Source organism: Python bivittatus, unplaced genomic scaffold (genome assembly GCF_059951505.1).
Source record: "Python bivittatus isolate LINGU-HERP-01145 unplaced genomic scaffold, Pbiv_v1 ctg000310_np1212, whole genome shotgun sequence".
NCBI lineage: Eukaryota > Metazoa > Chordata > Lepidosauria > Squamata > Pythonidae > Python > Python bivittatus.
Genome location: NW_028277054.1, coordinates 9342399 through 9403346, shown reverse-complemented (window position 1 = coordinate 9403346; position 60948 = coordinate 9342399). Strand labels below are relative to the sequence as shown.

General features: G+C 41.5%; 2 protein-coding genes across 2 annotated transcripts; one reads left to right on the top strand and one right to left on the bottom strand.

Moving 5' to 3' along the window:
* Nucleotides 1–208: 208 nt before the first annotated feature.
* Nucleotides 209–6058, top strand: SLFNL1 (schlafen like 1). The gene is made up of 3 exons (XM_088140227.1): nucleotides 209–652; nucleotides 2835–3626; nucleotides 4515–6058. The coding sequence occupies exons 1-3, from the start codon at nucleotides 209–211 to the stop codon at nucleotides 4635–4637; spliced, it is 1359 nt and encodes a 452-aa protein (XP_087996353.1). The 3' UTR covers nucleotides 4638–6058.
* A 163-nt stretch (nucleotides 6059–6221) lies between these two features.
* CTPS1 (CTP synthase 1) lies at nucleotides 6222–26316 on the bottom strand. The gene is made up of 19 exons (XM_007430920.4): nucleotides 26143–26316; nucleotides 22279–22456; nucleotides 21513–21683; nucleotides 20648–20748; nucleotides 19000–19116; nucleotides 18683–18766; nucleotides 18345–18425; nucleotides 17710–17861; nucleotides 16746–16878; nucleotides 15577–15665; nucleotides 14048–14142; nucleotides 13188–13250; nucleotides 12614–12657; nucleotides 11408–11504; nucleotides 10710–10765; nucleotides 10526–10622; nucleotides 10044–10188; nucleotides 8291–8382; nucleotides 6222–7196 (listed from the first exon to the last, which is right to left on the bottom strand). The coding sequence occupies exons 2-18, from the start codon at nucleotides 22442–22444 to the stop codon at nucleotides 8298–8300; spliced, it is 1776 nt and encodes a 591-aa protein (XP_007430982.1). The 5' UTR covers nucleotides 22445–22456; nucleotides 26143–26316; the 3' UTR covers nucleotides 6222–7196; nucleotides 8291–8297.
* Nucleotides 26317–60948: the final 34632 nt, after the last annotated feature.

Here is a 60948-nt window from a genome sequence, read left to right as displayed (position 1 = left end):
CAAAGATGTTATGCACCTGAACATTGGTAGGAGCAAAATTCTGTTTCTACTTCACAGAAGCAAAGAAAGGAGAGTTCATTTTTGAATCATGTACTACTGATACCATCACACAAGACCAATGTAGAACAACATAACCTGCACTTCTGTTCTCCAGCTGTCAACCACTGAGAAATACAGCCAAATGCAAATCTTTCTTTAAGGTCTGAAAATGGAAACAGCTGAAACTCCAGAAATCATAGCAGAACATATACAACTAGCTGGCAATGTTGATCAGGTTCCAGAGGCAGCTTTGGAAGAAGCAAATGCTGGGGAACAGGAAGATCATTCTGGACAGACCCAAACCTACATCCTCTACATTGGAAACTTAAACCCCAAGTATTCCAGTGAAGTTCTCTGCAGCATGCTGAAGGACATCCTTGGTATGGCAAGTGTCACCCTCCAAAGATACAATATTGAAGTGATCAAGAAACGTAAACAGGCCTATGCTTTTGTTCAGGTGGCCACAGAAATCAGTCTGGAGCAGGTTCTAAAACAACTACTGCTCGCTTCTGAAGCAGAACAGAACCTGTCCAAGGAGCTTGTGCAGAAAGGGAAAAATCTCGTTGTGGGACAAGGCAAAAAGCCTGCATCTGCTACCAAAAATGGCAGAGAGGTAAGGTGGCAGAACAGTGGTTGCTCTTTTATACCAGGAATTCCAGACTATGGGGAAAAAAGCAGGAAATGTTGTATGCCAATCCTGAGAGTATATATAAGAGCTTCTCACCTGGGCAACACTGAGAAGAAGGAAATCAAGAATCACACGAGCTGCACAAGCTAGAGTATTCTCATACTTACAATACCTGTACAAACTTCCATCTACAATTAACAGTGAAAGACATTTAATATCAAGTTGCATGCCTGAAGCAGGCCAGAATGCTTCTCTACTGGAGAAGTCAACGTTCTGAGAATCCTCCCCTTATCCAAGGACGTGAGGAGAAAGATACACATACAGCAGAAAGCAATGTGCTGCTACCCAGAGGGGCTGCACATAGACACCTATACCCTGAAACCCTTTTATTTCTTGAGCTGAACCTGGGATTCTGCAAGAAGTGGTCCTAATAGCTCTATCACACATTTCCGCTAGCACTGAATACCAAAGTGAGGAAACGGGATGGCAAGAACTGTTAAGAATTTTCGATATTAGAAATTCTTAGGTTGGCTAGGGAGAAGGAAGAATGTCTTGATACAAGTATGAAATGTATGCTTTTTTTTCTTTTTTCTCCCTTGCAAGGAAACATTTTCCTTGCACCAGAATAGCAAGGAGTAACTTGGCTTTTGCAATAAGGAATTATTCCTTGCCACTTAAGCCCTAAATCTTTTCTCTCTCAGCAAGACGACAGATCCAATCTAATTCATAAAGACGTAACAGAGGCTACCTTCATGTATTACAGAATATTTCTCACACATCTGGACTCTTTTTCCACATTCCTCTAAAATAGTATTGAAGCAGAATAGTCTAAATGCGTACACACAACCCACGAAAATAAGTATGTCATGGTAAATCTAGGCCAGTGCTTCTCAACCTTAACAACTTTAAGATATGTGAACTTCAGTTCCCAGAATTCCCCAGTCAGCATGGCTGGCTGGGGAATTCTGGGAACCGAAGTCCACATATCTTAAAATTGCCAAGGTTGAGAAACACTGATCTAGGCATTGTTTTAGCATATTCTGTGAACTATCATCTTAAACTAGAATATCTGTTTGCACACAGCATATACAAGCCCAGCAGTTGTTTCTGTTAACCCAGATTTGGGATTTAGCATGTCTGAACCCAGTTACCTTCTCCCAATCTAACATCACAATTCTATGTTCCTTTAAGCAAGATGTAAGGTTCAGTAAGCTGGGTAAACCCAGCTTTTAAGTGTTACTTAAAATAGATGTTAGCCCATTTGGCTAAGTAACTCCCAAGTTATTGCAATAAATTTCAGAGCGCCTTGATGTCAACAGACAATAAGAAATTTAGACAAATGTGGTCATGATTATAACTCCAAACAGGCGTATTTTACACCAGCCCCATCCTCAGTGTGGTACTCTCTAAATGCATTGGATTGCCACACCCGCTAGCACTGAATACCAAAGTGAGGAAACGGGATGGCAAGAACTGTTAAGAATTTTCGATATTAGAAATTCTTAGATTGGCTAGGGAGAAGGAAGAATGTCTTGATACAAGTATGAAATGTATGCTTTTTTTTCTTTTTTCTCCCTTGCAAGGAAACATTTTCCTTGGACCAGAATAGCAAGGAATAACTTGGCTTTTGCAATAAGGAATTATTCCTTGCCACTTAAGCCCTAAATCTTTTCTCTCTCAGCAAGACGACAGATCCAATCTAATTCATAAAGACGTAACAGAGGCTACCTTCATGTATTACAGAATATTTCTCACACATCTGGCCTATATAGCTGTAGGGAACCTACAGTTTGGAAAAACTCTCTTAAAGCATCAGTCACAAAGTCTGCAAACTTAAGAAAGTTTGAAAAAAATGGTCCATGGCATACCAGGCTACAAGGTGAGTTTGGATTCCTCCACAGGGATCCAAAGTATGCTATGTGTTACACATATTACCAGTTGGCTGTTCTAAATCAATCATGGAGGCAAACTCAGTGTAAATCTGTCGTGAAACATAAACTCCTCCCTAGTTTCAGAATCAGGTTTTTCGGCAATGACAGCCATCCAGCTCTCAGAACTCAAAAACAATCAGGGCCAATGTTAAACTCTTATTTCCCCATTTTAACACCAATATTTGTATATTTAGTACAACAGGAAATACTGGATCTATATGGGCATGTAATTTTTATCACAATTACTCAACCAAAACAGGAACCTACATTCTTGCAAGGTGCAAGTCCTTTTACTGGTGACCAATCCTATGACGTTTGATTATGCGCTTGAATTTTGCTCATCATGCCTACAGAGCGATTCCATGGGAAGCAGATCAGATGTTCTTCTAGGAGGACCACCAGCACCTGAGAGAAGGAAGCAACTGCCAAATGACAGAATTAATCCCATCAGAAAAAGTGCTAATTACCCTTGGAGACTGGTAGATTGGCCAGTGACTTTTCTGAACAGCACTCGCTCGGACAGTGCCATTGTCCAGAAAGAGATTGTCGGTAGAGAGTGTCTATTCTATGGAGCTTTCATAGGTGGGGAGACCCGGAATGTGGAATTCAAACAAGGAAGCGGTGAATACCTGACAGTAACTCTAAAGCATCATTTGCGGAAGTATGTGTGCGCTTTCCTCAACAGTGAAGGGGGCAGTCTTTTTGTGGGGGTTGAGGACAACGGCTTGGTCCGTGGTGTCAGATGCAACCACAAAGAGGAAGACAGAATTCGCCTGCTCACAGACTCTCTTTTAAAAGGCTTCAAGCCACAAGTTTTCCCTACAGCCTACACCCTGAGCTTCATCCCAGTTATCAAAGCAGAAGACACGGGCATCTTTCTGAAAGTCATCCGGTTAAGCGTCCATCCCCCCAAACTGCACGCAGAACCTCTCCTTTATGAAACAGACCAAGGGGAAGTGTACCTGAGGCGAGATGGGAGCGTTCAGGGACCCCTCTCTGGAAGCGCTATCCAAGAGTGGTGCCGGCAGGTAATTTTCAGATTTTGCACATCCTTATGTGGATGTCCACTTGGGGCCATAGAAGCAAAATTCTAGTTGTCACGTGGGAATTAAGTTTGAAAGTGCAATAAAAGAGAGAAACCAGAGTAAAAACAAAAGAATCATGGTAGTTATATAAATGTATTAGAAGTACATATGGACTTGAATATTTGCATGAGATAAGTATATATAGAATTGTAATTGTTTACTGTGATAATGACATATTAACATGTTTTTTTCCTTCTATTTCTTTCACTTTTTTGTTAAAGCACTTTCTATGTGTATTTTTCTTCTCAATTATAAAAAATAAATTAAAAAAAAGTTTGAAAGTGCCATCCAACACAGATGGCTTCTAGCTCTCCAACATACAATCCTCCTTCTCCTCCTCCTCTCCAGTTTTGTATCAGATTTGATGCTTTCTCAGGAACAGATACTTTCTTCACTGAAAAGCAAGTTTAAAGCTCCCAAAGGCCATTTGGGAGAAAGCAGTTTTATCTTACTGCTAAATCCTTTCAAATTAGAATCATAGGTATAGGACAGTTTAGTCATAGATTGCTATTACAATGAGTCTTTTCTCTAGCAACCCAACAATGATCATTAAAACATCCAAGACCACTTTCCCCCCATTATTTCTGCTACTGGGCTTTTGAGTAAAAGGAAACCCTCTGAAGAATAGAGGCTAAGGTGTTCCACCATAACTAGGACTGTTCCTGGCTCAACTCTCACCAGAACAAAGGCAAGCCAGACCATCTCCTTACCTTTTAGAGAGCGCCCAACTTTCCATATGCCTCCACCAGAGTCCAGCTTACAAAACCAGGTGGTCATTTGACCACTGCTATTATGGGGAAGGGAATGACCATGACTTTGTCAATTTCCCAGAAATGGACAGAGGAAATCAAGAAGCTGGAAGTGAAAATAGAAGACTTGCTGAAGGAGAAAGAAAACCTGCAACAGGAGAAGCATACACAGAATAACAGCACGAGATGCTGCGTCATCTTCTGACATTCAGCCATGCCACCTATAACCATCTGGAAGACAGCTACGTACCTGGGCAAAGAAAACATAGCCCGGTTAAAAGGTAGTAGATGATCTACCTACTGTCATCTTGCCCCAGGAGTCTGGTGGCTATTATGAGACCCTGTTTAGTTCTTTCCAATAGAAGTAGTATATCCTACTGCAACCAACATTAGAGAAAGTGATTTTTTTCCCTCCACTATCGATCATCCATGTGTGTGTGTGTGTTCAAACTAGTCAGTTTGATGAAAGCAGTGTTGCCTGCCTTGATGGAAATCCCACCCCTTTTGTACATGCATTGCTGTACATCAATATATACCTTGTTAAGGGAACTTTAAAGGGGAAAAAAGCCATCATGGTCAACTAAAGTTATACTTTAACTGACATCTACCAGGAGTTATATTGGTGAATGTTTCAGATTACAAAATAACAGCGACCTCCTTTCCATTTGTTAATGACAGCAGCCAAGTTGATTCTTGCGTAAATATTAGGCAATGGGCCCTGGGAAGTTTTCAGCTGGCCCTTAGTTTGATTGGGGGAGCAGAGAAAATACAAGCAGTGTTCTCGGCCATGCTGCAATTCCAGGTTTGGTAGGAGTCAGCGGGGCTGTTTGACCTGACACCTCTGATATATTTATATACATATAAATAACACCACTGCTGTTCAGGGAGCATATAAAAACCATTACTGGATTCCAGGGACTAGGTAGGAACATCTAAAGCCTATCTGATGTTCATTCGTATATAATGTATACCATCCCTATCTATACCATACCAACAAGTACAGCATAGGCAACCAGAAACATAAGGAATCTAAACTGAAGGAACAAAATGGATGGATGCCAATCAATCTTCCATTTTTCCAAAACAGACCACCTTATTTTTTTAAAAAAAATGCAGGGATCTTTTAAGTAGCTTACCACTTAGGCTTCAAAATCTCTCCTCAGATCCTGTTACCTATTTGAACAGGCAGTACAATAAGCCACGAGCTCATGCAAAATTAGTATTCTTCTCAGAACCTGAAAAGTCCATTTTCCACAGACCTTTATGCTACATAAACTGTTCTTGAAGGATTAACAAAGATCTGTTGTTTCTAGCCTCAGGTTTGAAGCAGCAAGGGGACTAGAATCAGGCTGTTTCAAGTAATGTGAAAGAAAAGGATGGATCCTGTGCTAATAAACATATAGACAAAACAACTTTCCATTCCCTTCAGTGATATAGCTAATCCATAAAGGAAGGTCTGTCAGCAATAATCAAGGACAAGGGAGGGAGAGGAAGGCAGGCAGGCAGGCAGGCAGGCAGGCAGGCCGGCAAAAGTGATGTAATTTTGAAACAAATTCCACTCTTTTAAATAAAAGAAATGGAGAGGGCATGGGGAAAAAGATTTCAAGAGCAGACCAATTGTTTTCCCAAAGTTTTAATGAACTGAAAAGGATTTGTACATCTGATATGTTTGTAGCAACACATTGTTTCACCTAACTTGCTGGAAATACAGTTTATAACCTTCACTGGGAAAAGACTGTAAACAATGTTTTTGTGCAGCTCCATTTGCAGGTTTATCCCTTCTCTTTTCTGAGGCTGCATCAGTGTATTGCTGGACACATATATATCCCTTGTAAAAACAGGTGTGCAGGACAGCACATACGCCGACGTGACCTCTTCTTTCCGCATACAGTGGTCTCTCTTCGAAAAATAAGAACTTCAAGGCTTCTTTCTAGTCCAAGGCAAAGCTCTCAATGAGAGGTGCAAAAGGCAACTTCTGAAAAGTCACTTCCTCATACGTGGGCTCCCCTTGATGCAAGGAACTGTATCCGTTCAGGAAGCTGAACTAAAGAAAGCCGTGCCCCTCCGGTGAATGTGTAAAATGGTGGGGGGAGGGGGAGGGAAATGGCACACTCACATTTTCAAAACATCACTGAGTGTGACCAGACCTGCTCAGCATCAGAGGACACCGAATCTCATGAACAGGAAAATTATACTCTTGGGGAAAGGTTAAGCAATGTCAGTTGTAGCACCACTTTGGTTTAGAACAGTGTTGCCCAAACGTGGCCACTTTAAGATGAGTGGACTTCAACTCCCAGAATTCCCCAGCCAGCCATGCTGGCTGGGGAATTCTGGGAGTTGAAGTCCACTCATCTTAAAGTGGCCACGTTTGGACAACACTGGTTTAGAACACTTGTGAAGATTAGGCTAGCCTGCTTTGTACACCTTGCCGCTGAGATGCCAATGGCATCGTATCCGCCTCCGACAACGGAGGTGAACAGAAAGCCCGAACAGAGATTCTGCGTGGCATCTTCCACGAGCATTTAAAATGGTCAGTTAAACTTCCTTATGCATCTTTATGACTCTTCCCTCCCTCAGCTTCTGCACTTCAGGTTTGTAAGCTCACAGTTCAGCACGAGTAGGCATCGGTGACCATTTCTCGGAATAATTTTTTTTAAAAAAATTTAAAACAAAAGTAATGACATGATCTCTCAAAAAACAATTACAATAACATGATTTACAAAAGCCCCAAGACGTGCTGTGTCCAATGAAGAATTTCCAACACCTGGATGATGGGTGGGGTGGGGATGAAGAGAGAGAAGAAGATCAGAGAGCTTTAAATCAAATTTATTAGTATTTTAAAAATACATTTATATCTTCTCTTTCTTTCGTTCAAATAGCATACTCTTAGCACCCTGTTTTTTCCCCACTAACTAATTTTGTGGAACTGGTTAGGGCACTTCGTGGTGGTGTTTGAAGATTAACTTTATTATGGTTACAGACCATTGTAACAGACTAAAAACACATGAAATATATCATCATATGCTGTATATTGTGAAGCACAGGCACAAGTTAATTTCTCCGGCCCTGCTGTACTTAGAAATGGTAGAACAAACGGTGCCATATTTAGGGAGATAGATGGATTCCAGTCCGAGTGTGTTTTAAATTAAATAAGTTTGAATGTTATTTGTTAATAAAAGGGATATAAGGCAGAGATAACATATCCATATAAAGTTGACAGTAAAGAAAGATGTGTTGATTCGATGCTGCTGGTACCACATGGTCATAATCTGTCCACATATAGGTATTTTTTAAATTTCCTTTCTGTGACCAATGTGGGCTGCATTCATGCAACATGCCGAGATAAAAAGGAGTGGGTATTTTGCAATTCAGTTTGTTTTGGAACCCAGCCATTATCTGAGCACATTATATGAACACAGCAATTGTGTTTGTTAACTTTAGCAAGCTGTCTGAACCTAGCTGCTCTTTCTCAGTCTTGAAACATACAGAGAACTTCATGGTTCAGTGGAGATTTAAACCCCAGTTCTCCCTGTTCTAGACCTTCCATAAGTAGCCCTCTCGAGCTTTTCCTAAAAACATTCAAAGTAACAATACACCATTAATCAGATTCTTTTCAGATTTTCACCATTATCAGCTCAAGTTAACCTGCATTTTAGATTTGAAACATTTGCACCAATAGAAACTAATGCTAGATTCAAAGGAACTTTAAAAATTGAACTAATTTAAGTTCCTTTGAAAAAATTGAACTAATTGAATTGGTAATTTTTACCACCAACATACCCCCCAAGAAACGTGACGCAAGCAAACAGGGAAAGAGAGATCATTTAAAAACCCAGAAAAAGAAAAATAGGTTTTTACCAGCAATTTACTCATGATTCACTGCAGTAAATTTCAGTTCTGTGATCTCAGAATCAGGGGAGCTACTTCCACTTCTGTCACTATAGGTGTCCCTGTAAAATTCAGACTGTTAGAAAAATAACAAGATTTTTCTTACATACATAACAAACTCTGCCCCTGATCTATTGGTTCAGCCTGAATTCCTGGCCACTGAGGCAAGAGAAATCAAGAGAAAGAACATACTGTGATCTACAGCAAGCAATGGAGATCTTAACTTTCCTGAAGATATGGTTTCTTGGCTGCATTTATATAAAGACCTTCTGAAAGGGACCCATTCTTGTTTTGAGGCAGCCAATATTTATTTGTTAATTTACTGAAGTGATATGCTGCCAGATTCTTCAAAACATGAAAGGCTAGAAAACGCACACTAAAAATGTCCACAATACACCCCAAAACAAGCCACCCCAAACCCAAAACAACAATATAAATCAAATTAGGTAATAAATTGGAACTTTAATACAACGATGACGATCACTCTCAAAAGGTCTTTGGAAGAACTCACCTTCCACCACTTTTTCAGAAGGATGTGACCAAAAGAGTCGATCTCACTGTGTTGGTGCCATGATGGCAAGATTTTTAGCCTTCGACTCCCCTCATCTTAGAAAAATGGGGCACTAACAACAGTTTCTGCCAAGGTATTTCAGCTTTACCAGCAGTGGTGGTAAGAATACATATTGCAAGGCTCTTTGGCAGCAATCAGAGACTGAACTAGTGTCCCTAAATCAGTGTTTCTCAACCGTAGCAACTTGAAGATGTGTGGACTTCAACTCCCAGAATTCCCCAGCCAGCATGGGGGAGTTGAAGTCCACACATATTCAAGTTGTCAAGGTTGAGAAACACTGCCCTAAATGAAATGAAAAGAACAGCTCTCAGACGAGCTGCATGGAAACAGAGCAGTACTGGTGGGCCCCACTCAGCCCATGGCATTACAACTGCCCTAAAGAATCAATTACCGGCCCCCAAACTGCTTCTCCAGTTTTGATGTTTCTCACATCTTCATCCCACTTCTGGTTTACACATTTCGTAACATAATGACCTGTTACAGGAGGATTCAGCATCAGATAGGCTACAAAAGTCTTGAAAGTTTTTGCTGCCAGGCTAACTTCAAGCATAATGCAGAACCAATCATTTAAAAAATGAAGGGAAACATGTGAAAACAAAAATACTTATTTATCTTTGATCAGATGCAGAAGATCAAATGCTTGGAACTCACAAATCAAAAGAAAGGGGAGAAGAGTAAACTGCCATTCCAAGAGTGGTATTAGAGACACATTTTGGGACTTGAAGGGCCGATCTTACAAATTTGGACTGTACAAATTCTAATGGTGCAAAATTGGAGAAGGGGCCCAGCTGGGCACCATAAAGAAGCTGAGCTATTGGCTTGGCTTTGAATAATCTGAGTGCTGCAGGTATGTAATGGCCACCTCTTGTCTTAGAATTTAAGAATGGCAGATGAGCTCCTCTGTGCATTTTCAACAACGTAGTCCCCATAGGCTTTCCCACTGCTGGCAGAATGAAGGACTATCCCCAGTATTTGAAGCAGGAGACCTGCTCAATCTTGTGGCCACCCATGCTCCAGGAGTGGCTCTTGGGCCTTTTGGCAAATGCCATGATTTTAGTTGTCTGATAGAGTTCTCACTGGTCTTCCTTGCAGTACCGTGTTAGTGCTCTCAGTGCTCTTTTAAGGCCAAGATATACAGCAGGCTGACCTTACCTGGGGGAGAGTCTGCAACCTTTCTGGAGGTAATGTGTGAGTCTTCCTGCAGAAGCCAGGAGGAGGCCAAAGTAAGGGGGCGAGGGCTTTATAGGTCTGGATAGGAATTCTGGGTGATACTGAACTCCCACAAAGAAAGGATGGTCTAGGAGAGAAAGTAAGGCATGCTTTATTAGCTTAATCACCAGAACAATTTATTCATAAGGCTACACAAATATTCAGTATATCCTATAAAAAGCCAGGGGTGTGCAACCATCATTGAAATTCATTTTACAAAGAACAAAAAGGAAAGGACTCTTTCAAACTGAACCCTGATGACCTACTATCTCTATTCTGATGATTCCAGAATTTAGTTCATATCTATTGTAGCAATTCATACTTTTTTCTATCCAAGGAAGAACACTTCCATAAATCTCACAGAAACCCTTAAAACGTTTCCTCAATTAACAACATCAACCTTCTGGCTACAGATCAATGCTCACCTTCCAACTCAACCACTTCCATTCGTTCTCCTTCCACATCCTGGCCCACAAACTTCATACCTTTCTCTTCAAATGAGTTTTTCAGTTCTGGATTTACCTATGAACAGAAAATAATACCAGGTGATTTTTTCTTTAAATTGGACTTTGGAGAAAGTCCCCCTTCTCTACCTGCAAGTAGCCATACCTCAAATCTGTGTCTGTGCCTTTCTTCCAAATAGTCACCATCTCCATATAGTTTTCCTATTGATGGAGAAAATATATGGCCATTTGCTTATTAGAAACTAGCATACCTGTTAATACCATACCTTCCCCATCCCTTTTCTTGGGATAGTGTTGATTTGCTTTCCCTTATAGCAAACTTGATTAGAAAGCAGTTCCCGTGCTTACCAGCATGCCACCAAAGAATGTATGAGCCTATCATCTAGCCTAAAATGCTGTATCTCTAAGCATCTTATCTCAACCAAGGGCTTCAAGAAGCCCATCAATGGCTTGAAGGCGATGGTCTTCCCCACCTGCAGCTCCCCAACAGCTGTTATTCAGTGATGTCATATACCCTCTCTGGACCTGGAGATTCTTGTTACAATTAATACCTCCAAACTGACTTTTCCTCTGTGAATGTGTTCAATCACTAGGTGGCCATCACAACATCTTGCTGTTATGAATACCTACGTTTATTATACACAGTTTGAGGTATATATTTTTCTTCTGTACAAAGCTACTACCAATGTCATTAATTGCCCCAAAAGTCATAGGAAAATGGAACAGCCACTAGCTATAATTTCCCACACTTCCAGGCAGCCTGGGCATTTGTACAATCAAAATACAATCAGGAATCAAAAGAAAGGAAGGAGAAAGGAAAAAGCAGGGCTAAGCAAAGCATACTCATGACTGAGTTCTTGGTTTGAAAGATGGTTCTCCTCTTGCCCAGCCTCATGGTCCCACCCATTTGACCTGGATTGTGTTCTGGCATGTCAATAACCTGAGAAGTCAAAGAGCACGATGCGATGGAAAAGAAGTTAAGACAACACCTATATATATGCTCTAGAGAGATTGCTAAGCAAGCATGCAGAGAAAACAAAACGTATAAGCTGTTTCATTTACTACTGACCAGTAGGAGGCACTATATGACCAATTTCATCCTTGCATTGGGCCTCATCGGAGGTAGGTAGCCTTGAAAGCTGCCTATGCCTGACAAGGTCCAATATAAGAATGAACCTGATTATATAGAGCAGGGTTTCTCAACCTTAGCAACTTTAAGATGTATGGACTTCAACTCCCAGAATTCCCCAACCAGCTTGCTGGCTAGGGAATTCTGGGAGTTGAAGTCCACACATCTTACAAATATAAGCTATAAACCCTTCTTATAGGGCAGCTCTTGAAACCTCTAATAGTAGGCCCAGACAAAATTAACACCTATATATATGCTCCAGAGTGCAAAAAGAAATAGGAAGGCTTATTTTCATAGCATCTAAAAATATAATTGATGGTTTCTGGCATAAGCAATCCAGCAGAAGGCCTTAAACACCCATCCTAACTGCTAATAGTATTTTTCATGTCCAGCATGAGTTTTAGAGTGGACTCACAAGGGTTCATAATGTTTTTAACATACAGGTACATATATACAAACATGCAAAAGTTTACTTTTAAGGTATCTGAAGCACTCTTGAAAAGAAAGTCAAATAAATATAAAAATGCACATCCTGTTTGGTCAAATTGGAGAGACTCCCTGGCTCCAAATTAAATAAAATACAATATGGACTTTCATATCTACAAAAAAATGGCAGAACAAGCCACTGAGAAACACCTATCTTCAAATATCAGAGAACAGTTTAAAAGAGGTTCATTAATCATAACACTATGGGGAAATCTGATCATTCTCACTGTAATTCATTCTAATTAGACCATTATTAAATTTCCTTTCAAAATAATTGTTGTGAGCCACGGGAGGGAGGAAGGGAGGGGGGGAGGAAGGAAGGAAGGAAGGAAGGAAGGAAGGAAGGAAGGAAGGAAGGAAGATAGGAAGATTTTAATGTTCTTGGTATACATGAAAAGAAACCACAATGGATTAAAAAGTACCATCATACTTACCACTGGGTGTGTAGTTTTGGGGTCAAATTCTGTAGAATTGGCATCTGTGGATCACAGAATTTGATCATATAAAGTCCCAGGTCTTAAGAAAAACCTACATTTCCACAGTCCACAATAGGAAACAGCCTTTCCATTAATTAGCATTAATGACAAAGTACCCTAAGACTCAATGCAAATGCTTCACCATAACATGACCAATACATTCCTACCCAAATCATTAGCATACAACAGGTATATTTTAATAATCCATTAAATAAGTTTGAATGTTGTAAATACATGCATACTTTTTGAACAAGATTCGCACATTTAAGGCTAATAAATAAAGCAATAAAAGCATGGAGATTCATATTTTGTACTGTGAACAATTTAGATAATTAAAAGCTCATTCCTTTAGAAACTCTTACAGAAAATGAGTAAAGAGAAATGGATACAAGTATTTTAAGAGAATGTAAAGCTTTACTGACATTTAAATGTTTCTAGTATATTGCCACCCTACAGCAATTATATCACAAGTGATTTTAAGGATTAGCATCCTTAAATCCAGGCCCAAATGTTTATTTTCCCACATCTTTACCTTGCCAGCCAAGGACATTGCGAGCAAACTCCACAACTGCCAACTGCATTCCCAAACAGACTCCTACAGAAAACAGAGCAAGGAGATATAATGCACTGGCATCCTCAAATACCCAACAGAACTCCCATTATGACCCTTTATTAGAATCAGAGTCTACATAAGCAGCTGAAGATCAAGTACAGGAGGACCCTTGGGATAATTTATGACCCTACAACTCTGGCCTTTCACATATGATTTCAAAGAAATCAGATACAGGTTTCCTGGATAACACTGAACAATATTTCCTTAACCCATCATTTCAAACATGCTGGTGCAACAGAAAAGACTATTTCAATTCTGGCTTATGGTCAAAGCACTACCTTGTATTTTATTTATTTATTTATTTATTTATCTGATTGGTTGGATTAATTTTAGAGGCTGCCCAGCTCCAAATGACTCCAGGCAGCTTATGCTGTAAGTAGAGAACCATGAGAAAAAGAAAAAAATCATGTATGGCCAGAAGGAACAAACATCAACACACCAAAGAAAGTCCAACAACCACTCTATCCCCAGGCCTGGGAGCAAAGCCAGGTTTTTAAAGACTTTGGGGACATCACAAGGATGGGAGTCATATGGATCTCTGGAGAGATGCTGTTCCAGAGGGCAGGTACCACGGCAGAGAAGGCATGCTTCCTAGGTCCCACAAGATGACACTGCGTAATTGAAAGGACTTGGAGACCACCCATTCTACTGATCTTACTGGGCAGGCAGAAACTGTTGAGACAGGTGGTCCCTCAAAGAAAGGCCCAATGCCTTGTAGACAAAGTTCTGCTGCATCTTTCTCCATACAAAAAAACCAACATTCAAGCATATTTTCTCACCTAAGAAAGGTTTCTTCTGTTTTCTTGCCCAAGAAATGGCTTGAATTTTTCCTTCTGTGCCTCGAACACCAAAACCACCTGGAACCAAGACTCCACTAAACAAAAAGAAGGAAGTCTATTTGATAAACCTGAGCATTCACGTCACTTCTGCATTATATTTATCCTAGTCCTCTGAAAATAAATTGGATTCATACAGCAAAATACGCCACAATGCGCTTTGCCTAGTTTGGGCTAAGGATGCTGTGTGATCCCAGTTATTGTGTTTATAAACCACAGCCATGGTGCTTTATTTAACAACTTTAGTGGAAACAATCATGATTTAGCCCAATGTGTTAATCCAGTGAGAATTTCTCCATGTTAATGTTTATGCAGTCACTATGAAGTGAGACAATAAAATGCGGAAACACTGTTCAAAATAATGTGAGCTTTTTGCAACATCAGTCACTAGCAAGAATAAGAAGCCTCAGCCAAGCAGGGATTTGCAGCTGAAATTTGTGACAGACCTGCAAATCATAGTAACTCCCCAGCATGGAAGGTTGATTGTCCAGGGTTCAACCCCTGGCACCTCCAGGAAAGGCTGCGAAAGCTCCTGCTTGAGTGTTAGAGAGCCCCTGCCATCCATATCAATAACACTGGGCTGAAAAGAATCACATTTGTTCATTCTGTGGCAGAATCATATGATCATCACAAGAGGGTTGTGGTTTGTGAACAAGGAACTTCTACATGACAGTTACTTATTTATCATGTTATTTATAAACAGAGCAGTTAAAGGAACTTGCTATGTTTAGGCTAAAGAAGAGAAGCGAGGCATGATAGTAGTCCTCCAATACATGAAGGGATGTCACAAGGAAGAGGATGTGAATTTATTATCCAGAGTGTCAGAGGATAAGACAAGAACCAATGGGTGGAAGTTAACTGAGATCCAAATTTGAAATAAGGAGGAATTTCTTGACTGTAAGAGCTATGAAGCAGTGGGACAGCCTGCCTCCTGAAGCTGTGGGCGCTCCAACACTGGAGGTCTTCAAGAAAAAACTGGACAGCACTTTGTCCTGGATGAAATGAGGATTTCTGCCCTGGGCAAGGGGTTGGACTGGAAGACCTCCAAGGTCCCTTCCAACCCTAGGACTCTCTCATTCTATATGTCACCCTATTCCAGTGTTCTTCAACCTTGGACACTTGAAGATGTGTGGACTTCAACTCCCAGAATTCTGAGACTTGAAGTCCACACATCTTCAAGCAGCCAAGGCTGAGAAACACTGCTCTGTTCTATACAACTCCAGGAGATTCAAAACCACTTGGAATTAGTGCAGAGCCATCAACAGAACCTTGTTTCTGATGCACCTCGCCCCAACACTGAGAAACAGAAAATAAGGCCTGGTGCCTCCTCATAAAAGAAAGATACTTTGACACTCTTTCAACCAGTCTGGCCGAACAGAAATGAAGTTATCGCTGGAAGCGGTCCAAAAACCTGCAATAAAACCAGCAGGAGACATTTTCTCCTTATGGAAAGCAAGGTGATGAATGCCTACTCAGCGCTGCAGAGCTTTTGCCAGGCTTCGTGGTATCGAACGGGTTCTTCTTGTAGAGTAACCGGTTCCAAATTAGCAGAATCAATATACTGGGAAGAAAGAGCAAGACTGTTTAATTTTAGATCTTGAATGACAATGTTTGTTGATCATTGGCTTGATTACACTATGACCTGACAAAATATGGACTGAATGATTTTCATTTGTAATCTTAATTGTTTTCTACAACAACACAGGACACAGCTGTTCCACGTTATAGACCTTGGAGGCTTTTTCGTCTTAAAATAGTTTATAGCCAACGAAAAATGCAGCTGTAGGAAGCTGATGATAAAAAAAGATTATTTTAATGATCAAGTTACCATTTTGGTTAATAGACCTTGAAAACAATCAAAACTCTTAGGGGCCTTTAGTCCTCTCTTGAGGGACTGAAGGATTTGCCTACGTCAGTGTTTCTTTAACTTTTTGTTCTCAGTACCCATTCCCACTTTTAAAAGTTATGGAGGATCCCCAAAGAGCTTTTGTTTGTGTGGGTTATATTTATAAATATACCGTATTAAAAATTAAAACTGACTCATCCGTAGAATATTTATTTATTGAAACATGTAAAAATAACAATATTAAACCCATTGGATAAATATTTTCATTAAAAAAACCTATTTTGTTAAAAATATAAAATAATGAAAAGAGTGACATTGTTTTAAATTTTTGCAAGTATTTGGCAATATTTCAATAATAGGCAAATAGTTTTGATTTCGTGGACCACTGAGAAGGTCTTGTGGGACCCCCAGGGATCCTTGGACCACGCTTTAAGAAATACTGGTATACATCTTTTGATCCACTTTCCCCATTAAGTTTATAGCCATGGAAAAGTATGGTAGCCAACTGGGGTACTGATACAGTACCAACATCCCAAAGACTTTTCTATACATTATCAATGCTTGTATTGATGTTATCTCAATAATAAGCTCTACAGTTTCTAACACTGCTGAATATGACTCTAAGGTGGGCTGGTTTTTGTTGTTGTCGGTAAGCATAATAGGTTTTTGTGCCAGAATTATTAGCACTTTAGATGCAATACCAATCTCAACTCAGGGTGGACAACCCATGCAGCTTTCAGCTTCCAAATTAACCCAAGCACGAACATTTTTTTCCAGTCAGTGGAAAAAGCATACCTTTATCTCAAGTTTGTGATTGATTGCTAGAGCAGAATGTTCCAAGGCTTTAATGACGGAGGCATACGAATCTGAAAACTTTGTATATTTGCCAACAAGGGCAATAGAACAGGTCTCCAACAAGCGATCGTATCTGCATAAAAAACAAAAGGCCGCAACTTTAAAAACTGAACATAAAAAGTATGGAAATGAAAAAGTCAGTATATTAACACCTCAAGAGACAGTTTAGTCTAGTGGTTAAGGTGCTGGACTAGAAGCAGTGAAACCTGACTTTTAGTCTTGCCTTAGGCATAAAAACCAGTAGGGTGACTGTCCCTTAGCCTCAGGGAGAAGGCAAGTGCAACCACTTCTGAAACTGCTGCCTAGAAAAATGACACAAATTTGTCCACATGACCGCCAGACTCAATTCTGACTCAAAGCACCCACCCCACCCACCCTCGCCAAAATCCTCTTAAGCCCGGCCCACACATTCAGTGACTTAGATAAAATGCAAATGGCCAACGTTGCCAAACAGACCGTACCATCTAAAAATACAGGTATGCTATGTTCGGATGCAGAGTTAGCTCTATTGAGGACATTCTGCAAACTGAAACTTAGCTCAGCCAGAGCCAGGCTAACCAAAAATGTGTCTCCAGGTCAGGAGACAAACTGGTCCAGAATATACCTCCATATAATCCTAGCTTTAAAAAAAAAACACTACAATGGAGCATTCCATGTCATATCCTTTCATCCGTGGTCTGAAGTTGGCAATCTAACATTGGGCGCTGCACGGTTCAGTGTTGTGGGAATCCAGTGGTTGTCTTAGCTGGTTGCGTTAACCAGGCCATCACTGCAAGCAATAATACGGTTTGTTTGAGCATTATCAAATTGCACAGCACTTGTGCTTTGTTATCTTAGTTTTAGGATTTACTGTGTTGTGTGAAACGAGCCAGAACAGCATTACTGTTTGCCCAGAGAAGCCCACCTGTCTGCCATCTCTTTCCACTTCATAAGCATTCTCTGGGGCTGCTTTTCAATGGGAAGGTTGAGCCTGTGTCGAAAATAATCAACCACTCCTTGCTCCTCTAGCAACAGAGGAACCCGATAGATGGAAGAGACGTCATGGACACAGATTACCTGTTTAAGCAAAGCAAATTACCTGGTTAAGCAAATATCGCTATGATCTTACAGCCATATTCACAAATACACATAATGATGTGCAGAACTAACTGCTGCTCTGGCAATCAGAAAATCAAAACAGTGTGCATTGCAAGTCCAAGCAAGTGGGGGGAAAGGGGTTGTACATCCATAGAATCTTCTGCACAGAATTCTCTGATCTGACACAGATGTGGGTCTCCACAGCTTTGATGAAAAGGAAGGATAGGTAACGCGCAGCCTACAGGCAATGCTTCAGCACCTCTTACAATTCATCACAAGATTTGGTGACAAACAGGTGAAAACTAGCCCTGTGCATTTCTATCTTTTTTTCCCACCAAAGAATTAAAGTTACATAGGAGATCAAAACTTAGATCCATGCATGTAGAAGCTATTACTTGAAATCGCCTGCAGAAAGCAAAGATACATGCCCAATGTTACTAAGTTAACTTGAAGCAACTTTACCTGTTCTGGCTCTACATGACAAAACATGGAAATTTTCTCTTTCACTGAGGTATCCAGAGGTGTAGAGCATCTGCACACAATCTAATAAAGAAAATAATGAAACCTTCAAAAGATATTCCCCAGATTTATATCTAACCTTCAAACAGAACTTGGGCCGCTAGTCAAAGAATAATTAAGCACATTATATATTCTTAGCTTCTGTGAACAGATTTATATACCACTTTCATAGCAATTTATTTCATACTTCTCAAACTGCTGAAAAACACCTTCCCAGCCTCAGCCTGACAGTGGTGTGAAATCCAGTCAGTATTTTTTACATACATCACAGCAAAACTTACTAGATCTGGTGAGAGACCAAGGCCCCGAAGTTCACGAACACTATTCTGGGTGGGTTTTGTCTTCTGCTCCCCTGTAGAACTTGGCTAACAGGTCCAGGGCAAGAAATATAAACAAGAAGACAATGTGTTAAATTAAGATCAGATTTATTTTCCAACCTGTTCCAAAACACTCAGGTCATTCCTGCAATCTATCTATTTACTTGTTTATTTGCCCAGTTCCTAGGCCACCCAACTCCACAAACAGCTTCACATGATTAAAGACAGAAAAAGCAACATGATATAAAAAATCCATAAGGAACTGCCTTATGGAATCTTACCTGGGGAACTAGACTGACATGAATATTACAGAAGTTCTCTCGCTTGACTTTGAATTGAAACTGGCGGAATGCTTCGATGAAAGGCATGCTTTCAATATCTCCCACTGTTCCTCCAAGCTAAAATACAGACATCTAAAATTAAACACTGTGCTCTTTTCTTAAACCACAAATCCTGCACCCAAATCCCACTGCAGAACAATTCAGCTTATGGAATCAAATGTGAAACAGTGCATACCATAACAATCCATCCAGGCTGTGTTGCGCTTACTGATTTAAATGGAAAGAAGTTAATTCATAGCCCATCTCTCCCAGTGAGACCCATATGTTATTACAGGTAGCCCTCGTCTACTGACTACCTGTAAAATTCATTTCTGATCCCATCCAATCTGGTTGTTTTTTTAGTCTGCCACAAATTCAGTCTGGTTAAAGAGAGGTCCTGAGGCTTTTCCAAGCTTTGCCAGTAGTCTTTAATTTTCTCTAAATATTCTTAAAACTATTATAAAATGTTAGCTTCCAAGAAAACTAGCTGGAGAATAAGCTTCACTGCTTTAACACAGGGTGCACAGTCTGAAGCTCGGGACCACATACAGCCTGGAACATGGTCCTTGAAGACTCTCCTAATGTTATCATTAGGGCAGTGAGAGAGCTAAAGACACCAGGCCTCTTAGGGATAGGCCCACAAAGAATGCAAGAATGACACTAGATATATTCCTGCTTATCCCTGACCTATCAGGCAGAAGCTTATTCTCTTTGCACAGCAGCTGCTATCTGCTCCTTGAAGCCTGTTCTTTAAACATGGCTTCAGAACAAACAGACGAAAAGAAGAGCAACAGCAACAGGCACAGAGCCCAGGTGTCTCCGGCTTACCTTACTAGTGGGCAACTATAGCTGGCAAATTCCCTAGTCTTGAGAAACCAGGAAAGTCCATTTACTTTTTTCTTTACGCTTTGGTTGTATGGATACTGACTCACCAAGCTGGCAAAACCTCTTCAAAGGGAAGATGGTGGGAGATGCAGTTTTATAGGCAATCTGGATTCAATCCTGTCCAGCCATTGGCTACTTGCTTCAGGACTTTCTATCCTGCCCTCTTCTTCCAATATTCATGTTCCTTTGGCCTTGGAAAGAATCTTTTATCTTTCAGCTGGGGAACAAAGCCTCTCTCTTCTTCTTCTTCTCCTTCTCCTTCCCCATTTTTTCTTTTGATCTTTTTTAAGCCTATCTTGAGTTACCAGGAAGTTACTCTCAAAGTTCTTAATTCCAGGTGTACCTGGAATTGTTGTACCTGTACAACAAAAGTTGTACCTCTGGTTGAAGCACTGTCAATGGCATCTTAATTTGCATTATGCATCCCCACACAGTACTAGGTGAAAAGGGCTTGATGATGGTAGATGAAACACATCCATTAAGTCATAGTTCACTGAACCAGGAACAATTGGCTATCTTCAAACATCACATTAAGCCACAGACCATTTTTTTTAAAAAGTGGCGGGGCTAATGTATGATGCTAAGCAACAACCAAGTTGGGGTGATATATGAACCTAGTAATGGTTTCCAGCATCTTTAGCAATACCCAGACTACAATAATCAACCCATACATTATATTTTGTCTGAAATCCTGGCAACAGAATAGAAGGCAATGGACACCAACCTCAATCACACAGACTTGGGGTTCTACGCCATCTTCGTCTACTGGGATCCGTGCTTGTCTCATTACCCACTCCTGGATGGCATCAGTAATGTGGGGCACAACTGCAAAATAATAAAAAGAGATGTTTTTTAACCAAATTATTGGTTCAATAATTTCTGACTACACACTTTGGCTTGTTCCAAGAACTTCAATTAGAATCGTCCCATGTTAACATTAAACATTCATTTCTTGATGAACTTCTGATTGATTTCATTTTATTAATTCGATTTGGATGCCACCCAATGCCCACCAACTTGGTTATTTTAATGCAGTGTTGGATAGTTTATCATTCCTTTTGGCTGAAGTGACTGCATTCTCCTAAACATGTTCCTGAATGAAAATCCAAATCTCTCCACAGTTCTGGCTTACAGCAACATGCAAATGCAACTAGAATACCATCAAGTGTTCCAGGGTGTGTGTGCAGTGTATGCTCAAAAAAGTCAAGATGGTGATTGTAACAATGCGTTCAAAGCTCCACTCACATGACATACATAAAAAAATTAATGAAGCTTTGATTGCACCTTTGCAGCCGATACCTTGATTTTTTTGACCATACCCTGTGGACATCCTTGAATTGCTCTAACGATCATTCTATTCTTTAATTATTTATATTATTGGAAAGAGATGTTTTTTAACAATGTTTTTAGTCATATTTCAAGATGTCCGACTTTCTCATCTCCATAACCATATAGGTTATAAAAATAACCACCTATACGGTAGCTACAGTACATAACCAACCAACCATGATCTTTATGGTTGAAATTACACTAAGTCCCCAGCCAAAGGCAACAGTCAAAGGAGAATGGATCCATTTCTAATACTTTACCTTGAACAGTTTTACCTAAGTAGTCTCCCTTCCTTTCCTTGTTGATGACATACTGGTATATCTTCCCTGTAGTCAGATTATTGTCTTTCGTGAGTCGGATATCAAGAAACCGTTCATAGTTACCCAGATCCAAATCCACTTCCCCTCCATCATCCAACACAAATACCTCACCTAAAACAAAATGAGTCACAGATTAGTCTTCCCTGTCACCTTCTTCTGTATACCCAAGTTTGTATGCCCAAAACATCCTTCCCAAATCTAGCATCTTCCAGATTGGTTAGCAATGGTGATGCCAGCTGAGCATCCTGTCCATCCTTCTGAGAGAGCATCACACTCGCTTCCTGCTATAGACCAAACCCTAGCAAGGACTCCTCTGCCTGTCACTTTCATTGCCCTGAACAGTCTACAGAAATGGAGATTTCTAGCAACGCAAACTGCAGGCACGGGGAGCCTTGAGTGCAATTCAGGTGGAGGCAGAGGGAGGGGTGATAAAGCCTCTTTATCTCTTTAATAAATGTATATGGCTGCCCATCTGATGTACATGACTCTGGGTGGCTGACAATTAAAACAAAGTAAAACAGAATAAAAACACAAGCATTATAAATATAAATAATTATAAACATAAATAACACAAAATAGCCCAATAAACAGATTGGACTCTCTGCACCACTAATAAATAAAAAGTACCTACAGTACACTTAAGGGCAGGGGTACTCATTCCTTGCCCCTATATTAAGAGGAGGAAGAGTTTTTCATCTCATCTTACCATGTTCATAAGGAGAGAAAGTGCCTGCATCAATGTTAATGTATGGGTCAATTTTAATGGAAGTGACGTGTAATCCACATGATTTGAGGATTGTCCCAACGCTGCTGGCAATGATTCCTTTTCCAATCCCAGAGATAACACCGCCTGTTACCAAAATGTACTTCATTTGTTTCAATATCTAGAAAAAGAAAAAAAGTTAAGTTTATAAAATATCTCTGCCTATTATATTAGAATTACTATACCTACTTTTTAACCCAAACATGGTCACTGTGTCTGGAATTAAAGGGAATATGTGTGAAGTTTATCAAATAGAATCATTCACATCTCCTATAAAAGTCTATCAATTTCATTGTAAGAAGTCATAAGATTCTAGCAGTACACTGAACTCAAAATACAGACACAAATAGAACGGTTGATTTTAAGTTTCCGGCTGCTGCCCCATGAACTAAGAATTCACACTGCAGGGTCAATGTGCATTTAATTATAGATCCTTAATCTTCACTCCCTGATGAAACCAAGCATAGGCAGCAATTCTGAATCCATTTACAAAAGAGTGATTCCTACTGAATTCAGTGGAATTTCTGGGTAAACACGTTTAGGATTGAGCTATATGAAGTAAATTTCTACCCCATCAACTCTCATCTTTTGCTCCTCCTCCCACTGTTTAAAATTTAGACTGTAATTTTTGAGAAAGAAGGTTGTCTACAATTTGAAAAATAAAACCCTTTTAAGAATCTTAATGCTACTGTTCCAGTAGAGATATAACGAAAGGTCAGAAAGGGGACCTTCCTCTGTTAAGAAAGGGGAAATCTACTGGCCCATGCTGCTTGATTGTTTTTGGCTTGGATCAGTCTTGCTGGAGGACCTTCTTCCAATAAGACTTCTCTCTTAACAGAAAACAGGATTATATTTACTGTATACCCTGTATTTAAAACTACAATTCAATTTTAAATTGTTATTGATTTTGCCTGTCCATTTGTTTTCCGTATAAGATTACATTTTAATCTTATTTTGCACTGTCTTTATGTTTTGCAAGCCCACTTTGTCTATATATGCATTACTGTTAGTTTAATAAAATAAAGCACCATGCTTATTAGACCTAGTCCATAAATTACTTATGAAAATCAAAGTCATTTTCCACTTTTGCCTCTCCCCATAAACTAGGATATGCACTTTTAAGGTCTCAAAATTTAACAACAAATTTACCTACATTTCATGGCCTCTACAATGCATAACTTGTAATAGTACAAAGTTTCCCACTCTGACAAAGATCAGAACAACTAAAGACAGGCAAACTATTCTATCTACAATGCTTCATTTTCTTTAAGACAGTATTTTTCAGTCTTGGCAACTTTATGATGTGTGGCCAAGGTTGAAAAACACTGCTTTAAGGGATAGTGAGACAGCAAATCGCATGAGCTCCCAGATCGATATAAGGCTGAAGGACAGAGTGAAAGTGACAGCAACTGCTAATTCATTTTATACCTTTTTATTCCACAAAAGCGGCACATTATACATTAAAACAAATGGAGAAAAAATTAAGAAAACAGCAGCAACAAACTTTTTGCATCAGATTAAAAATAGAAAAAAAGGAAGCCTCCACTTATAGTGCCTAATTTTCAGTCAGTTATTACCTCTCTCTAACCTAACAGGGTTACCGAAAAGTTACACAAAGCAAATAAACCATACAGAACAGAGTTTCTGGAGCAATAACTATACATCTACATGTACATGTGTGCTGGGAAACATGGGGTGGGCAGTGTATGCTACCCTGTGGGTCATGAGACCTAGAGGGAGAAGGGAGGCCTTAGAACTGAGCAGTCAGCAACAACCTGAGCCATTGTCTTACTGCCTCTCCCATTGGGATGCATTGGAAAAAAAATGAGGATAATTTTTTTCCAGAAATCCCAGCTGAATCCAGCCCATTTTGGAACTCCATCTTTCTTCTGCCGGTTTCTCCCTCCAGACCAAATGTGGTCCCGTTCTGTGCTGTTTTGAGAGAGTTACCCTCCTTTTTTTTTTTTTTTTTTTGTAACAATAAGAAGAAAAATTATTCAAGAACAAGACAGAAGCTTTTGGGATGTCGAAGAGAGAACAAAACCCTTACAAAAGTTAGAACCAAAAAGAGAGAGAAAGCGAGAGAAAGGAAGGAAGACATTTCATGTCACTCTTGAGCCAAATCCAATGGCTTAGCAACCGCTAACCACAAAGGAATTTGGGAATAAGGTTGGAATGCAAGTTAGGCTATCTCACTGAAACCAAGGTTGTAATTAGAGACACATTTCTTGGAGGGGGGGCAAAGGAAAAGAATGAGAAGACACGAGAAAAATACTGAGCATAATTAATTGCATTAACACTAAGTGCAACACTAATTTGCATCACAGTTGCTGAGCGGCAGAATTCATCCATGTTTCCCTCCCCCACGTTATCCTCCTCAGCCGGTGTTTCTTAAAGTGTGGTCCAAGGACCCCTGGGGTCGCCCAAAACCCTCTCAGGGGTCAGCAAAATCAAAATTATTTGCCAACCTATGTTGAAAAAGAATACAAGGTTAAAATCCCATCAAGCAATCTTGAGGAGCGGTTGCGGCAGCGAAGGCATCAATTTTAAGGTTTCATATGATCAGTATCGATCAATATAACCCATACAAACAAAAACTCTTTTGGGATCCTTCATAATTTTTAAAGAAAGCCAGTCTGGGGTAGTGGTTAAGGCACCAGGCTAGAAACCGGGAGGCTGTGAGTTCTAGTCCCGCCTTAGGCACAAAGCCGGCTGGGTGACCTCAGGCCAGTCCCTGTCTCTCAGCCCTGGGAAGGAGGAGGCCAGGGCAAGCCGCTTCTGAACTATGGCCAAGAAAACTGCAGGGATTAGTCCAGGCAGTCGCCAGGAATCTACGATGACTCGAAGGCACACCAAAAAAAATTAAAATTATTAAAAGTGAGAAGGAGTCCTGAGAGAAGAGAGTTTAAGAAACGCTGTCCGAAGCGATCAGGATGTCAAGCTATGACAAAGAGGCAAATTAGTGTCCCTCAGGCAAAGCCCAGCAGGAGAGCTGGGGGGGCACCTTCCCCCACCGCCTCACCCCCTCCATCCCTCTCGGACCCCTCCAACGCGATGATCAGAGCCGCACCCTGATGCGGTCTTAGTGCAGCCCCACGTTTCAGGGGCGCCAGCGCAAAGCCTCCTGGAGGTTTTTCAAGAGGTCGACTCCAGGGCGGCCTTCCCACGACCAGCTTCACCCAGGTACCCAACAAACCCATTCCCGGCTTCGGGTCGTGCACGGAGCCAGACCCTTCCCCGAAAGGACGGGGTGGCGCAACCGGCTCGGCCCCCAAGCAGGTGACCCGGCTGTGCCGGCCGGCAGCCGCCGCGATGTCTTGCCCCGGCCTGGCGGAACGCGTCGTGCGAACCCAGGCGAAGGGCCGAGCTCCGAGTCCGCCCCGCTCGTCTGCAACCGCCCGCCCGGTCCGCGCGGCCCCCCAAAAGATCGGGGAGGGAGGGAACCGAAAGGCAAGCGCCCCCGATGAGGACGTGCATGGCAGCCGCCTCGTCCCCGAAGGTCCAGGGACGGACTACAACCCCCACATCCCCAGGCAGGCAGCCGGCCCGGCCGGGAATGATGGGCGTTGTAGTCTGCGGACTGCGGGGACGGGGTCTTGCGGGAAACGTGGGGAAAAGGGCCGCCAGCGGCTCCCAACCCTGTCAAGGGCCAGCCCCCGGCGCCGCTGTCATTCCTGCATCCGGTCTCCTCCCGCCCCAGCGTTTGACAGGCGCCGGCCGAGCGCCTCTCTCTCCCGCCGGGCCAGGCCCAGGAGCGCGCCCCGCCGCCCCCGGCTCCCCCCCGAGCTCCGCTCCTCGGATACTGACCCTCCACCGGGCCTATCCACTGCGCACGCGCGCGGACGCCGAGCCCCCCCAACAAGGCTTTTGAAAAAAGGCCCGTCCGCGTCTGCGGGGAATCTTCCGACTCCGGGACACAACCAGGCTGCGAACGCATGGAGCCGGCGCGCGCGCGCTTAAAACGCACGCGGAGGGGAGAGAGGGAGGAGCAAGAGGCGGGCGCAATAGAAAATCATTTTTTTTTTCTGGGTATACGCCTGCGCTAACTTAGAGAGCGCGGTCGGCCCGCCTTCTCCCCGAAGCTGTTTTCTATAGGCTGGGATTTCAGAGAGGGCGGGGTGAAGGGCGTGTCCCCGGACGACCGAGCTTGAGCACAGAATGAATGAGGGAAGGTGGGGAGGGACGGCGAATTCTGCTGGCTGAGGGTTTTCTGCCGCCCGGAATTTTTTTGCAGCCCGGATGGAATAGCATTGGTTTATTTAGTTGCTCGCATTTATTCGCTTGACGTATATCCGTGCCTTTTTGCGCTGGCGAGCGCTCACAATGGCCAAGGGCATTTAAAAATATATATACTAAAAATTAAAGATTGCAATACAGTCTATGGGAAGCAAAAGTTGGACTTTAAGGAAGCAGGATAGGAAGAGGATTGACGCTTTGGAACTTGGGGGATGGAGAAGACCCCTGAGGATACCAAGGCCAGCCAAGAGAACAAACCGATGGATCACTGAACAAATCAACCCAGAGTTCTCCCTCGAGGCACAAATGACCAGACTCAGATTATCCTACTTCAGACACGTTATGCAAAGGCCCAGCTCTGGAAAAAGTTCTAATGCAGGGAAAGGTGGAAGGAAAGCAAAGAAGAGGACGACCAGCAGCAAGGTGGATGGACTGAGTTACAGTGGCGATGGGTGCGCCATTGGAAGACCTGAAGGACCAGGTTAGGGACAGATCATCATGGAGAAAATCTATTTACAGGTAGTCCTCACTTAATGACCACTATAGGGACTGGAAAATTGGTCATTAAGCAGAGCAGCTGTTAAGTGAGTCACCACATGATGGACCCTATTTTATGACCATTTTTACAACGGTCGTAATGCAAATCACTGCAGTTGTTAAGCAAATCATGTGATCGTTAAGCAAATCCAGCTTCCCCAATGAACTTTTTTGCCAGAATTCACTTAATGACCACGTGATTTGCTTAAGAACTACATGATTTTCTTAACAACCACAGTGATTCACTTTATGACCATTGTAAAAAAGGTTGCAAATCACAATCATGCAATAGCAAGGTGGGTGCAACAGTTTACAATGGTCATAAGTTAAAGTACAGGTCGTAGAGCACTTTTTCCAAGGCCATCATAACTTTGAACCATCATTAAATGAATGGTTGTTAAGCGAGGACTACCTGTATGTGGTTACTAGGAGTCAAAAATGACTTGATGGTACATAATCAACTGAAAGCTCTGCAGGTCTCATAGATTTTCTAACTGAAGGCAAACAATAGATTTAATGCTTAGATTTGATAAACAGAGTGCCTGAAGAACTATGGACAGAAATTTGTAACATTATTAAAGAGGAAGCAAAGAAAAATATCTGCAAATGTAGAAAGCAAATGAAGGCAAAGTTTCTGTTGATACGTACATTGAAAATAATGGGAAAAAAGCAAAAGGCAACAAAAACAAGAAATTTTGCCCAACTAAGTGCTGAGTTCCAGAGAAAAGCAAGAAAATACAAGGAATTATATCTAAGTAAGCAATGTACAATAATGGAAGGACAAGAGAGAAAGAAAGAGAAATCAAGGGAAACTTTTATGCAAAGATTTGCACAATAAAAGACAACGAAGGCAGAGATCTAAAGCAGAAAGAAGATATAAGGGAGAGGTGGTGCAAATTACTGAAGGATGTACAAATAAGATTCTAAAAATTAAAGGTACCTATTAAGGTAGGATCAGTGATGGAGAGCCAGACATTTTGGAAAGTGGAGTTAAAAGGACTCTAGAAGATATTGCTCACAACAAAAATCTTGCCAATGATGTAGTTGCAATTCTTGGAGTCTGAAGGCAGTGGTCAAGGGTATGGGGAAAACACAGCAGTGGTCAAAGGTATGGGGGCCATCTGGATCTCTGGGGAACCTCATTCCAGAGGGCAGATGCTGCTACAGAAAAGGCACGCTTCTGGGGTCCTGATAGATGACATTGTTTAATTGAAGAAGTGTGCCACCTCTGCAGACTGAATCAGCGAGACAGATACTACGGGAGACAAACAGTCCCTCAAGTAACCAGGCGCTATCAAACAACTCTCAGCAAGGTAGGAGTGTAATAAATAAATAAAGGAATATACTTTTTTTTTTCTCCCATACCCTTGGCCATTGCTGTGTTTTCCATACCTGCCTTCAGACAGCAAGATAGCACTTAAGAACGTTCAGACTACTGATATACCACAAGATGATGCTCAAGATTTTGCAATCCAGATTTCTACAATACATGGAACAAGAACTGCCAGATATGCAAGCTGGAATCAGAAGAGGCAAAGGAACCCAAAATTACATTGTTATGTATGATAAATAATAGAAGAGGCAAGGGGATAGACCTCAGCTTTTGCTTTATTGATTATATTAATGCAAACATCTTATAACTAATGAAATGTGTTTAATTGTTCAGAATATGGAAAGGGACTATCATTTATATATCTTACATACAGAAAGTAGAATGAAAAATGCTGGACCAGAAGAAATGCCAGTTGGAATTAAAACTGCTGTGAGCTACATCCACAGTTTCAGACAATGTGGATAATACAGCTTTGATGGCCAGAAGCAAGGAAGAATTAAGGTATCCGTTCTTGTAAAGGAACGGAGAGAGTGTAAAACTCTTCTGCTGTTCAGTATTAAAAAACCTAAAATGATGTCAACAGACAGTGTCAACCTTACCTGATGCAAAAAGATGGAGCTAAGTTGCAAATGGACAGGCTTTATTTTTCTAGGCTCAAAAATTCACAGGGATGGTAACTGTAGCCATGAAATACATGATATCTGTTACTTGGGAGAAAAAACTATGACAGATCTAGACAAAATATTGAAGACATCACAATGACAACAAAGATGTATATTGTCAAGGCCATGGCTTTGCCAGTTGTAACAGATGACTGTGAAAACTGGACATCAGAAAGGCTGAACACAGAAAAACAGACGCCTTTGAATTGTGGCACGAGAGATAATGGTTGAGAATATCTTAGATCTCAAGAAAGAGAACTCATTCAATAAGAGACAAAGTGAAACCAGACTCTTCATTGGAGGCAATAATAATGAAGCTACAGCTGACATATTTGGCCACGTGATATGAAGGCAGGAATCATTGGAGTAGATCCCGATGCGTGGGAAAATCAAAGGCAATCGAAAAAGAAACCAAGAGAGGACAAGGTGGACTAGATGCTATCACTGAGGACACCAGAACTGTAGGAGCTTATAAGAACTCAAAGAAACCATTTGGGACATAAAAATTCTGCTGAATTGTCTGTTGGGTCATGAAGAATCAGAAGCAACTGAACAAAGCTGTTTTAAAGCTACCCCCCTTTTCTCTTCAGATTAAAGTCTAAAGCTAGTTTTCAAGTTATATAGAGGCAAGGGAAGATGGCTTGGTCCACACACTGCAGTAAGCTATGGTTTACCTAAACTTGATTTTTGAATCCAGTTGACTGGATTCATACAACACACTAGGCGCAAACCATGGCTTATAAATCACAGTGGCCACATTCACATAACATCCTGAGGTTAAGCCAAAAACAATTCACATTATAATTTAGCATGATGTGTCAACCAGGTTTATGATATTCCTCAAAAAAAGGTCTCTTGTAAAGTAAAGGCTTTATACCTGGTGATTTTATGGACATGTCTGTCTACTTTTCTTGGCATAATACAGAAGTGATTTGCCACTGCCTTCTTGTGCAAATAGTGCATGTCAAGACAAGTGTGCAAATAGAGGATGTGACCACTAGATGTCAGAATTAATCCATGAAACATGGCTACCTCTAAACTCAAAGAGTTCAACCACCAAATAAGTGTCAACCCTGGAGAGCTGTCATTTGGCCAAACTGCAAGCAGGTTGAAATACTTGACCTGTAAGGGTTCAAGCTTTAATCTGAAAATTAGGGGCTCTGGGAGAGAAACTGATGATGAAACCTGTTTGCCCTTAAATGCTGACATTACTCAGTGGACACCAAACATTTTTTATTTTCCGTAATTATTTGCTCTTTCCAGAGGATGTGGTGGTGGCCCATGGTTTAAGGTAAATGGAGAACTGAGTACAACTCCCAGTGACTACATGGACGCATCCATGTTGTTTTCTTGGTAACAGAAGTAGTTGTCCCTTGACTTCTTCCAGGATTTCTAAAAATCTCTTTCCAAGTTAATCTGCAGTCTGAGATTTCCTAGTAATCTCCCATCTGAATATAACTTAATTTAACTTAACATTATTATGATCCCTGACCAGCATTTATCTGAGCATTAACTAAATCAATCCAACTTAGCTTTTTCACAATCCGGCACGTCACCTAAATGTTGCCAACAGCTTTGGCTGCCCCCCTGGCTTAAGTGGCATTACAACAGAGTTTTAAAAGGTCAGGGGCCTGAACATTTCAGCTTAGCATTGCACATGGGCTAAGTGCATGTCCTAAGAACAGTGACTGGTGCTGCTGAACCCCAGTTGTTGGAGGATAACTGCAGAAAGGGGCAATTGCCAGGGTACCCAGTTTGGTGTGGATGGGCACTAACGTGCCTCTCTTGGGGCCCATTGTGCCTGGCGTTAATACTTTTTATTCTTTCTAATCAAGTGGAATGCTGAGAAGAAACAGGGTTCAGTATTCCGTCTATCTGTCTGCCTGCCAGCAGGATAACTCTCCCAAAACTGAGTACAACTGGGGCAAATTGGGGGGGGGGGGGGTTGAGAAGCCAGGGAGGAAAAAAGTTTGAGTTCAAAAATGGGCCAGATCCAACCAGAAGCTAAGGAAGGCTTTTTTAAAAATCCTCAATGCATCCTGATGGAAGAAGAGTTGGGCAGCAGCTCTGAATATTTACTGAACATGTGAAATATTATTTATATTTATTTCGTCTTGGGAGATAAGCATTATAAGACCCCATAACTCACATGATAGCCTTGGAGCCAGATATTGACACAAATACCTGTAGGGTCAATATAATAAATAAGCCAGGATTACTTTCCTAGGGCCTGGGTACTCAAAAACCACTTAAAAATATTCCTTTTACTCTATAGCCAAAAGGGGGGGAACAACCCATACAAAATTAAATCACAACATGTACAAAACCCCCAGAATAAACCAAAAAAGACAAGAAAAGAAAGAAATTTTAGAACAAATATGTACTGTATATACTATGGACCAGGTCACAGACAACAGATAAAACCTTGACCGTAAAGAATTATATTGATCAGATTTTTACTGGATTGGTAGAAAGTTACTTTATATGTGGAAAGTGTAGATACATCTTCCATGCAAAACTTATGGATAGATACACTACAGTCTTACCATCAGGGCAAAATGATCTTATCTGCTTCCCACAAACAATAAATCATCCTTTCAAAGATTCCAAATTTCCAGAATATAATTTAGCAATGCATTCACGTCTTTCACCTCTTATGTTTTTCCCCCACCTCTGATTTACAACCTCCTATTAAACCAAAAATAAGCTTGCAGAATAAGCCCAAAACATATGAGCAACCGTCTCTTCTAACCTATTACACTTTCAACATTCAGGAGCTGAAACCCAGCTCTTGCTCCTCATCCTTTGGGGTGTCCAATACTCAAAAATAAATCTTTTATTTCATTAATCTCACTGGAAGATCATGCAATATGAACTTTCTTAAAAACTCCTACCCACTGATTTGTTAAAACATGATATTCCAGCTCATTATTCAAACTACCTGCAAGTTTCCCATGTCTGTCTTAATGCAACTTTTCAATTATAGATTAATCCCACTTGACAGGAGTTTGGCTAAGCTTTGGTTTGTTGTTGTTTAGTCGTTAAGTCGTGTCCGACTCTTCGTGACCCCATGAACCATATTGCGCCAGGCCTTCCTGTCCTTCACTGCCTCCCTGAGTTTGCTCAGTTTCATGCTCATTGCTTCAGTGATGCCATCTAACCATCTCATCCTCTGCCATCCTCTTCTCCTTTTGCCTTCAATCTTTCCCAGCATCAGGGTCTTCTCCAAAGAGATCTCTCTTCACATTAGGTGACCAGAGTATCTGAGCTTGAGCTTCATTATCGATCCTTCCAATGAGCAATCAGGGTTGATTTCCTTTAAGATTGACTGGTTTGACCTCCTAGCAGTCCAGGGGACTCTCAAGAGTCTTCTCCAGCACCACAGTTCAAAGGCATCAATTCTTCGGCGCTCAGCCTTCTTTATGGTCCAGCTCTCACAGCCATACATTACTACTGGAAAAACCATAGCTTTGACTATGCGGATCTTTGTCGGCAAGGTGACGTCTCTGCTTTTTAATATGCTATCTAGGCTTGCCATAGCTTTCCTCCCAAGGAGCAAGCGTCTTTTAATTTCATGGCTGCAGTCTCCGTCTGCGGTGATCTTGGAGCCCAAATAAATGAAGTCTGTTACTGCTTCCATTTCTACCCCTTCTATTTGCCAGGAATTGATGGGTCCAGATGCCATGATCTTAGTTTTTTTAATGTTGAGTTTCAAGCCATCTTTTGCACTCTCCTCTTTCACCCTCATCAAGAGGCTCTTTAGTTCTTCTTCACTTTCTGCCATTAGGGTGGTATCGTCTGCATATCTGAGGTTGTTGATGATTCTCCCTGCAATCTTAATTCCGGCTTGTGATTCTTCCAGCCTGGCATTTCTCATGATGTACTCTGCATATAGGTTAAATAAGCAGGGTGACAGTATACAGCCTTGTCGTACACCTTTTCCTATTTTGAACCAATCGGTTGTTCCATGACCGGTTCTAACTGTTGCTTCTTGGCCCGCATACAGATTTCTCAGGAGACAGGTAAGGTGGTCTGGTACTCCCATCTCTTTAAGAATTTGCCACAGTTGTTGTGATCCACACAATCAAAGGCTTTTGCATAGTCAATGAAGCAGAAGTAGATATTTTTCTGGAACTCTCGTGCTTTCTCCATGATCCAGCGAATGTTGGCGATTTGATCTCTAGTTCCTCTGCCTCTTCGAAACCCAGCTTGTACATCCGGTAGTTCTCGGTTCATGTATTGCTGAAGCCTAGCTTGTAGGATTTTGAGCATAACCTTGCTAGCATGTGAAATGAGTGCAATTGTGTGATAGTTTGAGCATTCTTTGGCATTGCCCTTCTTTGGAATTGGAACATAAACTGAACTTTTCCAATCCCATGGCCACTGTTGCGTTTTCCAAACTTGCTGGCATATTGAGTGCAGCACTTTAACACCTTTGTCTTTTAGTATTTTAAATAACTCAGCTGGAATACTGTCATCTCCACTAGCTTTGTTGTTAGCAATGCTTCCTAAGGCCCACTTGACTTCACTCTCTAGGATGTCTGGCTCAAGGTCAGTGATCACACCAGTGTGGACATCAGGGACATTAAGATCTTTCTTGTATAGTTCTTCTGTGTATTCTTGCCACCTCTTCTTAATCTCTTCTGCTTCTGTTAGGTCCCTGCCTTTTTTGTCCTTTATCATGCCCATCTTTGCACTAAACGTTCCTTTCATATCTCCAATTTTCTTGTAGAGATCTCTAGTCTTCCCCATTCTATTGTTTTCCTCGATTTCTTTGCATTGTTCATTTAAGAAGGCCTTCTTATCTCTCCTTGCTATTCTCTGGAAATCTGCATTCAGTTGCTTATATCTTTCCCTTTCACCCTTGCTTTTCGCATTCCTTCTTTCCACAGCTATTTGTAAAGCCTCATCAGACAGCCATTTTGCTTTCTTGCATTTCTTTTTCTTTGGGATGGTTTTAGTTGCTGCCTCCTGTACAATGTTACGGACCTCCGTCCATAGTTCTTCAGGCACTCTGTCTACCAAATCTAATCCTCTAAATCTATTCATCACAAGCTTTGGTTACCACAACTGTAATCACAGTTGACACCCTCATGAATGAAGGACCAGATGGGCAACCCAAGTTCAATCTAGTACCCAACTAGATTATATTTTGTAGTCATATTTCTCAGAGAGATCATCCTTTTTCTCCCTCGAACAGCCTTGATATCCGTCATAATTTCCTTTCTTTTTTAAACACAGCAGTAGATCTTTCTTCTACCATTGAAGAAACCCAAACTATATAGGTTGCAGCTATGGCATCAAGAAAGGATAAGTATGGGGTGAAGCAGCCACTTTTCAGTGGAGCACCTTGAAAGATGGCTTCCTTGAACAGGTTAGATCAGGGTTTCTCAACCTTAGCGACGTGAAGATGGGTGGGCTTCAACCCCCAGAATTCTCCAGCCAGCATGACTGGCTGGGGAATTCTGGGAGTTGAAGTCCACCCATCTTCAAGTTGCCAAGGTTGAGAAACACTGCTCCTAGCCAACCAATTTCTCTGTTAGAGGCCCATTGGTGACTGTTCAAATCAATGCCTGGTCAGGAGGGAGGAAGCTGATATCAAAGCTGTTTTAGCAACCAATTGCCATTCAGGGGCATCTATTGAGAAGGCATTCAAAAAAGTCAACATGGCGATCATAGCCATGCAACCAAAACCACACTCCTTTTTCAATCATGGGATCATCTTGACTTTTTAAAAACCCTCCTGCAGATTCCCCTGCTGCCATTCAAAGTATGCTATAGGATACTGATATTAAAAGTCCTGGATAACACCCCATCTTCCCCACTGTACTGCAGTTTTGCTGGTGTCTAATTATCTTCGCTGATTAGGACATTTCAGAAACTCAGCAGGTTGCTACTGTTTTGTAAAAACTCTACAGCTTTTAAATGCCATAGTGACACCTTCAGCCTCCAATGTTGTCTCTTTCAAAGATAATCCCAACAAATAGCAAAGAACATTACTTATGAAACACATGAGTACAAGAAGTCCAAAAATGAGACACTGTCTTTTTCACTTGGACTAAGATATTACCATAAAGTGAATTATGGCCAAATGGATTCGAACATGCAGCAAAGCCATTTGATATTGTGAATGCAAATGGCTAGCTCTGAGTCTCTTGATCAAATTAACCAGCAAGTCAACTGAGCCTGAGATTGAATTAGCTGGAAGGCAATTTGTCCCTCGTGCATAGTACAAAAGTGGCTAATCCAATCCTTTTAAGATCACGCAACTGTCCCCTTGAGATGTATTTGTTCTTCTAGCAAGAATGTGTGAATTATAACAGATTTCTCTCCTCTTCCTTCCTGTATTTTTTCTTCTTTGCAATTCCTGATGGAGAGGGGGGGAAAATCCCAAGGTATCAGAATTTAACAAACTCATATTCAGGGACAGGACTTTGTTGCTGAGTGTTGCTTGCAGAAGTCCACAACCTGGGGTGGCGCCGAATAAAATCTGAAAAGGGTGCCAAAATGTCATTTTTTATATGACCAAAGGGGAAAATAGTGAAATACGTGAGGAAGGAGGGTTAACAATTTATTTAATTAATTTAATTGTTAAATTCAAGGTTATTTGCTGGAGATAAGAAAAAGGCAGATGAATCTGATTTTTTTTCCTAGTTGCTTAAGGAGAGATGCCACTTTGGCATATCTGTAACTATGAAATTCTTCTGCCTTGGAAAGTGGATGAAGGCTGCCCTCTCACTGTAAACCATAAACAGATTTGTAATGGACTTCCAAGACATCAGGAGGCATTATGTTTGAAAAGCATGTTAGGAAAAACAAGGAAAAAGATAAAACAGGTTTTTATAATAGTGGCTAGAATGTCAGTAAGAGCAAGGATTAACAAGTTACTGTGTTTTGTTTTTTCACTAATATGAGTGCTGTTTAAGTGTTACTGCATGGATATGTTACTATTCTTTAGGACAATATTTCTCAGCCTTGGCAGCTTTAAGACATGTGGACTTCAACTCCCAGAATTCCCCAGCCAGCATGCTGGCTGGGGAATTCTGGGAGTTGAAGTCCACATATCTTAAAGTTGCCAACACTAAGAAACACTGCTTTAGAGCAATCTTTCCTAACCTAGATGCCCTCCAAATGTAAAGTCTTCCAGGTGCTGAGAATTTATTTATTCCTTTATTTATTTACACAATTTGTATCTGCCACAATCAACCAGATGTCCAGAGAATTCTGGGAGTTGACTGACTGATTGATATTTGCTTCGGTTTACCTTCCACTGTGTTCCCCCAAACTCTGAGTGGTTTACCACAGACCTGCACAAAATAAGTTTAAAAGCTGAACCACAATAAATTTCAACAAATTACAGCCAATCTGATATACCACCGCTTGGTGGTATTATAGTTGTCGCTGGTCCTGAAAGTTTTCACAGTTCTCCGCAAATGTAGTAAGGAAGAGATATTCAAGGTTAAGCTATCGCAAAGGGAAGAGACCATTAGTGAGAAGACTTGACCTCAGACTCAGTGCAGATGGCCTCCTTTGAGGGTGGGACCCTTGGCAAGCCACTTCTCCCTGATCTCACTAGATGAATTCAACCCAGAGGAGATGGTCTTGGAAATATCCAAGCCATATAGGGCTCTAAAGGCGACAACCAGCAACTGGAAGCTAACGGGCAGACAATGCAACTGTGATAGTAGTGGTGTTATATGACAATCCTCAGAGTGCTTATAATTAACTGGATGGCCATCTGCTCAACCAGCTGAAACCTCCACATGATCTTCAAGGGCAGGCTGATGTACAGCAAGTTAATGTCCACACACCTGGGAGAAGTCCAAGTTGGAGCCAGTCTCTCTAGACTAGGAGTGGGGAAGCAGTGGCCCTCCAGGTATGTAGTCCTGTGTTTCAGAAGGATGGAAGAAAGAAGAAAAAGAAAGAAGACAGACAGACAGACAGATGGAAAGAAAGTGTGATGGACTGGAATGGTGGGAGGGGAGTAAAGAATGTGCTCTCATCTCCAGAGGAGCGAGGAAGAGATAAGCGGAGGAAATTGGCACCTTCCTAAGAAATCCCATTGGTGTGAACTGACTGAACCTGGGAACTGGGCTTCAGTCTGGGAAGATTCTTGTAAATGGGTTGTAGCTAATAAACCTTGCTGGATAATTTCTGTATGGTCTCCTGGATTTCCTTGGGCTAGGCCTGACAGAAAGAGGGGAGGGAGGGAGGAAGGAAGGAAGGGAGGAAGGAAGGAAGGGAGGAAGGAAGGAAGGAAGGAAGGAAGGAAGGAAGGAAGGAAGGAAGGAAGGAAGGAAGGAAGGAAGGAAGGAAGGAAGGAAGGAAGGAAGGAAGGAAGACAATTCTCAGTCTGCCTCAACTTTTGCCATACTACTGGTTGGGACTGAAGGGAATAGTCAACAATATCTGACGGCTGCAAGTTCTCCGTCCTCCATGTCATCTGTAAGCCAATCAATATGTCAGCCCTCAAATGGGAAGAAACGAATCATGATGTCACCTTAAAGAGGGAGAAGAGGTGATCCATTTATTTATAAATGCTGTAAAGATTGGAAGCTGCTTCTTTATAGCTTTTTTCCTTCTCTTCTTCTTTTTTCCTTTCTTTTCCTTTTCTTTATTCTCTTTTTCTTAAACTTCTATCGCTTTTATTACTGTATAAAATTCTTCAATAAAAATTAATTTAAAAAAAAAGTATATGATAAAAACAGGAGAAGTGATGCTAACGGGGAAGATAACTGCGGCAGGAAATCACGGTGTATTCAAAACCTTCAGACAAAGATACAATTCTAATTGTACGGGGTGGCTACAATTCCCCACCACCCCCTCAAAAAAGCCTGGGGGTGGGTGGTTGTACAACAATGCGCTATTTTAAAAAAAAGTGAACAAAAACCAGCAATTCCTAACGTGGAAGCAACATGAGGCCCAACAAGCTCATTCTTTTCATATTTTTAACTCTGCATTTCGGAAAGTACGCAAGTCACGATGCTCGAGGACGACAAATAGTTTGCAGCAACTTCGTTTCCCCCCGAAGAGACGATTATTATTCTCATTGTCCCAGTCATTATTGGTAGCCCTCCCTTCCGCAGTGCAGCTGCTTTGGCGGACGCTTCCGTCTTTTTCTTTCATTTATTTCTACAAAAATAAAAGCGCAAGTTCTCTTGGAAATGACAATGCAGGAAAATGAGTACTGTCGATATATCAGCTAGAATTAACATTTCTAAAGGGGACGCAAGACAAAAGCGAAGCTGGTGATGAGGAAGGAAATGAAATGGAAAGAACGTCCTTCCCATTATCCGGCGACAATATGGGATGAAAGCAGCCGGGGCCTCTTAGTTAAGGAGAAAAGAACAAGTGGGCTCTGGGCTGTCTTCCACCATTTCTCTCGGAATAATTTTTATCCATGTCCGAGTGGAAATGCAGATTGGAACAATGCTTCCTTCTTAAGAGAACGACAAGGCCATTGGTCGGAGCAGTCTTTATCAAGACTGCTCTCTCTCCAAAATCGTGCAATAAATGACAGAAGTGTAGAGTTGAAAGGAGCCCTTGAGGTCATTAAGTCCAACCCTCTACTTAGCGTAGCGATCCAGATGAATGCGTCCTCAACAGATGGCTGTCTAGCCTCCCAGAAGCAGCCAGAGAAAGGAAACCCTTTCCAGACACTTTGGATGATTCCAAGACTCAAGAGGGAATTTCAATAGGAGGAACAAGAAGTAGATTTCACTGCATACTTATTTATTTATTTATTTATTTATTTATATTTCAAATTTAGATACCGCCCATCTCACAAAAAAGTGACCCTGGGCGGTTCACAATAAAACAACAGTAAATATTAATTGAAATACAATAAAAACAATATAAAATACAGTAGAAATAGAATAAAACCAGACACATACGCAAATAATAATATCTTCCAAGATGTTGATGATTAGTAAGATGTTAACATATCAAGGTGCTAGCCACCCCCAGGGTTGGTTGTCCCTTTTTTTGCCCCATGCCAGTTAAAATCCTCACACCCGTTGCATGGCAAGGGAGAGCCTGCCTGCCTGCCTTGGATTGGGAGGCCACCCAACAGTGACTTTGGACAGCTTGCCAAAAAGGGAGGTCAGTGGGCATGGTGCACAACTCTGAAGCCCATGGATGTCAACAGCCCACACATTAGAATAGGATTGTCTAGGTTACACATACTGAGATTACGTGACCCAACAGTGTTTTTTCCCCCTTACCATCTTGCCATCATCATTAACAAGGCACGGCCATCCACCTTGCCCATGCAGATTTTGTGATGGCCATTTATAGTTGGTGCCAATGTTTGAATGGCCTGTTCCAATCACCTTGGGATTTTAGCAGCCCTTTCCCTGCTCAGTGATAGGCCTTAGATTGACTTCCAGGTGAACTTTTAATTCTAAATGACACAATTATTTACGTGGTTTCTGCTTAACAGCGTCTTCCAGAGAATTTCCTTGCATTACATTTCCACTTGCACACACCCAATGTAGAGAAGCCCACACCCTTCCTTGGTAATTGGTTGCACAGCCAAAACTGTTCTTACTCCTGAGATGTTTTTCCTAATGTTCATCTGGCAACATTGTTCCTGCAACTTACATAGACATCCAAGTCTTTTGTAAGCACCATTTTTGGCAGGAGCCTTGCCCTGATATCTTCATGGGGGAATCAGTGAACAGCTCTTTGCTAATCCTAGATCGTGTACAGTGCCTGGAGCCAAGGTTTGGGGGAAAGGCTATATTAGTATAGTTAAGTTTGGTGTAGTGGTGAAGGTCCTGGTCTAGAAACCAGCAGACGGAGAGTTCAAGGCCTCCCTTAGGCATGAAAGCTGGCTGACTTTGGACCAGTTCCTCTCTCTCAGCCCAACCCACTACTCAGGGTTGTTGTTGTGGGGAAAGTAGGAGGCCAGAGTATTAGGTATGTTCACTGCCTTGAGTTATATATTAAAAAGGCGGGATAAATTTCTTCCTCCTCCTCCTCCTCCTCCTCCTGATGATGATGATGATGGTTGGTCACACAGTCAGCCAGATGTTTAGACTGGATTTGGCATTTTTATCCACCTGTCGAGTCCTTCCCAAGGACCTGGGATAGGCAGATGTTGTTGTTTGATGGTGTTAGAGGTATCGTCGCAGGATATAAGCTGTTCCAAGTAAAGCTGCCTTTTGCAATTGACTGATGGTGATTTTGTCAATGCTGATGGTCTTCAAGTGGAGCTCCAGATGTTTTGGGATTGCACCCAAGTCGCCTATTCCTATTGGTACTATCTTTGCTTTCTTTTGCTTTCTACTACTACTACTACTACTACTACTTATTATTATTATTATTGCTATTATTATTATTATTATTATTATTATTATTGTGGCTCTTTGCCACAGGATATGAGGGCTTTCTAACAGAAAAAGGAATCACACTTCCAAGGCCTTTTTAAGCATTAGAAAAACTGCCCCTTGGAGGGAAGATAGGGCCCTGATCCTCCTTGCCCTCCTCACTTTTCTGCAGGGAAATTATGAACATATTCTGATGAACACTTAATGACACGGTTAGCTGGGCATTCAAGGAGTTGCTCTTTAGGGGCCTCTGCAAGGGAAGTCCAAAAGGTCAAGATGGCAGTTTCACCATATAATCAAAGCCCAGTTCCTCTTTGACATGCCCCTTTCTTCCTGGCCTTGAGGATTGTAGTATTAGCTAGAATTGAACTAAGATTCAGTTACGAATCCAGTTGTCTTCTGCATTGAGAGTTGGGGTGCCACCCTGTCCAGCAGCAACAAGTTCACCAAAGAGAATGGAATAGGTTCACCAGCTGATTACTCTGCTTCTGGGCTGATCAGCAGGCATTTCCTCCATTCTTGAAGATAAGTATAGAAATACTTGCAACCGTTAGCAGGGACTATACAGTAGCAGTATCCAAACAATTTACCATGGACAGTTACAGACCTAGTAGCTGCATTTATGCAATATGCAAAATATGGTTCATTGGACATTTTCATTCGTTCATTTGCTTGTTTTGGCTGAGTGTGCTGTGTGGACCAGGCCATTCGGCGATATATGGTTTAGTGTACTATGTGAATCCAGAATTTGGGTTAATTCAGGACCCAGGTTAAGCATGCTGTGTAAACACAGCCATTCAGCCTTTAACATCTGTTTGAGCATTGATTTTGCCCCATTGGCCACGTGGCTTCAAATATCTAGCCTAACATGGAGGTTTTGCGTGGCCTCTTACATATCCCATTTGGGTGATTATAAGTGGTCCTAATAAAGATACCATCCAGCTAAATTTTTGGATCCCCCCCCCCCAACACTCTCAACAATTACTTTTTCTGATCCCAAGCACATGACCCAAGCCATTCAAAATTAGTCCCAATTAGCAAATTATTAGAGGTTGGGGGGGGGGGCGGAATATTCTATTTTATATGTGGAAGGCGATGCTAGAAGACAGTGAAAGTGTGGGACGATCTAAGCCGCTTAACTGGGGAAGGGTAAGGAGGAAGGAAGGGTTGTGCAGAACAAATTCAGGCCAAAGTTCTTCCCATTCAGGTATTAGCATTGTTGAACAAAGGCAGACGCTGCCTCCATTTGACAACCCTTCCATTGACCCAATTAGTCTCTGAAACAACAAATAGAGCAACGTATCTCCAGGTCCCTGGCTTCTTAAAGAAATCCTCTCCATCTGTATTTGACACCAGAGCCCCAGGACATGTTTCCAGGCAGATGGCTTTCTCCTTGCTTTTTGTCCCCCCTATTCACAGAATGGCAGCACGCCATCCTCCGACCTCATTAGCTCGCCTTCGGGCTGGCCTTCTCCCCATGCTCCAGTGCGACTAGTGTGCTAATTACGACACAAAACTGTCTACAGGAATTTGTTCAGAGGACATCCAATCTTTGCCACTTAGCAGAGAAATTCCTGGCAGGGGGTTAGAAAAGCATCCAGCAGATAATGGAAGGGGATAGGCAATGGCAGCTTGTATCAACAGATAAGCCATACATGTTAAGGTATTTTATAAATTACAATTGGGGAAATGAAAACCGCTCCACGTGTGTTATTTTTCTGTAGTATCCGTGAGACATCTGCAACACTTGCATCTTACCCTGCTTCATCAATTCCCTGGAAGAAGAGATATTTTTTATATGAGTTTACTTTTCTCAGTCCTCTCACTCAGACTGTAGTAAGATACTGTGCAGCGGCAGTGAAAACGAAGCACCAATTAATGCAAGGTCTCCCAGGGTTATAATTCGGTTTATTTGTTGACCACCTTGATGCTATCCAATGTTTACTTTACTATTTTGACTACGGTTTAATATTCTGATCCTTGGCTGTAATAAAGAAGGAGGAGGAAGGAGGGAAACAGGCAGATACTACCTTTGCTGTGGGGATGAGGATGAGGATGATGAAGAATTGTGACACTTATGGAATCTACCGGGGTCACAATAGTCTGCTGCCCTACATCAGCTCTAGCCATCATAAACACTGACAACAGTCTGTGCATTCTGTCAACCAAAACATTTGGAGAGACTAGGATGTTAATGTTAATCTACACTTAAATGGTGCCAGGGATCTACAAATTATTAAAACCCCCATCTGCTTTAATGCCCAAATTGGTGAGCTGATAGCCTGGTCTGATAGTTTTCCTGATAATCATTTTTTGTTCAAATTATGCAAATGTCCGTAACTATTTATATTCTCACATTGAGGAGTTACAGGAAAATTACCCCAAAGTTGAAGTTAAATGCAAGCTTCGTTTCTTCAAAAGGTGCAGTGAAAATCTGTAGGAATCACCCTTAGCTACCATCTGCAGTTGACAAACATTTGAAAAGTTGAGCAATGGAAGATACTTAAGATTTCAACTTTGCTTTGAAAGTTAGAGCATGCTACTCCAAAACCCAGGTTGAAACTCACTGGTGGAAATTTTCAGAAACGTCCCATAAGCCAATCATCGAATGCTGCTCTTAAAATAAAACTTATGCAGTATCAATATCCTCTCCAAAGAATACAATAACTTGAGCAATATGAAAGGGATTCTACTGCTAGTAAAGTGATAGTGAGCTATAGGAATATAATACCGTATTGACAATTTTGTAACTAAGTCTACATAAAGGACAGAGGACTTCTAAAAACTATTATACTTGACTAACTCTATTGGCGGATTCTTCACATAATGCAACCAGCGTTCGGTTGTTTCCCAGTCTTGGCAAGTTTAAGACATCTGGACTTCAACTCCCAGAATTCCCTAGTCAGCATGCTGGGAATTGAAGTCCACACATCTTGAAGGTGTCAAGGTTGGGAAACACTGCTCTAAATCAGAGGTTCCAGAAAGATCACTCTGAGGGCCCGTGTACGGCATATCTTTTATGGTCCCCAGAAGCTTCTCAGAGTAGGATGAATCCAAAGTTTGGAGGGTTCTTTTGCAGATTGCTAAGAGACAAAATGTCTGCTTTAAGTTTTGCAGAGGATTAAAGCACCCATTGTTACTACTTTTCACATTTCACCACCACCCAACTCAAACCCAGCTAGTGCATTGCTTCAATTGAGAGAAGTTGTGTTCCTGGCCGCAGATTAAGATACATTAAATCTAATAACTCTCCTTGTAAAATGGTGAGCAAGCTCGACTGCTGCACCTGGGGCTGTCTTTTGGGATTTTGTTGTGTTGTGTTGTGTTTTAAAACAGTGTTTCTCAACCATGGCAACTTTAAGCTGTCTGGAGTTCAACTCCCAGAATTCCCCAGCCAGCAAGTTGAAAAACATTGTTTTAAAAGGACAAAGGAAAAGAGTTGTAATTCCAGATTCTGAAGTGTTAAGACTTCCCCTACCACATTTTATCAAAATAGCCAAGTCATATACGTATTTAGAAAAAGGTGAGACTTAGGAGGCTACCCCCTTTGCGAGATTTCACTGAAGAAGTGAAAAGAATTGACCTTGTTGCGGATGAAGCCCAGATCATAAAAAGCCAGTGGACTGAGGCCAACTGGAGGAATTTATGTATGTATGTATGTAGGTATGTAGTTATATATATATTTATTAAATTTATATGCCATTGGAGGACTTTATTTATTTATTTATTTATTTATTTTTAGATTTATATGCCGCCAGAGGACTTTATTTATGAATGAATGAATGAATGAATGAAATTTATATGCCACCCATCTCCCCCAGAGGGTGACTCTGGGCATTATGCTAGGAGAAGACACCAGAGTATGGTCAAAAAAGTCAAGATGGCAGCCACAACAGTGCAATCGAAGCTCTGCCTGTTTTTTACGTGCATTACCAGGTTAATCTCGACTCTTCTGGTCACACCTTGTGGAGACTCCAGGAAGGCACTCTTTCAATGTATATCGTGCAACTGGCTTTGTGTTTTTTTTAAAAAAAACAGTAAAAACTGCTCGGTTAATGAATACTTGTTTGCCCCCTTATTATACAGTACTCTGAATGCAGTTAATCAATGCGTGTGAGCTGGCCTAAACTTTTTTTTGGGGGGGGGGTGCCTTTAAGTCAGTCTTGACTCCTGGCAACTGCCTGGACAAGTCCCCACAGTTTTCTTGGTGACATATTCCCTCTTTTTCAAAGTCAGTGGGAGAGGTCTTTCCCCCCCCCCAAAAAAACAAACAGCCCCTCCCCAAAAGAGAGGAAGGGCAATGAATAGCCCTGTTCTGCTTTCTTGCAACAATTGCAGATATCCTTAAAACCTTGGTCTGCCAGTAGCACTTTCCCTCATTCAAATATTCTGGGTTCATGATAGGATTGCTGCACACATCTTCTGTAGATATAGATGATGCACGGATATTGATTAGATATGCATATTTAGAAACTGCACCTTATTGTAGCAGAAGAACTGTGATTGGGTGACCCATGTTCCTGTCTACCACGTTGGCTCTACAAATGCGAACTGTCGATCAATGGTTTTAAGGGCTCTGCTTTTCTTTTTATTCTAATTCTTCACCTTTAACCTGGTTTGGACTGGAAAACCCTTCAGAGAAAGGGTATAGGACTACTACCCTTGGTCACGTGCAATGCATGGCCACCCCAGGAGAGAAACCTGGAAAGTTCTTTTGCGAAGAACCTTTGTCTCCTTCGCCCCGGAGAGCTATTGCCTCCAAAGCCCTCATCACTTATTTAGAAATGCCAGCTCCGTGGCAGGCTTCGCTGCAAAACAGGCCACTCTGGGAAGGCTCGTGATGAATTCCTTTCTTCTTTTCTTTTCTTATATAGGTGTTTATCTCCACACTTGTACATTGAGATATGTGGGGTTGCTGAGGTCGTGAAGAAGACAGCTTTCTCTCTGCATCTGGAAAGTTGCACTAATCCTGAACTATATTCTCGTGGAAAACGTTGATAATACATGCCTGGAGGCTTGCAAAACTCTTTTCCTTGAAGAGAAACTTCTGCTAGGCAACATTATGCTGAGGATGACCAAAAAATGGACAGAAACAAAAAAAACCCTTCCTCCTCCTCCTCCTCCTCCTCCTCTTCTTCTTCTAGAAACTGATGAAATTGACTGCTTATTTGTCCCTTTTATAATGCAACCTTATAGATATCTTCTGAAAAGTAAGTTCCCTGACTTCAACAGAATGGATTCCCAGGAGCAGGTGTAGAGTTGCAGTCTGCTGCATCCTGCAGGCTTTTAAAAACAATCAGAATAGAGAGGGACAAGTCGTAATGCATGCAACAACGCACTTAACCTGATTAACCTGACTCATTTAACCCATTTTTTTTGTTTGCACCATTCACTGAACTACAAATTAACTAAATTGCCTGGGCTCACATAACACACTAAATTACTTTAAAAGAAAACCCTAACCAAGGCGAAATCAACCAAGCTTTGCATAATGTGAAAATATCACCCCTGGGTTTGTAACTGACCTGGTTAATCATGAAAACAGTCGCACTTTCTCTACCAGCAGGTATAACGTCTAACCGTTTGCCAAATAAATGTGTTTTTCTACTGATGGAGACCACCACCCCTTTCTTTTTTTTACTGAGCAGTATCAATAGTGTGCCAATAACACATGGAGAAGTGATTTCTTACACCATTAAGCGGTGCTATTTATAGGCCAAACGTTGGCAGAAAGGAAGTGTAACTGGTAAAAAATTAACAAGGGAATCAAATTACATCAATATGCATTTGTTTTAAATTAACATATTACATGTGGTTTAAGGAAAGAATGTAAACCCGTAATCCTTTTGCAAAAAACAAGAACAACTCTCTTCACCTGAGTGGGCTGTACATTTATTTATTAGTTTTTATTGTTTTTAATGTTTTTAAATTATTTTTGTTATGTTTTTGGATATTATGTTACCTTGTTTCTGTGTTTTGAACACTGTACATTGTTTAGAGTCACGTATGTCAGATGGGCGGCTATATAAATTTGCCAAATACACACACACACACATAGTGTGTGTGTGTGTGTGTGTGTGTGTGTGTGTGTGTGTGCAATACCACCAAACAAGTACTTTGGCTCACTCAGTTCTCTTGCCCACAGGCTGTCTGGGGTGGGGTGGGGTGGGGAGGGTAGAGTACATAAAAATAATTATTAGAATGACCATCACATGGGCTGGCTTGCAGCTTTGGCTGTCCATGAACCAGGTAACTGGGTGCATTCAGCTAACCATGGTCATGTTGCACAAACATGGTCATTCATTGGTCATCCAAACATCTGAGGTTGGTCATCCAAACATCTGAGGTTGGTCATCCAAACATCTGAGGTTACACAGATTCCGTGGGTCAACACGAGGCCATCCCGGGCGTCTTTGTGGGCCACGGGGCCTTTCAGAGACACCCTATTGGCATCAGTAGGAGCCCTGGAATCTTGACTTTGAGTCCCAGCTTTTGCATTCCCGTTTTTTTCTCCCATGGTCCAATGCAGGCCAAACTGAACCCTTGAGCAGGAAGCCTTTTTGTCATAGAATAAGAGGAAATGTGGGCTATAAAGTCTGAATAGAGAAGGAAATAAGCATGGGGTATATGTAGGAACCTGCCGTATTAGAGGTCCAAGTATTTGTTCATCTTGCATACCTTTGAGGACCAATGTCTTGCCAAAGTCTCAGGCAGAGAAACATTTTCCCATCACCTCCAGGCTGATCCTTCTCACCCGAGAGTGGGGTGTGGGCCCAAAAAAGGATGTCTTGCCTCTGAGTTATTGTCCCACCCCTCACCTTATCTAGAAGGCATTATTCCCTGCCTATCTAACAATCGACTGATTCAAGATGCCCAGTTTTGCTCCAACTAGTACATGGCTTTAATTGTCTGCTCCAATTATAAAGTAGGACGCTGCTCTTCTATCTTTGGGCTAATTATCCAAACCTTAAGGGCATGATCTAGAATTATATTCCACAGGAGCAATCTTTTTATCTTTTTCTTTTCTTCTCTCCTTTTCTTAGCCCGGTAATGCTAAGTTCTCCAAAGAGATTTTTTTAAATAACCAGAGGTTGGGGGGCAGGGGGCAAAAAAGTCAAGATGGTGACTGCAACCATATAATCAAAGCCCTGCCTTTTTTTACATGTGTTGTGCATGGCATCTTGATTTTTTTACACATTCCCCCCTTCAAGGATACCCCGGTTTACAGACGACCCATAGCTAAGGACGGAGCCTATTGTAGCAAAATTTGAGTTAAATACACAATGGTTCGAGATAATTGCACAATACTATTTATACAGTATTATACAATAATACTGTTCCAGCTTAAATTTGACTTAAGGAGAGACCTTAGGAATGGAACTTATTCTTAAACTGGGGACTACTTGTACAACATTCCCTTCCCCATGGAATAGGTTGGATTGAGAAGTGGCTGCCCCAGATTTCCCAAGAGAGTTTCCAGGGCTGTGTGGACTTGATCCTGGGTCTCCCTGGTCCTATTTCCATACTTGAACCATTAAGCCATGTTCTCCCAGAAGAGGACATAAACGAAGCAGAAAAGTGGAAGCAGATATAGGGGAAGAGGTAACAGAAAACAGAAGCTGATATATCAGAAGCAGGACAATGGAAGAGATTTGTTTGGCTGGGCTTAAATGCTACTCCAATCCAACAGGACTAGAGAGAGAAGAGATAACAACTAGATACAGGTTGTCCTCGTTTAGCAACTGCCTCATTTACTGACCATTCACAGTTATGACAGTGATGCAAAATAACTTTCTGACCAATCCTCACATTCACAGCCTTTGCAGGTTTGTAAAGCAAAGGAAAGCTGAAATAAAATAATAAACACAGTCGTGATTTTACTCAGTGAACACTTTGCTTAATGACCAAGTTGCCAGTCCCAATTGTGATTGTTAAACAAGGACTACCTGTAGATAGGATAACTAGATAGATAGACAGATAGCAAGACAGCAAAAGAGAGAGGGAATTAACTAGATTGATAGGTAGATAGGTAGCTAGATAGATAGCAAGAGAGAGACAGCTAGCTAGATAGCTAGATATGGATAGGCAGATATATTTTGTATGTATGAAGCAATATATAGCAAAGTTGAAGCAAATATGTAGATAGTGGAAACAGGAAGCAGATGCATCTACAGAAATTGATTGACTGGAGCAATTCTCTTCTTCCCAGATGTACACATAAACATGTTGTTGCACAACCAGAGACAGTAGCATTTAACCTGGACTTGTTCATGACAACCCTTGATCCTTACTAGAAGCATGCTTACAACTTGTGGCAAACCAGTTCAAAAAAATCAGTAAATAAGAAAGAAAATTCAGCCAGGGTAATAACCCTGAGCTTTCTCTTAGTAGGCATGCATACACTTGTCTATATAAAAGACACTCAAGCAGCTGAGCAAAACAGCATACCGACCGAGAAATGTCAATCACTCCTTTGTCTGTGTAACACCTCCACCCCACCTGGCCCTCATTAGCACACGGAGCATCTCATCTCAGCCGGCAGTCTTCTGAGCAGCTTCCAGGTGATGGGAAAACCAGGAGATGGCACACTCATCGAGCAAGGGGGTCTCTTTGCATACGAAGCAAGGTATCCTTCCCGCCAATATCTAACTCCTGTGCTGTATGCAGACAGGAACTAAAGCCAAAACAACCACCACAATAATAGTAAACGTATCAATGAACCAATCAATGAATCAATCAACCAAGCAATGAACCAGTAAACACCTGACAAAGAAGAAACAGTGCCATTCTGGGTGCAGCTATGGGACCCTCCAAAGAAATGCAACAAGAATGCAGCTTGGATAAAGGAGGTGGATAAGAATAAAAGAGAAGCTGAAGTGAAAGAACTTATAATAACAGCAGAAATGGTAGAGAAAACGGCAAGGAAGATCAAGAATCGGTCGGTACCAGGTGAAGATGAACTGCATGGTTTTTGGTTGAAACATCTGACTGGTCTGCACCCACTCCTTGCCAAGCCATTCCAGTCTAAACATCTGGGTGACTGTGCGACCAACCATAATAATATTAATATAGGCTTAAGCAATGGGTTGAAACTGAAATGAAAAAGCTAGAATTGAACAGGGAGAAATGTAAGTTGTGCATCTAGGTAGGAAACGTGAAACGCACAAAGGTAAAAAGGTTGAGACTTGACTTGGCAATAGTATATGTGAATGGGATCTGGGTGTCTTTCTTGACCACAATTTAAATATGAGCCAGAAGTGTGATGCGTCTGCTAAAAAGGCAAATGCTATCTTGGCTGTGATTTAAAAAAAAAAAGGTATGTTTACTTAGCAAGGGCTTATATGTAAAGTAAATGTAGTTTTGCTACACTATTTTATTTTAAAAAATAAAGAATTAAGAAGAACCACCAGCAGCACTAAGACAGTGGGCTGAAGTATACTTGAGCATCACCTACTGCATAAATCTGCTTTTGGGCTATAGAAGATAGAATAAAATGCAGGCCACAAGGGCCATTTGCAGGTCCTCTGAAAACCAGGACAGCCCCATAAACAGCAAATCTTCAAAATAGGACTGAAGGGGACAAGGAAGTAGGACTAGAAGCAGATATAGGGGAAGAGGTAACAGGAAACAAAAGCTGATATATCAGAAGCAGGACAATGAAAAATATTTGTTTGGCTGGGCTTAAATGCTGCTCCAATCCAACAGGACTAGAGAGAGAAGAGATAACTAGATAGATTGGATAACTAGATACAGGTGGTCCTCGTTTAGCAACTGCCTCATTTAGTGACCATTCACAGTTATGACAATGATGCAAAATAGCTCCTAGGAAAGATTGAAGTTATGTTCCTTGAATCCGAAGGCCCCTACAATTCAACAGAAGTGGGGGAACAACCACATTCTCCCAAATCACATTCTTGTTATTGTGGTTTCAGAAAGCATGGGAAGTTCCCAGCGAAAGGAAAGAGCTTCAGCAAAGTGGTAAGGTTCAAGAGGGCATTTCAGCCGGAGATCCTACCCAAAGCCAAAAAATGAAATAATAGGAAACCACTCGCAATACAAGGAAGTGCAGAAGGCATGATTTACGTTGAAGGAGAATTACGATGGCATCCCAGGAGCAAATATGTATCAGCATAAAATTTGCCAGATCTCCTCCATTATCAAAGTCAGGAAGGCTCGGGTGGGTGGGGTGAACATTTGCCTGATTTTAACAATGGGGGAGACAAGGACATTGCTGACAAAGTCAGCCCTTTCTTGGCATCCCCCTCTGCCTGTCAATGTTTCCATGAAGGGCAATTGTTGTCTAGGACTAAAGCAATGCGGTTATCAGACATAGAGGTTTCCACTGAAGTAATACAGGACAAGTAGTTGATTTAGACCCAAGATAGAAGAGGCTGCCTGTGCTACAGAGATGCAAGCCTGATTCATTAGGAAGAAAAAGAGGGCAGGGGACCAAGATCCAACTTGGGAACTAGGTCTGTTTCCTTTAAAGCAGGGTTGCTCAACCTCAACAACTTTAAGATGGGTGGACTTCAACTCCCAGAATTCCCCAGCCAGCATGGCTGGCTGGGCAATTCTGGGAGTTCAAGTCCACCCATCTTAAAGTTGCTGAGGTTGAGCAACCCTGGTTTAAAGTTCAAGCCGGTCAAGACCTGATTGCACTTGCTACTTACGAGAGGATTGCCTATAGACGCAGACTTTGTACAGACAAGTAGAATGAAATAGGGGATCCATTTATACAAAATACAGTAGGTTAGAAAAATGATAGTCACATAAATGTACTGTAAATATATATGCATCTGAATAATACTTGCATTAGATAAATATATATAGATTTGTAACTATTTACTGTTATAATGACATGCTACGTTAAGTTTTTTATTTTCTTTGTTGTACTTCTTTCACTTTTTTCTTAAAGCGCTTTTAAAAAATAAATCAATACCGTTCAAGCCAGTCAAGTCATTAAGGGAACTCTTTTTTCTGTATAGAAAACTATATATTTTCTGTATAGAAAACTAGAGAGGTGATCCTCAAAAATCCATTAAATCCACTAATTTAATTTAATTTGATTTGATTTGATTTGATTTAACATAGCCACCCACTCCAGAAGACTCTGGGTGGCTTATAAAATCCATAAAAAAAATAAAGGAAATCCCCAAACATAGGCAGCCAGGACTAAAACAACAAACAGGAGCTTGACCAATGAATCACACCCATATTAACACCAGGCCTGGGAAGAGGCTCAGATCTTAAGGGCTTTCCAAAATCCCAGGATAGTGGGATTCATTCTGCTGCCCACTTTAACAGGGAAGTTTTCATGCCTGGTGCTTTTAATTCTTTTTAAGTTAAAAAAAAATGCCAGGGCAGATGTAGACATAGATGTAGATGTAAGGGGAATCAACTTAGTTTTTTAAAAAATGTATGAGTTGGTCAGATGGATCATCAAACAAATCAACTCAGAGTTCTCACCAGAGGCACAAATCACCAGACTCAAACTATCCTACTTCGGACATATTATGCACAGACCCAGCACTGTGGAGAAGGCTCTAATGCTAGGAAAGGTGGAAGGGAAGAGGAGAAGAGGATGACCAGCAGCCAGGTGGAGGGACCCATTTATAGTGGCGATGGGTGCGCCATTTGGAAGACCTGAAGGACTAGGTTAGGGACAGATCCTCCTGGAGAAAATCTATCGATGTGCTCACTAAGAGTCAACACCAACTTGATGGCACATAATCAATCAATGAGTTGGTCAAGGGATCTCATCCATATTTCTTTTTAAAAAAAGGAGGCCAGGGCAAACCACTTTGGACATCTTGCCAAGTAAAACTGAAGAGACTAATCCAGGCAATTGCCAGGAGTCAAGACTGACTCGAAGGCACCGCGCATAAGGTACTTGCAACCTGTCTCACTTGTAACCTGCCTCTGCATATCCAATCTATCTTCCCCTCCCTCCCCCCAACCTCCCCCCAATTTCTCAGCCTCAGCAACTTTAAGATGGGTGGACTCCAACTCCCAGACAGCATGCTGGGCTAGCCTCTCCATGCATCTGATGAAGTGAGCTGCAACTCAGGAAAGCTGATGCCTTTGAATCAAACCTGTTCGTCAGAAAAGGTGTTGCCAGACTGCTTCTGGTCTATGCAAGCTTGAATGTGCTTGTTTGAGTGAGGACAGCCGGGCGTTGATCGCTGGGATCTTAGGATGGCTAAAATTACTGCACTGCAAAGGAGCGAGCAGGCCTTAGTATTCCGTGCGTGCCTTTTTTCACTACTCCCCTTGGTTACTGTGGCAACCACATCTGCTTCCACAATATCTTCCATTAATCATTTACATGCAAGAGGAAAAGGACCTGGAGGAGCCAGCCGTACCCCCCAGTTGTTTTCACTTGCTTGCTCCCCAGTGAGATGCACCGATTTGACATTTTCTGCAGAATTTAGAAAGGGGTGGCTCGGTTGCTTCTCTTCTTTTTGCATCATTTTCCGTTAAACAAGCTCCATGTTCACAGTTCAAGACAACCCAGCCCAGTCTGCAGTTCAGAATCAGAACAGAATTTGCACTTCCCTCCGTTGTGCGAAGCCAACGTCAATTTAGAAAAGAGCACTTTCAGTGTATGCATGGAGATACATGGTTTAAATCAAATATGGCCGGCAATGAAGGAGGACATTTCATTCAGAAATACTTATGTAAACACTAGCATTCATATAGTTTTTAAATTCAGAAATGGGAACCATAATCTTCATCTCTTTGGGCAGGCACATCTTCCTAACTCAAAAAGCCTCTGAAAACGTTCACCTGCTCTGAGTTCCAACCTGTGGAGACCTGGTTCCTGATTCATCTCCTGGCCAGCACTGTGCTCACACGTAGTTAGAAACATGGTACTGAACTGGGTTCTGCTTTCCATATATTACTAGGGATTTGATCCTTACTTGGTCCAAATCGCTCCATGATCCCTGCCAAAATAACATATTGTATATCAGCAGGCTTGGATGACCTTCAAGTCAAAAAAGTCTTTATGGCGGGGGAGGAGTTGAACCCACCCTGAAAACTTGTAAATGGAAGAACATAATGGAATATTCCAGATGGGGCATGGACTCGATCATTTGTTGCGTGTTCTGCTTCTAATAATATCAGTAATGCTAACATGCTGGACAGTGTGCCACATCCTTTCAGATAAGAGCGTTAACCGTTTTAATAAAGTTTTAATAGCCCATTGAAGCTGGCAATTTAAGGTACACAATTAGCTGTGGTTAATTTGAAAGTTCCTATTTCTCTCTGTTTTCTTTAAAACCCAGGAAAAATGCAAAAATGAATTCCAAGCACGAACATATTGTGTATGTTGCATGACAATACTACCTGCAGCAGCTGACAAAAAGTCAGCTTGGTCCATGTTATGAATTAATTCAATGCAGCATTATTCAACTTTTACATCAAAGGGAGCTGATAAAATATATGGTCACCAGTGCAGAGTGGTTTTTTTTTTTAATGAAAATCTCCCTTTGAAGCATTCCTGTCACTGTTCGTTTGTTTGCTTGATTCAGTGGCAATGTAGACAAGCCAACGAAAATGCTTTTGTATCAAACAAGAATGAATGGGAACTCTTATTTCTGTGAAATACATTAGCTTAGATGCAGTTTTCCATACGCTCCGTTCTCCTTTCCAACCATCCAGGGGCATCTGTAAGAGGGGTCAAAATCTACAAGATAGCAATGTCACAACCGAAGCTTTGCCCCTGTTGCAGAAGCTCTAATGTTGGGAAAGGTGGAAGGAAAGAGAGGAAGAGGACAATCAGCAGCAAGGTGGATGGACTCAGTTACAGAGGCAATGGGGGCACCATTGGAAGACCTGAAAAACCAGGTTAGGGAGAGATTGTCATGGAGAAAATCTATCTATGTTGTCACTAGGAGTCAATAACAACTTGATGGCACATAATCAGTCAATCAATCATGGATACCCCAGTGAGCATCCTCTTCAAAATGTCCCTATCCCTCTTACCCCTCTCTATTACAGGTAGTCCTAGACTAACGACCATTTGTTTAATGACTGTTTGAAGTTACGATGGCACTGAAAAAAGTGACTTACAACTGGTCCTTGCACTTATGACCATTGCAGCGTCCCCATGGTCATATGATCAAAATTCAGGCACTTGGCATGTATTTACAATGGTTGCAGAGTCCTGGGGTCACGTGATCACCATTTGTGACCTTCCTGGGGGGCTTCCAACAAGCAAAGTCAATGGGGGATGTCAGATTCACTTAATGACCACGGTAAAAAAGCGTAAAATTGGGTGCGACTCACTTAATGACCGCATCGCTTAGTGATGGAAGTGCCGGTCCCAATTGTGGTCATAAGTCAAGGACTTCCTGTATTGTCTTTTCCCAGCTCTGATTTCATAAACCCCTTTTCTCTGCTTGCATCTGAAGCCATTTGCTCAATCTGTGGCATTTCTTTTACTGATCTTTTTCTACAAGCATCCAGCCATTTAGCCTTGTTAGTATCCTGTAAATTAAAGAATTGTTTTAAATATCCAGGGAACTAGTATTTTTTAAAAGTTTCAACTCCGATTAGCAACAGCAGGGAAGAATTGATTTCTCCAAGTCTCAAGCAGCGTAGACTTTGTTTTACTCTGTGTTTCTATCCTGGTTTTCTACTTAAAAAACATTCATAGCTGGCCATTTTTCTGGTCCAAAAAGTGACTTAGCGAAAGGTGCATTTTTACAAGATCGTACATAAAACATTTCACAAGATTTCAGCATGCCCACGTGAGAGTGCAAAAGATTTCTTGCAATGTTGAAAATGATTTCATATTGTTTTGACAGTAACTTGGCAGTTGCCCCATTACCAAACCATACCTTTGCAGTGGCAGAAAACAACCATAGATCCTCTATGCAAACAAAAGGTAAGATCTCCTTCAGGTCAAGATCAACTTCTGATGATCACATGGACGTAACCCTGTAGTTTTCATGGCAGCAATACTGAAATTGTTTTTTATTTGCCCTCTTCCAGGATGTTTTTTTCACCTTCCCAGTCTAGTTTACTTCCCTGCAATTTCCTGATAAGTCTCCCATCCAGGAACCAACCAGATCCAACCCCCCTTAACTTTCCAAGGTAAATCAAAGCCCCAAGATATTTAGCAAACTCATTATTCAAGATGAGCACTTTGTAACAGAGATGAGGGATTCCTGTTCCTCCAGATACTGCCAATCTACAACTCCCCAAATCCTTCATTATTCGCCATTCTGGTCCATTGCTCATTTATGTAACCAAAACTCCACCATAAGAAACACAAAGCTGAGTTTGGACCACAGGCTAGACTAGACTAACCTAGGTTTGGGTGATCTGTGGGTCAGCATGTTGTGTGAACTCAATGATTGGGCCCAGGACTATGTAAACCCAGGAAACGCATTTTGTAAAGCCAGCTTTCGTGTTTAGTATATTGCGTGAACCTGGTTCAAAGCACTGAGTGACCCTTAAAAAAATAAATCATTTATTATGGCAAGGTTTTCATACACTGCCATCACTTCCATCTGGAGGAGGCATTATATATTAGTTTTGGGGGAAAGTTTAAGTTCACAAATGTTTTTAAAATATTTAGAGCGAAGGCTTTGGGGAGGTGGACTCCTCTAAAACAAACAGCACAATGAGGACTGAGCATGCTCAGGGCCTATGAAACGTTGACCAATTAGAAACAAAAAGAGGGGCGACAAAAGCCGGTGGGGCTGAAAGGCCACAGCAGTTTATTTAATATCTGCAGGGTATGTTTTAATGCCTACATTTATTTAATTAAACAAAACAGAACAGAAAAAGAAAAAAAGAAAGCAAAGCAACATAGATAGATGATAGATACTGTAGTTCAGTGTTTTTCAACCTTGGCAGCTTGAAGATGTATGGACTTCAACTCCCAGAATTCCACAGCCAGCTTGGCTGGCTGGGGAATTCTGGGAGTTGAAGTCCATACATCTTCAAGTTGCCAAGGTTGAGAAACACTGCTGTAGATGATGATAGATTGATAATAGATTGATATAGACATAGATAGAACTGCAATGTCTTTGTGAAAAATGTCTTGAGAAAAAAGCTGATACTTTAAGCAGAAGTCAGGGAGAAGCAACTTTATTTCTGCCAAGGGGCACATTTTTCAAATGATCCATCGATTTTTTGGGTGGTAAAGGTCTACAAGGAGCATAGTGGTGACCCAAGAAAGTGACTTGAAGGATTGAGCCTAAAATTACCAGCAACTTTTTTACTGTTAATACACGCATTCATTAAGTGGATCGATACTACCTCACTTATTTTACTTGTCTGCTGCAAATGAGCCCCACATCATACTGCAATTATTAGTATAATTCTCTCTCTCTCTCTCTCACTCACACACACACACACACACACACACACACACACACTTTTGATGCTGTGATCTTGGTGGCTCTGGCGAGTGCAGAAAAGAGGATTGGGGGGCCACGTACCATGATACAAAGCCCAGCTCGCTTATCGGATTTATACAATTCCTTGCGTTGCCAGCTCATTTGTGGGGCTGGAGCAATACAGTGCCAGTTATCCCAGGGCAATTAAAAGAAGTCCTTGCTCAAGGTTTTTACCAGCTGTTACTAAGTTAATGCAGGAGAAAAGTAGCTTTGCCAGCGAAGAATGCAACATCTCCAGGAGGGGTTACCATCCAGCTGCAGTTTTGCAAAGCAAACCGCCCGATGCTCTGTTGGAGATTTACCCTTCCTGTCATTTGCAACTGTTATCTGCCTTTGTATTGTTAGAGGCCAGGCACTCAGCTGAATGCAAAGCCACTCTTGGCAGCAGCTATGAAAGGAAGAAAAGATGATTCATTAAGGAGAGGCTGAAGAAAGGGCTGTGTTTTGGGCTCTAAATGCAACTCCTGTTGTTAAAAGGATCTCTGAACCAGTTATCGGGCACTACTAAACAGATGCATTTTTCCACCTCTAGAACTTAAATTGCTCTTTATTCAAATCGGGCTGCAGTGCAAATATGAAACCTATTTTGACCGAAACAGGCACGCACTCTTGTTGGGTGTGAATTCAATGTTGCTCTCTTCCTGCCGGCTCTTGCGCTTGACATTTTTCTGGACTTGCTTTTAGTGTGCAATTAAACAGGGCTGATGTAGGGAGACCTGGAAGAGGAAGCGACACTATTAGAATCAAAGAACTCTACGACCCAATATAAGAAAGAAGTGGGATAGACTGGCTTCCCCCAACCTGGTGCCCTCCAAAACAACTCCCAGGTTTCTCATGCAGATGGTCTGCATAATCTGAGACATCTGGAATGCATCAGAGCAGAGAGAGATGATGAATGCCTTTGTAGCCATGCCCTAACAATGTTGACACATGACATGAATGAGAGAAGCTGCAAGGCTTTTTCTTTTTAACTGTCATGCGTGCAAATAAATCACACAAATAATTAGCTTTCAAACATTCAATGCACCCTTGTGAACACTCCCTTCCTGGAAAACAGTTGAAAGAAGACGTGTTGACTCAGATGGCGCTGTATGTTCAACAGCAGATTTCAAGAAGCCCCTGGTGTTCCCCAACATCTCCTCTGCACCATTTATTTATCTATTAATCCTCGTTCGCCTGGCAACTTCTTCAGTACCTTCTGTGCAATTTTTTCCCAATTTATCTTCTCATCTTCTTGCTGGTTAAGCAATTCTCAACCCATCAGGGATCACTCTGGCCATCAAAGAGCTGCTTATGACCAATAAAGCTCTAAATGGCAAAGTGATGGGTTACATTAGGGACCACCTTGTGTAGGTGTGTTGACTCCTGGTGACTGCCTGGAAAAGTCCCTGTAGTTTTCATGGCAAGATTTTGGAAGTGGTTTGCCATTGTCATCTTCTATCTAGGGCTGAAGGAGAGGGATTGGCCAAGGTCACCCAGCTGGCTTTGTGCCTAAGGTGGGACTAGATCTCACGGTCTCTTGATTTCTAGACTTGGTGTCCCACTACACCTTGCCTAGCCTGATTCTGGTCATCTACCAAGGGCATCCAGAAAAGATCTATTTAGGGTCCTGTCTCCATGAGAGTTAGAGGGGCATAAACCAGAGGACATACCTCTGTAGTTGCCCCTCTATTATGGAATATCTTTGGCTAGGTCAGTTCTGACATTCAAGAAGGCATTGAAAATCTTACTTTTTAAATAATCATTTGCCATTTAGCAAGTCACAATTGTTGGGTGACCTACGAGTTCTTTTCCATCTTGATTTTATGTAGAGGGATGGTTATTTTACTGCAGTGTTGTATGTCAGCGTTCTACTGTGCATCGCTTAAACCCTTCTGAGTGGGTAATATAAACATGCTCTAAATAAATAGAGAGAGGGTGCCATAGTGTGCCCTGATTTCACAAAACAAATTAAAAGTACAGAAAAACTTTGCACATTTGTTGTTTTGGTATTTAAGATGGAAAGGGGGAATAAATGGATATTACTCACAGAAGGTGGTAACAGATCACCTGAGTATAGCATCCATGCTCATGGTCAAACAAGTCAAGAGGATTCATGTGCCACGATTGAAGCCCCATTTCTTTTTGCAATGCATGTAAAAAGGGGCAGGGCTTTGATCCCACGGCCACAGCTACCAACCTGACATTTTGAATCACCATTCCATGGACATTGCTGGCCTGGAGGACTGGAGTTACCATCTTGGCATGGGCTTCATTAGGATACAAACATCTCTCTCTTTTCATTTCTGAAATATTGAACTAGAGAGTCCAAGCTCAAACTTTGCATATAAAAGAATTCGGGTCCAGTTCTGACATCTCTAGTGTATATATTAAAATATTCAGAGAGCAAGTAATGAGAAACTGCTTCAGCAAGAGATTCGGGGAAGCTGCTTCTAACCAGAGCGGGCAAAAGCAGGTTAGGTGGACAATCTGCCTTGGGAAAAAGAAATGGGGCTGTGTCCTATTTGTTATATCTCCAAGTCCATGAATTAGAACAGAGCTAAAAAAAAAACCTTGCAAAACTTTCTAGCTTGTTTGGGTCAGTTACACAACCCACCATTTAGAAGTTGCAAATAGTTCCATTACATTTGCTTAATTCCAAGGGCTTTCAATGGCCCAATTGATAAGTTTAAGACTGAGCAGTAATGCAGAATGCCTGGGATTTCTCCAAGCCATGACTGAGGAGAACCAAGAGTACCAGGCTAATGGACAAACAGAAGGGATTCACAGATCAGATGAAGCTGTGATGTGTTTCATTGCAGTTTACTGAATAAGCCAAAGTGATGGAGTTTGCATAACATGTTCAGTTATAAATCATGGTTTGCAATCCATAGTTGCTGGGTTCCATAATAGGTTAAGGACAATCCAGCATTATATCCAGTCAGCATGATCTGGGAGTTGGCCCATAGGTAGACTTGTCTTTTCTCATGTGTACAGACAAGTTTGTCTTCTAACCAAACTACTGGATCCGATAGCAAAACTCTGAAGGACCACTACATAGCAGGACCAAGTTGGGCTTTTCTGTACCTCTTTGCCACCATCTTGAGGTTGCTGGGATTTCTGTAGCCAGATCTGAAAGCCCACCCTGATCAGCAACCCAGGAGAAGCAGTTTCAAGACAATAAATACTGAATGTGTGAACAAGACAATCCTCCTGAATAAGAGAACCATCTCTATGTCAGCACAATTCAAAAGCAGGTCAAGGGAAAAGCCAGCTCAGCATGGCAAATGTAGGGCTGCATCAACACATTCAGCATCTGCTTTAATTCTGCCTCCGGAAAGTTGCAATTAGAAGTGAAGAAATGGAGTAAATGAAGGCAAAAGTACCAGGGGAGAATGTAAACTGAAGCAGAAGAATCGGATACATCTGGGCGCCAAGGATAAGAAAAACCACCAAGGATGATTTCAAGCTGGGCAATAGTTCTTTTTGGAGGAGAAACAGTCTACTGAGTATGAGTGCGGGGTGCAGGCCTCCCCCCAAACCTGCGGGGTCCCCATTTTTAAGAAATGGAAAGAGAGAAAGAGAGAACCAGGATGGGAGGAATGGGAGGGAACATCGGGACAGGCATCCGAGTGTATCTGATGGGGCAGGAAGTTTCTGACACGCTCTACACACCCCTCACACTTGCCAAAACCACAGGCTCTAAGAGGGATGTCGAGGGGGGGCAAAAAACAAGATGGCAGCTTTGCCCATGTTATCAAAGCCCCTTCCCTTTTTATGTGCATTGGGCCTGTATGGCACATAAATGGGGCATCACATAGGTGTAGTCAGCATCTTGAGCTGATGGATCACCCCCGCAGATATTCTTGGCTCTCACCATTTCTGTAGCCAGTTTTGAATTGCTTTACGATTGCTCTCTTATTTTCTGCACTTTTGTGAAGGGTCTTCTACATTCACGTTCCTTTTTCTAGCTGAGGAAAGTTGACAATAACTTCCCTTGATGACTTGAATCTCCCCCACCCATAATGCTCTATTAGGTGTAGCCCTGATAAATGTCTAAGTGTGATGATCTTAACATGCCATTTGGGATTCTGTGGAGTAGAGATAATCTTTTGGATATACTG

Bases quoted from the DNA above. Each gene is read 5' to 3' on its own strand.
- SLFNL1 (XM_088140227.1), top strand. From the start codon at position 209: ATGGAAACAGCTGAAACTCCAGAAATCATAGCAGAACATATACAACTA. The intron at 653-2,834 runs GTAAGGTGGCAG...ATGTAATTTTTA, and splicing joins CTACCAAAAATGGCAGAGAG to TCACAATTACTCAACCAAAA. The intron at 3,627-4,514 runs GTAATTTTCAGA...TCAATTTCCCAG, and splicing joins TCCAAGAGTGGTGCCGGCAG to AAATGGACAGAGGAAATCAA.
- CTPS1 (XM_007430920.4), bottom strand. From the start codon at position 22,444: ATGAAGTACATTTTGGTAACAGGCGGTGTTATCTCTGGGATTGGAAAA. The intron at 19,117-20,647 runs GTTGGTGTCCAT...TCTGTATTTTAG, and splicing joins CCCAAGTCTGTGTGATTGAG to CTTGGAGGAACAGTGGGAGA. The intron at 11,505-12,613 runs GTAAGTATGATG...TTGACTTCTCAG, and splicing joins CCAAAACTACACACCCAGTG to GTTATTGACATGCCAGAACA.